Below are 72,089 nucleotides of genomic sequence, written 5' to 3'. Positions count from 1 at the left end.
CGTTCCCTAAAATAAAACTTCCTGTAGGTTCTTGTAATGATATATGACTTGTGGGGATGGTTGGTTCGGGATTTGGAAGTGTTTGAGGTAAAACCAGAACACTTGGTTCCTTAAGTTGGCCTTAAAGTGCTAAGTTTGACTTCGGTCAATATTTTGTGAAAACGACCCCGGAATAGAATTTTGATAATTCCAACAGCTCCATATGGTGATTTTGGACTTAGGAGTGTGTTCGAAATTTTATTTGAAAGTCCATAGTTAAATTAGGCATGAAATGGCTAAAAACAAGAACTTAAGTTTGGAAGTTTGACCGATGAGTTGACTTTTTGATACCGGAGTCGGAATCCAGTTCCGAAAATTTTTATAGCTCCGTTATGTAATTTATGACTTGTGTGTAAAATTTGAGGTCAATCGGAGTTGATTTGATAGGTTCCGACATCGAATGTAGAAGTTGAAAACTCTTAGTTTCATTAAGCTTGAATTGGGGTATGATTCATGGTTTTAGCATTGTTTGATGTGATTTAGAGGTTCGACTAAGTTCGTATGATGTTTTAAGACTTGTTGGTATATTTCGTTGAGGTCCCGAGGGCCTCGGGTGAGTTTCGGATGGTTAAAGGATCAAAAGTTGGACTTAAAAAGTTGCTACAATTTTCTCTTCTGCTGTATATTTTGGGCTGTGATCGAGCCCCAGATCGAACCCAGATATCGAGCCCACGATCGAGGCCTGAGTCAAAGCCAGGGACAAGGCTCAGTATCGAAGCCTCAATCGAAGGCAAGGCTCGAGGGCATGATCGAAGGCAAGGCTCGAGGGTTAGGATCGAGACCCATGCTCGATGCCCTGATCGAAGGCTCAAGCTCGATGCCATGATTGAGGCTATGATCGAAGGCCCAACCTCGATGCCCTGATCGAGGCCATGACCGAGGTCCAGGCTCGAGCCTGTGATCGAAGCCCCAATCGAGGCCCAGTTCGAGGACCAGTTCCGAAGGCTGCTGGGCAGTTTTATAAAAAGAGGGCATTCGTCCCATTTGCCATTTTTGACAAACTTGAGCTTGAGCAGAGACGACTTTTGGCAGATTTTCAAGGGACAAACATTGGGGTAAGTGATTCTAACTCGGATTTAGTCTACATATACAAGTACATCATTGTTTTCACCATAAATTAGTGTTTTGATATTGAAATTTGGAAAAAAAGTTTAGAAATCTCATAGAAACAAAATTTTGAGATTTCGATATCGATTCGGAGTGGGATTTGAGTGAAACTGGTATGGTTGGACTCGTAATTGAATGGGTTATCGGATTTCATAACTTTCATCGGATTCCGAGATGTGGGCCCTGCGGCTGAATTTTTAATTAATTTTGGGATTTTTATTAGAAATGTAGTATTTCCTTATAGAATTTATTTCCTATAATTTTTAGTGATTGTATCGAATTATTTTGGCTAGATTCGAGCCAGACAGAGTTGGATAATCGTGGAAAAGGCAAAATTGTCGATTAAATTGGAGCAAGACGAGGTAAGTCTCTTGTCTAATCTTGTGAGGGAGAAATTACCTCATAGGTGATTAAAATTAAATAATTATTGCTAATTGCGGGGGCTACGTACGCACGAGGTGATGAGAGTCCGTGCGTAGCTACTATTAATGCTAAAGTCCGGGTAGTTTAGGACTCAAAGCATGCATTACTTGTGTAAATTGTATTCTTTGATTAATTAATATTAATTTATATATATGAATATATTGTGAATTATTAGATAAAGATATTAAAGGATGAAAATCTCATATGCTTGTTTTTCTGTTTAAATTAATTAATTGTTAAAAGAAATTATTCTCCTCCCGAATTTATCTTATAATAAATATACTCTCCTTCTGGAGGCACATAAAAAATGTCCTCCTTTCTTGTGGAGCGGGCTGAACGCCTCGGCAGGATAGATGCATCTATGGATCGCGCCGCACGTCCCTCGGCAGTGTACACGACACTCTGTATCGGGTCGTACGTCCTCGGCAGAAATCGTGCTTAATAATAATAATTACCTGATACTTTAATAATTTATTTCAGCTTGTGAAGCTAATTAATAAATTGGAAAATCCTTGAAATTTAATGAATTATTATTCTTGCTTGTTTAGAAATTTATTGTTACTCCTTTAAATGAGATTTAATTGATAAATTGGAATTTATTTGAATTGAAGGAATTTAATTAATATATTTAGAATTGTTACATTTGAGGGAATTTGATTATTTTCGCTGATTAAATAAATTATTGTAAATTCTGTAAATCATGCGGATTTAAATATCCTAGTTTTATTTCAATTATTATTAACCTATAGTGAGTGTCAAAGTCAGCCATCTCGTCTCTACCACTTCGAGATTAGGCTTGATACTTACTGGGTACACGTTGTTTACGTACTCATACTACACTTGCTGTACTTTTTGTGCAGGATCTGAGATATGTACTAGTGGAGGACCTATCATCACATACCCACGTCATCCCGAGGCATAGTGGTGAGCTGCCTTTCTGAGCCGTTCTGCAGCTACCAGTGTCTCTTCTTATATTTATATTCTGTCTATTTCATTTCAGACAGTATTTGGAGTTTTGTATAATCTACTAGATGCTCATGCACTTGTGACACCGGGTCTTGGCACACACATTGGTAGAAATTAGTTTTTTATTATTTTCTTGGAATAAAAGTTTAACTAATGTACGATTGACTTATTAGTTGGCTTGCCTAGCTATAGTGTTGGGCGCCATCACGACCTATAGGTAAAATTAGGTCGTGACAGTAATCTTACCGCAATTTGTGTTTTCATAACTTGCATGATTTACACATGATTTTTAATATGAATATGTTACCGATTATTTTGAGTTGCATGTGGCACAAGTATTTTACTCGATATGATACCGAAATAGCTATTTGAGATGATTACCGTTGTTTTAAATATTCTTGTTGTCACTAGATATGTTTTACCGTTACTTGAATTTACGGTTATCGAAATGAAATTACATGATTAGATAAGAACCGAAATGCCCTATATTGTTTTAAAATATTTTCTTATGAGTATATACGGATTACAGAGACAAGTATAAATGGGAGTAGACTTTGAAGGATCCCATAGCTAACGGCGGATTCGTTAGACCTGGTGCACCTTGTAATTACCAATTACCATTACAACTCTCGCTAGTGGGAAGGTAGAACTAGCATACCATTATTAATTTTCCCTCGAGTAGGAACTACCGTTATATTTGACTTCTTGCGAAGAAGTTCACAGTTATACTGATTATATGATCCGTTCATTAAAACTTCCCAAATATGAATATTGATATTATACAGTGGTTACCGAGCTTATTACTGAATTGTCAATTGTATTATACTACAAGAAAAATATGATGAGACTGAAAATTATTTATTGTTTCTGAAAGAGCATTTTATGATATTTTCTATTTAATATACTAGCATGTTTTCTGACTTGTCCCCAGTAAAGACGGTTGTGGTTAAATGTTATTGCTCACTGAGCTAGCGACTCATTCCCCGATATTGTTTTTACAGAGACAGTAGTTGACGCAGGCGAGAATTTCGTTAATTAGAGCGCACAAGTTGATAGCTCTTGGTGAGCCTCACACTCGTTCGCGTGGGCGAGGAGTTTTATTTATTTTCTATAGACTTTTCTTTTGAACTCTTAGAGTTGCTCCATCGTTATTTTATTAGTGTCGTGAGTATTCAATTGTTGATATGGACTATTAACTAGTATTACACTTTCTTTTCGTATTTTTAGAGTTGGTTTTGGTTCTATTGTGGAGGTTGGTAATATTAGTGGTAACCCGATGGTGGTTAGTTGATGAAGATTGTGACTGATTTAGGTGAATATTGGTTGGTTGTTACTTGTTTATGAGACAAAATTTTTTTTTGGATAGTCCAAAAATAGGGAAAACTCTGTCCGTTTTTCTGTAAAATATTGATAAGGTTTTCTTGGGAGCACTTGTTCCTAAGCGCCGGTCACGATCCTAAATTGGGCCGTGACAGTGTAGATTGAGTAGATATACTCAAAATCTGAGTCAAAATCATTGGAATGTATTAGTAAGAGTAATGAAATATTTACGAGGTACCATGAACTATGGTATCAAATATAGTGGATTTCTCATTGTACTAGAAGGATTCAGTGATGCTAACTGGATCTCTTATTCAGATGAGACAAAATTCACTGGTGGTTACGTGTTCACCCTTAGATGGGGTGTTGTGGCATAGATATCAGCTAAACAAACAATAATAGCTAGATCTACCATGGAATCTAAGTTTGTGGCATTGGAATTGGCTGACAATAAGGCCGAGTGGTTAAAGAACCTTTTGGCAATTATTCCACTAGGAATAAAACCGACACCTTCTGTGTCGATGCATTGTGATTGCCAAGCTGCAATAGCCATTACTAAAAATAAATCCTTTAATGGGAAGAGTCGACTTATCCGATTGAGACATAATGTGATAAAGCAGCTGCTGAAAGATGAAATTATTTTTATAGATTATGTGAAGTCGGAAGTGAATTTGGCCGATCCTCTAACTAAATATCTGGGAAGAAAATTAATATCTGAAACATCGAGGGGAATGAGACATTTGAGTTATATCAACTATGATGGTAACCCAACCTATGTGATTGGAGATCCCATGAAATAGGCTCATATGGGTAATAACAAGACATTAGTTGATCAAATGTGCACTGTTAAATTATATCCCTTCATATGGTGTGTGTGTATATATAGTGCAAGACTGCAAGGAATGAGATGCTGAGTTATTCAACTCTTAATCTAATTCAGAGCCTTTTATAGGTGGTGTATTGTGCTGCAGAATACACTTGATGGATGGACCTATATGAGTGTGAAGTGGGGCCGCTCATATGAAATTTATGGCAAAAAATTTCTAGAGCACTCATGAAAACGAGGCGCGCACATGGCCTATTAGCGCAAAACCGCGATAAATAACAAAGTGTGTGCGAGTATAATATGATAAATAAGCCACTAAACTTACAAAAGAATTCTTGGTTCATAGAAGTTCTAAACTTCACCAATTGTTCTGTAAGTTTAATCTTATTTTATCTAGGTCTGGTTCATAGTCTAAGAGAAACCAGATTCGACGCATTATGCTCATTTGTGAAAACCCAATAAATTTTTTAATATTATTATTTCATTATTTTTTAATATTCTTTTTGAGATATGTAGAGGATTGATAGAAAAATACTTTTGATATCTCAAAAAGAAATATTCCAAAACTATGTCTAGATTCATTTTCTTACAATTATATTAATGAGTCATTATTATAGTAATTATCTTAAATATATTTGTAACAGAAAATTAGTTTAATTTTGAATTCAATTTGGACAAAATAAATCTGATTATTGAATGCTCATTAGTGGGTAATTTGAACGTTACTGTTGAAAGAATAATTGACCATTTGATAGCCTTAATGGCTTTGGATTTTAACCTTTTTGGAAGCTTTGAAAAGCCTTTATGGCTTGGACAGATTTCATATCAGATTGTGCATTTCTTTTGCACTATTTATACTTCTTTGGTTTTACTCCTGCTGTTCACGATCAATTTGCTTTGGTCACAATCATTAAAAAAACATAAAATTCTATATAAAAATAGATAGTGTGACTAAATTATCCTTAATTAAATATCGCAGCATAGTTAATGTGAGGAGTAAAAGACTTTTTAGGAATACTTACATAAGGGTAATTTTGGAAAAATAAACTGAATTTTTTCTTGATTATATAAATAGACACTTATTTTGGACTAAAATAAAAAAGTAAATTGATCACTTATTGTGGACCGGATGAAGTATATCTAAAGAAGTGTATGAAGAAAAAAGTAAAAATTTTCCTTCTTATTTTCTTCTATTGTGTTGGGTTTATTTTGTTAATCTTTGTTATTTCTACTCCTAGTTATACTAGAAGAGATTGTTGAATCCTGGGGGATACGCCTAAATTTATTAATCACAGTGTATGCGAAATATCCTTAACCTCAAACTAAATCTTATTCTCCATAATCCAATATTCTTCTAACACTACTTCTGTTTACCCTTAAAATTGGATAACAATTAAACTTATAATGTGGTTCTGAAGACACGTGATTTCACTTAATACCAATTGATAAATACGAATATTAATAACAGAAATGAACTATAAAGTAAAGCAAACCAGTGTTAGAATGGAACTCAGCCCTCGAGTTTGGATACCCTCGAACTGGTTGATGCAAGCTGATGAACAATAGTATAAACGAGAAAGAGAATTATATTGCTTTGATATTTGTGAACAATGTGTCTTACAAATGATTAGAACCCCCTTTAAATAGTAAAGAAATTCCACTTATGGTATAATTCTAATTATAGAAGAAAATCTAATGATTAGCTAATTAACCGTTTCTGATTTGATCCTTTCCGAGATTTACGCCATCATCTTCGACCAGTCACGGATATCTTACATTTATGTTATTATGCTATTTTCGATCCTGCTCGATGTTTGTCTTATTTGGCTTCGATCGCTACTAGCCTCGATCTCGACAGATACCTCGATTCTGAACTCGCTACCTTATCCTCGTGATTTAGTCTGTTCCATTACGAGGCCGTCCTTCGACGCAATCTCCCGATTTCGGTGAAATACTAAAATCGGATTGGCCCGGTTTTAACCGTATACAACTTCCATCCCTTGTCACTGTCAAGCTCGACAACACGAAGACTCGCCGGAATTTTAGATCTGGCTGTTGCTAAACGCCCCCCTGCTCTCTCTGCCTCGCCGGAAAATCAAATCTGACTGGAGATGGCTTCGCCGGCGATCCCTTTGCTTAGTTCTATGGCGTCGCTGCTCTGGTGCTCACTTGCCTTCGTAGTGGCGCCTTGATAAGGGTTTCGAGATTCCCTCTTTACTTTGCTGCTTCGTCTTTGCTTCACCATCTTTTCCAGCGACCCTGTGAGTTTTTTTTACTGTTTTTCCGGCATGGGAAGTTTGTGGACGCGTTTCGAGAAGGGCTGTTTTGTTTTTACAACTGACGTCGTGTTATCTTCGACTTTTCCGGCGATTTATGCAGTTTCCGACTTCACCTTCATTACTCCTTGCTTGTTGTTTGTTGCCTTAACACTTATAGTGGCTGCGCTTTTGTATCGTTGGTGGACTTATTCGCGTTGTCTTAATATTTGCTCCTGTCGTTGCCGGCGGCTTCCGTTCTTTTGTCGTTGTTCATTGGCTAAAAATTTAAATATCACTGCTAGCCATACAATATTGATTTTGGGGATTGGTTTAACTCTATTTTGATGGTTGACTACAGCAAACAATGCTGCTGTTTTGTTTGTGTGGCCTCTTGGTTAACTGGAATTTCTATTCCAGCATCACCGTTTGCTGCTTTAGAGCAGCTGCTCAACCTCTCTGCTGTCGAAGCTGCGTCTCCGACTGAGGCTCGTTTGGTTCTGTGCTTCGTTGCCACTATTTTGGCTCTAATTTTTCTGATGGAATTATATTGGTCTGAAATTATCATGCTGGATAAGGTTAATTTTGAATAAGATATTGCATTGAGGGCCGATGAGAATAGAATTTTTGAGGCCACGACGCCCCGTATGACCCTCGGACTGGGTCCGAAATAACGAGACCATGATGATAAACATCGGAAAAGAAAAAAGACGAGAACACAAACCAACAACCTATGGGAGGCGACACAGTTGGTCACCGGAGTTGCTACCGAGGCGGTTCCCGTTCTTATGTCTAGACGAATATTAGATATTACATATATTTGAGCCTCCTATATTTTTAAATTATTTTTTAAAACTATATTCCAAAACTATTTTCCAAAAACAATTTCCCAATAAATATTTTCAAACTATTTTCAAAAAATCTTTCGAAAAAACAAAAATATTTTTTAAATTCTTTTCAAGAACAATTTTCCAAAAAATATTTATAAACAAAAACCATTTCAAAAACACGTCATTTTATTAGTTTGTCTTTCAGGTTACATTATTTCACTAACAATTTCATTTCTCTTATCTTGCGAGGTACTTTATTCGAAACGCTTTGGAAAGATGACGCCCGGAGACGAAGACGAATCCTGTCAAATTCCTCGCTTCGTACTTCCCGTTCTTGGATGTACAAACGCAAGTATAGTGATATCGTAGATCGATATTGTATTTGTTAGCTTACTTGATATTGCATATTTTCCAACACTTAGGATGAGCCGCATTTAGTTAATAATCTAATTAACTTGCAATATTGTGCATTATATAATTTGTTAAGTTTACATATACATATTTAGGATGTCAAATATATTTTTACGTAATTGATTAATTAGGATTGACATGCTCATAATCGGTTAGGTTGGTTGCATACTTAAGATAAAAATATACCATCTTCTTCCATAAACATAAAAGATAACTCATTTTCTTAGAGTTTTACTAGCATGCTTTCCGAACCTCTTTGTATGTGAGTGATTCTTCAATTAATGTGCTTCGGATAGACATAATTCGTAAAGACATTATAACTGAATTGTTGTGCTTTTCTTTGAGAGGCTTGGGCATTGTAGTCATTTGGGCTTGGCTCACATAATTTGTGTTTTAATACCATAACTCAAGAGATGATCTTTAGTTACTCATTGAATGATAACTCATTTTTTAGCGCGAATATTTCTTTGTATTGATGGAATAATTTTCTATGTCATAAACATTTCGATACATTTTTCCTATACCATACTCATTCCATTCATCAAATTAATTCTTTTAGTTTATCCATTATCCAGTAAGATTGTTCAAAAATTATTTTTTTCCACTCTTACCAATCATTTAGAGCAAATTTCTATTTCTAACTTTTTACTTAAATAGTTAATCTTTGCACATAAATCAAAATCTTTCAAAGTGTATTCTTCAATTGATATTCTTTTAGTTAATTTATAAACATTTCATATGTCACTACGTAATATCTTATATTTTCATTCCTTTAATACTTACTCATTCATGCTAATATTTTCACACGTTTTTTGGTCAAATTACTCATATACAAATAATCATTCTTTTCTTTTCACTTTACTCCCTAATGTAAGTCTCTCGTACTTTAAATACTCATTCAAAGTTTTTGTCTTCAAATCGTAAGTAGATTCTTTTAATTTTATTCTTGTGAAATTAAAATCTTTGTTTAAATACTTTGAGCCAACATGTATTCTTTAAGTATAATTTTTTTATATTATTCAACTCACACTACGATGCGATTCTTTGATATATTTTTAATACTTTCTATACTCTAATTCATGTTGCATACTTTGTTACATATTTAATCATTCTTTGTCTAAATTAATTGACACTTAGTCTATTCTTTCAAAACATAACTCTTTGTACACTTCATATATTCTATACGATTCAATATACCTTAATCATTTCGTTTTCAAAACATAAAGTGCATAGCATACTTTATTTGCACGTGATCTATTATGTATTTAATTATTTATTTGGGTACATATTAATCACCCTCTTATTTGAATTCTTTGTGAATAGTAGTGAGTATTTACTTGAACCTCCCCTATTATTTGATCAAGTCCACATGAACCACATTTTGTGGATATTGAGGGATGCCTAACACCTTCCCCTCGAGATAACTTGAATCCTTACTCAAAATCTCAACGGTTTCGTAGACCAGAGTCGAAGTGTACATTATATAGTGTGATATAGGTGTCCTAGTGTATCTTAAACATTCGGCGGCGACTCTAAACTTTAACTAACCTTGTAGAGTACTATAAGTTGTACATTATTTTGACTTGTGCAAAATAGGGTGCAACAACATGGCGACTCTGCTGAGGATATTTCAGGTTCTAACCACAGCGGATTCGATCAATTATTTGAGGGATTACAGGTTCTCCAATACTCCAATTTCTATTCTTTATGTCACATGTTTCAAGTCGTATAGTTTGCACTACAAGTTCTATGTTCTTTGTTTCAAGCTGTATATCCTTGCTTCATGTTGCATATGCTTCGCCGGTTGCCTCAATTAGTCTATTGTTTGTTTTGCGCTTCAGACAGTGTATTCTTTGTCATGCGCTTCAAGCGGTATATTCTTTGTCGTGTGCTTCAAGACGCATATTCTCTGTTGCGTGCTTCAAGCCGCATGTCCTCTGTTGCGTGCCTCTTTTGTCATGACCCAAACCGATAGGCCGCGACGGGCACCCGGTGCCTTACTCAACCGAGTACTAACATAATGTATCTTTCTTATTACATCATCATATACACGTAACATACCAGCCTAAAAGGCCAACATGATCATTAATAAACTCAAAACATAGGCCGACAAGGCCGTACAATCTTTCATATAAATGACATCTATCTACAAGCCTCTAAGAATATATAATTGTCATAAAGGTCAGGAGAGAGCCCCGCCATACCAAACAATACACATCTAAATCATACTGACCAAACAAGCAACTCCGGAGTAAATGGAGTGTACCGACATCTTCCGCTGAGTTAATCACCTACTTGGAGGATTCTTGACCTGTCTATCGAGACCTGCGTGCATGAAACGCACCATCCCCAGGCAAAAGGGACGTTAGTACAAATAATATACTGAGTATGTAAGGAATAAAAATCAGTAAATAATAGACATGAGAGATACATGGAGTAAAAGACTCAACATGTACGTCTGCATAGCTCTGTGAATCATTTCATTTTTATAATGTCATGCATATGCGTATAAATATCATACCATGCATAGGTATATGCGTTCATAATATCATCAAGCCTCTGAGGGCATCTCATCATATCATTTCGGCCTTTGTGGGCAATTCATCAACGTATACCAGCTGATCAGGTGGTGGTGCGTATATAACGCCATAACCTTTTTCCATATCCCATATACATATAATATACACGTATATAACGCCATCTGGTCACGGGTTAATGTACATGTATAAATGAATGAAATGCATAAGAAGTACGTTAATAAGATTTCTCTGAACGTCATAAGATCAATATGTATTCGAATAAACTTTATCAATTACACATTTTTCTGAGACCTATGAACAAAAAATATAATAATAAGACACATGAGAATTCAAGAACATAAGCACCCCTAGTGCTTCTATGAATAAAGACACTTATGAAAGTTGTGCGTTTGCTCGTTTTGTTTGTATCATATGGGTCCTGCCAAGAGGAAAGAAAGGATAGCCTTAATAAACTCATACCGGAGTCTTTTACGGCTGATCATTAATAAAATAATTCCTTTCGTTCTATTTGAACTTTCTTCAAATGTAAGCAATTGCTTTTCCTGGTCTTTTTGCCCCATTATTGCGTACATACTTAGCTTATCCGAGTTCTCACGCATGCCGAATTTTTTTTTGTGCAACTCATATGGTCTCGAATATTACTTTTGGTTTTACTCCCCGCTCATTAGCCATGGTAGGTACCACTTTCTTTTGGAGTGCATACAATTTTGTAGTGAGACTTTTTTTTTACATGACCATTTTCGCTTTAGGTCACTGTTCTTAGGTTGAAGCCTTCTTCCTTACTTCCTCAACTAGTCTTTCATTGTAGTATTTAGGGAGGATCCTTTGACTCTTGTAAAGCTGTAAGCTTATTACATTGTATACTTGATGGACCTTTTAATGTCCTTCCTTTCCTATAATTATCCGTAGTTACTTACTTCCACCCCCTTGTGCTTGTAGGATTGCTTCTGAGCTTGATATTTTGATTAACTTCCCAGTAGCACTCTCTTTTATCTCCGTAACACTCATATGGTACCTTTAACTACCCCAACTCCTATCTAAATATTTTTCAATGATCACGATGTCATAACTGCGAGGCTGAATTTACTATATTGGGTTTTACTATGTTTATCTTACACGATCTGCTGACTCGTCTGTAACCTCCTGTTTAGCCATAACTAGGCTCTTCCTGATCAATTACTAACTACTCGTTGGCCCATTCTCATCTCAATATTCCGCGTAACCTTTCTTGGGTTATTTCCTTTGCCTTAACTTATGTCTCGCACTGACTCCTTATTTATTAATAACAGCTGGGGCAGGAACCCTTACTTCCTCTCCTTGACGTCGTGCTTGCACAATATTCTGTAATCGTAGCATATCTGTAGGATTTAGATAAGTGCCATCTCATTCCTCTTTTATTTTTATTGCATTCTTTCTTTACAATTCCATAGTCACTAGAACCACTTAATTCCGATTTAATGCCACATCACTCCATATTTCCCCCTCCCCCCCCTTTAGGGGAGTACTAAGAGCTGAAGCCACGAGGATCTACCTATAGATATTTTACCTCTTCATCTTTGGCGTCGTTTCACAATATCAATGACCCTTACTTGCCTTGCGGCAATTCTCTGTACCAAGGATAATAAATTCCCTTACTCGCAATTGTGACACTTAGTGCAACTGGCATATACAACCCCTTAAGCTTAACTTTGCTCATATTGCTTGCTTTAGGGAAGCGTTTTCCTGAATGACCATTTTTTGAATTTCTCATGAATCGTCTTCTGTTGTCCATTCTATTATCGTCGGAATGCAAATCTGAAATTCTCATGATGCTAACTATTATCAAGTCACTCAGTCCCTAATTCATATTTAGTTTATCTTGTTCACCAGCCCATACTGATTTCTATTATTCTGGGGTCTAACTTTTCCTTCTGGTAGTTGCGTTGGAGTCACAAACTTATTTTTCGAAGTGAGGATATGACTTTATGGCTTATACTCTTTTGTTGTTTCAAGGCCTGTCACCTCTCGTTTTTCCCTTCACTTGACTATAGACTCTGTAATACTATCAATTTTTTGATCTACCATTGTCATCCATGTACCACATTTTACTCATACTGCTCCATTAATTCTCTTTTTATTTTCCTGTTAACATTTTTGTCTATCACTTTATTCTAAAAACTCGAACAAAATATTCTTTAGCTTTTAGCCCCTCTTGCTCCATCCATTGGCTCCTCGAATTGCCTAACATTCTATTTCTACCAGGGATGGGAGCCACACTAAGGTAATATTTATCCCTTCCAGGCTTCCAGTGCTTATCTTTGTAATACTCATATCTAGCTATACTATTTTAGGGTGCACCATCGAGGTATCTCACAAGGAGATCCATTACCACGTTTGCTCTATCCTTCGAAAACGTCAACTAACTCTACCAATCCATCCACTATTTTGGGTTACTCTATCCCCAATTAGATCCTGATAACTCGTCCTTCTCTTAAACTATGTCTGTTAGCTCCCATAGGGCATAACTGAGATCGGTGTGGCCAATTGTACATACATCTGTCATTGTTGAAGGTAACTCAAAATGCTTATATCTCCCTTCCTGAATGGTAAATAATGATAATCTTTATTAACTGGATACCCCGTACCCTTTTTCGTCTTGCTTCTTATACTTCTTGAAACTTGTATTTATCTTCTGAATCTCTCGTTGTCTTTCACCATAAAGGTGGATAAATGTTCTTGCCTTAAGGTTCCTTATCAAGAGGCTTACACGTCTTAGTGTATACATGATCTGCTGAATACCTCATATTTATTTATCATAAGCATGACGCAAAAATTGAGTTCCTCTGACTCAACTCTTCCACCGCTATATCTCTTAGCAACCGTCTTTCTGGATGTAGGCATCGTTGTATTACGAATAAGATAGAGTTTAGGAAATTGAGTTCTTACAACTGAGCTCTACCACACAATCTAGAGTAAGAAGAAAGAGTGACAATCCTAAATGCCATGTAGACTCCTTCTTATAAGTGTGGTGCGCGACACACCCATAAACAACTCTACTTGACACGACTTGTAGACTCCCTAGGACAGAACTGCTCTGATACCACTTTTGTCATGACCCAAACCGATGGGCCACGACGGGCACCTGGTGCCTTACTCAACCGAGTATCGACGTAACGTATCTTTCTTATTACATCATCATATACATGTGACATACGGGCCTAATAGGACAACATGATCATTAATAAACTCAAAACATAGGCTGACAAGGCCGTACAATCTTTCATATACATGACATCTGTCTACAAGCCTCTAAAAATAAATAATTGTCATAAAGGTCGGGACAGAGTCCCGCCATACCAAACAATACACATCTAAATCATACTGACCAAAAAGCAACTCCGGAGTAAATAAAGTGTACCGACATCTTCCGCTGAGCTAATCACCTACTTGGAAGACTCTCGACCTGTCTATCGAGACGCAGCGTCCCCAGGCAAAAGGGACGTCAGTACAAATAATGTACTGAGTATGTAAGGAATAAAAACCAGTAAATAATAGACATGAGAGATACATGGAGTAAAAGACTCGACATGTACGTCTGCATAGCTCCGTGAATCATTTCATTTTTATAATTACATGCATATGCGTATAAATGTCATAGCATGCATAGGTATATGCGTTCATAACATCATCAAGCCTCTGAGGGCATCCCATAATATCATTTCGGCCACTGTGGGCAATTCATCAACGTATACCAACTGATCAGGTGGTGGTGTGTATATAACTCCGTAAACTTTTTTCATATCCCATATATATATAATATACATATATACTCGTATATAACGCCATCTGGTCATGGGACATTTTACATGTATAAATGTATGAAATGCATATGAAATACATTACAAGATTTCTTGGAATATCAAAAAAATAATATGCCTGTCGGATAAACTTTATCAAATATGCATTTTTCTAAGACCCATGAACAGAAGATATAATAATAATTCACATGGAGAATCAATAATATAGACACCCCTACTATTTCTATGAATAGAGTCATTTATGAAAATTATGCATTTGCTCGTTTCGTTCGTATCATATAGAACATGCCAAAAGGAAAGAAGCGATAGCCTTAACATACCTGAGTCGATTCTCTTGACAATCCTCTACCACACGTTAATTGCTACAAAACACGGAGCAAATCGTATGAAAAGCTCAAAGCAATCACGTTGCTATGCTAAAAAAGGTTTTGTCCGAAACTTTTCCTTAAGAACTTAGTAACAATGTTGCTATTTGGAAAATGAATTAACATTGCTATGTTCTTAGAAAGTGATTTGTATAGTAACGTTCTTGGCTGAGACTCTCTAAGAGGTTAGAAAGATATGTATCTCTTTCTTAAGAATGAATGTATTAAGGATGGACTTGTAACTCTTTTCTTGAAAGTGGATGTGTGACTCACATTTTAGACTTTGCAACATAATAGTATGACTTTAAGAGTCATCTAAATATTAAGGGAGGGGCTGCCACATTTTACCCTCTTAAAGTTATCCAAATTATTGATAATTTATTAATCTCCCACTAATCAATAATTACCCAATTATCCACATAATTAGGAATTATCTCAAATTACTTAAAATATTAATCACTTTTAACACACCTTATATACCTCACTATCGTGGTCATGTGGTACCTTGTATGGTACTAGTCCATAAATAAGGGGTATTATAACTTAGACCGTATTTTACCGCAAAATGTCAAACTTCGATGAAACTCATTTTCTTCGATTCACTTATCCTCTTACCTTCACGAATTTACTTATCACTTATTTGAAATGGCATGATTCTTATAATCCCAAAATAAATCTCATTCCCAAACTTATGTCGATTAACTTACGACGAAGCTTTAACGTACGAAAACATGGGGTGTAACACTCATGTCTTGCATTCTCTGTTGCGTGCTCCGGGCTGCATATTCTTTGTCATGCCTATGTTTTACATTCATTACATGTATCCATTTTGTATATGCCTATGTTGTGTATTCTTTCACACATGCCTATGTTGTACATGCCTTCAAATATGCCCGTGTTATATATTCTTTGTCACATGCTTTTGGTGATGCCTTATTAAACTGTCATCACTTTTTTATAGACTCTTGGTCGTACACAATCATACACATGTCATGCGAGGGTTGTATCTCCACCCCTCCGAACCTTCTTTCAAAGCTCTCTAGTTTCATAGATTGGCATACGAGATTAACTACGTACCATCTCGCAGTTGTCCTTAACTCATGCTCGAATCTAGGTAAATCTACTCTTAGAATCACTAGGTCATTGTACATACGATCTTGCAGCTTGCTTTAACTGAATTAATCCTTGCATATCCTTTACTCGCTACATATTCTTTGTATAGTTGGTATATTTTCTTTGCTTGTCATTGTTATGTATTCTTCATCTGTTACATGTACATCCTATTTGTTATCCACCGTTAGGTTCTCCTTGTCTCACTATTTTGGTTGACTTGTGTTGAATTTTGGACCTTTCAAATACACATAACTATTCTGGTCTTCATGACCCTCCACCATAATCATACCATCATCTTGGCTCTACCATCCTTTCAAAGATACATCAATCTAGCTTGGTACATCTTCAACTGATTCGATGTATTCTTCTCAATCATACCTCACACTTTCATTGACTCCCGCCATTTGAGATAGATCCATGCACTATGATACTATCTATCTCCTATTCAAGAGTTACCAGTCTCTACCCATCCACCCAAGAATTCTCATTCATCACATTCTTTTCAAAGAACAATCACCCGCTCATGGATACCATACATATTTCCTATAATTTTACTAGTTGGCTTGAACTATGTTTTTACCTGATTCCTGCCTTAGCTGGATACGTACGCAACCCTACATAAGGGTTCGGTCTCCCCATTGTTTCAAATTAATTTTCTCAGTACTAGAAACTGGGGCAATTCTTTTGGAACAGTACAATGGTGTTCTCAACCCAAAAATCTCCAAGAGCATCAACCAAATTTCACCAAAAAAGAAAATTCAAACATCAAAATACCATGCCAAATTTACTCTGACCCTCACTCGACTTAAATTCCAACATATGAGATGCAAGTCCTTTCTTCAAACATCTGGCTATGGAGTCATGATGTTCATTCCCATTTTTCAAATTTAGAGATTCGATACAAGTCAACCCATTTTTGTTACAGGGGAAAATTGTTAGCCAGTCTTCGAGAAGTGTTATGCTCACACGGCTCAGACAAAAAAAGAAGAACAAGCGAAGCCTCTCAAGACAACACTAATCAATTTTCCTCCCTCGAACAAAGAATTTTTCTTTGGATGCATGAAGGACAACACAATCTCCAAAACCATCATGGAATGCTGACATCGCGTTCCTGATCACAACGAGATACACCACTGGCTGCACGGCCAAATCTGCATCCTCTTTATGCTATAACTTCACCTGAGAGGGACTCTAAAATTTCTCCTCTGAGTTTTGTAGGTACATCATCTCGGGTACATCACGGGAGATAACATCTGGTCTTGGACTTGGTGGAACAGCAGTTAGATAATCAGTGGAGTAGTGGTTTTACAATAAACTCAATCATTTTTCATGACTTTGCTGCTCTCACCGCTTTTCTATATTTAGATCATAACATCGTTCTCGATTGTCAACCGGGGACGATCATAAATGGTTCATATGGACAGTCAAAAGGTGCATCATCCTGGGACTGCACAGGAAATAGCATCCGGCATCGGACATTGTGGAACATCAACCGAATAATCAGGGGAGTGTTAGTTACCATTCTTGATTCCATCATTTTGTGACAGCACTACTCTCACTATATTTCTATATCTGCATCAGATAATTGCCCCGGCTAATAGCCGGAGGCAATAACCAAAAGGTTCCTATGGACAGCTGGAAGGTGGCAACAAAACATCCCTCCAGTTAATTGGGAGACAACCACAACAACTGTCTCGCAAGCACTCAGGGGCATCAAGGAAACTATTCAAAAGAGCAGCCGGGGCACATCTTCTGGAGGGAGACACTCTTCAACTCCAGAGATACCACACCCAATTATGGGTACAATGAGGCATCGCTCCGAGTTTATCTATACCCTTGCATTTAATACATATCTTTGTTGCAATTAATATAGTTAGTTGCAATGCATTGAAGTAGGAGAGTAAAAAAAGTGTTAAAAATCATACATCTCATACTCTCCAACCTTCACGAACTACGCGTACCTGATTCTTGACCTTGTATTAAGATACGTAGGCAACCCGTCATGGGTCCAGTTTTCCTCATCTTTAATTGGACGAGTCGGTCAAGTCTGGCCAATTGGGTCACAGTTAACTGAAGATCCTTGCGAAAGGGTCATCTTTGGAAAAATAATGTAAAATGTATATATTTTTACTTGTTGCTTCGAAGTCTTTCTGTAGACATCAAAGGAGAATCAAAATCCAAAATATATTTCTGCATAATTCCTCCTTGAGGAAATTCAAAAAAAAATCCGAAACAACTTCCTCTATCCCTAATCTTCACGAACTACGCGTGCCTGATTCTTGACTTTGTGTCAAGATACGTTGGCAACCTATCATGGGTCTGGATTTTCTCATCCTTAACTAGATGAATCGGTCAAGTCTGGCCACTTGGGTCACGGTCGACCGGAAATCCTTACGAAAGGATTATCTCCAAAAATCAAAACAATTAAACATATACACATCTTCCTCTGTTGCTTTTCTAGAAGTATCCCCGTGAGACATCAACATCAAATCCAAAAATACCATTCTCTTTCCTTGAGGAAATTCAAAAAAACCCAAAAGATCTCCCTTTTATCTCTAACCTTCCTGAACTACGCCTGACCTGATTCTCGTATTGATGAGATACATAGGCGACCTGCGGATTCGGTCACATTTATCAAAAAAATCAATCAAGGACCCTTCCCGGATTCGATCTTATTGTTCAAAAAAAGTCAAAAAATCATCAATCAAGGACCCTTCCTGGGTTCAATCTTATTCTTCAAAAATCAAAAATCATCAATCAAAGACCCTCCCCGGGTTCAATCTCATTTTTCAAAAATCAAAAAATGCTCCCATCGTGCGGATATGTAAGGCCCCGTTAAAAAACCCTAATGATTTAAGATTTTAAAGTGAGCCAACAGTATTCGGGAATAACGTATTCGAGTATTAAAAGAGACCCATGAGATAGAACAACATCATTTTTAAATTAAAATATGTGTTCAAGGTGTGTTGAAACATACTAAGGAGTTTTGTGAATGGCAAGAACTTGTGTGGAACAAGTTGGATACATTAAGTGGAAAGGATGTTTCAATTAGCATAAGACCCAATTTCAAACCAATATAACTCCAACAATATAAAGACTTAGGTGGTGATATACCTATCAAATTAATGCCCCTTGGGTCTAGTTTCCAATGCATCAAACCGTTTGTTATTTGGATATTTTTACAGAACGTTATGACCATTTTACCGGACCTATGCCATATGTGCGCCCAGATGCGCGACCGCGCATATTGGACGGTATTCTGCCTTGTGTGTGCGGTCACTTGCCCAGGTGCACGACCACGCACATAGGAGCCCTATAAATACCTCAAGGCCGGGTAGAGAGAGGGGCTAAGTCATTTCTTTGAGTTAGGGCTTGCATATCAAGGGGAATCCGTCCAACACTTTCCTCCCTGTCACGCCCCATCCTCGGGAGGCATGACCGGCGCGCAACCGAGTGAACCCGGCTAAGCAAGCCTGATAGATACTTTCTACCCCATTAACCTATAATCAAGAAAAGATGTGATTTCATTAATTATACCGTAGGAAGCTCATTCATACAATCGTAAATCGTTTCATTAGTCATTGCACCTTTAAGGCTCAAAATACACATTTTTTAAAGTCTGAGAGGAACAAGTGATCCACACAACATATACTTGTTTAACATTTCCAATACCCATACATAACCCACATAGTGTCTACGGAGCTTCTGAAGATACAAAAGAGAGTAAAGATGGTGCCGACAACAAGGCCCGACTATACCTCAAAAAGTGACCATAATATAAACAAAAGGCACAATACATGACCCCGGAATGAAATGGGGCTCACCGAGTCCGCTGAGAAGAGGATGCAGCACTATCTGTGATCAACGTTGTCTGCTATGTAACCACCTGCATCCATTTAAAGATGCAGCACCCCCGACAAAAGGGACATTAGTACCATCGAATAGCACTAGTATGTAAAGCTAAACACCAACTCAATAGAATAAATAACAATACAAGAGGAACAATCAAGATTTCAATAAGGGCTTCAAATAATAGTAAAACAACAAGTTAAGGATCATATACATTTTCAAGACAATTTCCATATTATTAGGTTGGGTGACCTTTAGTACCGATATTCCACAATTCACAATACCTCCGTATTCTTACACGTAGTCCGATCTCGGCCCGATCGGCTAGGCCATCTCATTTGAGACATTACCATAATTTCATTATAATTTCCAGCACAGTGCCACCATGTGTGCGGCATGGCATCCGATCACGGCCCGATCGGCTAGACCATCTCATTTGAGACATCAACCATTGTCACAATTTCATCCACAATACCACCGTGTTCTTACACGGAGTCTGATCTCAACCCGATCGGCTAGGCCATCTCATTTGAGACATCACCCACACTCAATCAGTCCTCTCAATTCACATTTCTTTCCCATACTTTCAATACAATAGCACGAGTGGCCCCAATTATAAGGTTATTCTTGGCGCTAGGCCGTATTTCAAAATTCAAGTTCTATTCCACATTCCAACATTATTGTTATCAACGACAATAAGGCTTCCTATTCAAGATGTTAAATTCACATATGAGCAAATTGGGAGTCTTAGGCACATAGAGGTTTTTCATACAGTTTGGCATAACAACCTTTATTTTGATCTTGACATGAAGTCTTAATTTTGCTAGCACATATTCCACATTTTGAACACATCCTCACATAACAAGATAACGTGATGAAGCATTTAGAATAATGATTGAACTTACATTCTTCAACACAAACACATAGAAATTGCCAATTCTATAATGATCAAGGGCTTACTCCAATTACATGAACATCATGGGGTTCGATTCTAAGAAGAAGGGGGTTTATCTAACATACCTTAATTGAGCCTCTTAAAACTCTAAGATGTTCTCGACTATTAGAAACTTTAATCTATTTTAGCAATATAACAAAATTAAACCAAAATTAGGAAGATCGACATGGTTTTAGCTCATTTGAGCATATTATCGAACACTAGGTGTGCATTAATGTTTTAAGCCCCATTTTGTGGAAGATTCCATCTTTTCCCAACCCATTCTCAATCACTTTTAGATCACAATCTTCCCACATACCTTAGGAACACATGCATGAAAAGACAGCAATCCCCACACCCAATAATTACCTTTCTAATTACCCCATTTATGCAAAATTTCGAAATTAAGAGCTAGGATATAGATTCTTACCTTTAGCGTGAAGACTTCCTTTGTTAATTCTCAATGATTGAGCAAGAATTGATGAATAATGATAGAAGGTTACTCCCCCACTCTAAGAACTCTCCCTCTCACTCTAAAATATCAGAATTGTGCTCAAAATGGTCTTTGGGGTGTGTTTTAACGAAATAGGATCGGGTTTAAAAACCCCAAAAATGAAGCTCCAGAACAGGTTCTGCGGTCGCATGTGTGACTGCATAGTGGTTATGCGGTCCGTGAAATGACCGCGAAAATGGGGGCCAGAACTGGAAAGGAATTGATCTGGTCTGCGGTCACTATGCGGCCCGCATACCTGTTCTACGGTTGTATAATGCACCGCAGAACAGTTCTGCGGCCGCATAGTGCATCACATAACCTCCCTCCGAAAAATCCCAAGGTGGGATATGCGACAAGAATGCGGCCCGTGAAATGGTTATGCGGTCGCATAATGGCCGCGAAATTGGGCATAAAAAATTGCCCAGAAATCTGCCCCACTCTGCGACCAGTATGCGGTCCGCAGAGTGGTTCTGCGGCCATAGAATGGGCCACAGAAATGCGTACTTCTGCCAAATATTTCCCTTCAACTCCCAGTGCACTATTCAATCTAAAAAGTCTGAACCGTGGTGAGTAAGCTCGCTGCGAAGAATTTCTACTATAATTAACCTCTATGCCTACTTTGGCATCACAGAACCTTGGTTTTTAGGAAAATTTTTATGGGGCCTTACATGCTCCCCCACTTAAGATCATTCATCCTCGAATGAGGGTCAACGTTCACTATTAGTATCTTATACAACTCAGCTATTCATACCCTACACCAGCAACTCCAAATTTAACAAACTCCCCAAATCTCCAAAACTTTCGCTAGAGTTTCCTTTGTAACTAGGCCTATCCATCTGTCAGAGAGCCCCAGAAATACATCCTTAAAACATATTCCATAAACCAATAACATAACATAACTCATAACAACACCAACTGTGGCCTCATGTAAACAACATATACTCAAAAGGAACACCTATACATTAACTGAGCAAGTGATACAAAATTCATAGGCGACAGGTTCTTAAAGAAAGGATTACACAGCTATTCAAACAAGTAAGGATACTTCTTCTTCATTTCTTCCTCGGCCTCCCACGTGGCCTCTTCAACCTGTTAGTTTCGCCATAACACTTTCACGGAGGCAATTTCTTTATTACTCAACTTTCGGACTTGTCTATCAAGAATGGCAACTGGAATCTCTTCATATGACAATTCTTCATTAACCTCAATGGCCTCAACCGGCAGAATAGCTGACGGATCCCTTACTACCTTCTTCAACATAGACACATGGAATACCGGGTTCACTAATGACATCTCGGGTGGTAGCTCAAGTTTGTACGCCACCCGACCGATCCTCTGGATGATTTTGTATGGCTCAACATACCTCGAACTCAATTTCCCTTTCTTCCCAAACCGCATAATACCCTTTATGGGGGAAACCTTGAAGAATACCCAATCATCTTCTTTAAACTCTAAGTCTCTGCGACCGACATCCGAAATGGATTTTTGACGACTCTGAGCAGTTTTTAACCGCTCCTTTATGATTTTAACTTTTTCCATAGCCTGATGTACAAGGCCTGGCTCTATCAACTCTGCTTCCCCAATCTCGAACCACCCAATGGGAGATCTACATCTCCTACCATATAATGCCTCAAATGGTGCCATTTGAATACTTGTATGAAAGCTGTTGTTTTAAGCAAACTCTATGAGTGGCAAATAATCATCCCGGCTACCCTTGAAATTAAGAACACAAGCATGCAACATGTCCTCAAGAGTCTGAATAGTTCGCTATGCTTGCCCGTCGGTCTGTGGATGGAAAGTTGTACTAAGATTCACCTGAGTACCCAAACCTTGCTGAAATTTCTTCCAAAAATTGGCCGTAAACTGAGCTTCTCGATCGAAAATGATAGAAACTGGAGTGCCATGTAGACTGACTATTTCCTTGATATGCAACTGAGCATACTGTTCCGCTGTGTCGGTAGATTTAACTGGCAAGAAGTGTGCTAATTTCGTGAGTCGGTCCACGATCACCCAAATTGAGTCAAACTTGCGCGGAGTGCGTGGTAATCCTACCACAAAATCCATATTAATCATCTCCCACTTCCACATTGGAATTTCTATATTCTGTGCCAACCCACCAGGCCGTTGATGTTCGGCCTTCACTTGTTGACACTTCGGACACCTCGCCACAAAGTCTGCCACATTCCTTTTCATGTCATTCCACCAATAAACTTCCTTGAGATTGTGATACATCTTTGTAGAACCTGGATGCACGGAATACCTAGAAGCGTAAGCCTCGGTCATGATTCTTTCCCGGAGACCATCTACATTCGGAACACATAGTCGCCCTTGGTACCTTAGTGTACCATCATCCATGCCAAGATTAAAAGACATAGTTTTGTGTTTTTGAATCTCCTCCTCCAGCTATATCAACAATGGATCGTTGTATTACTTCTCTTTGACCTCCACAACAAGCGATGATCCAGCCCTATTTTGCATAATTACCCCTCCTTCATTAGAGTCCGTAAGACGAACTCCTAAACTAGTCAATCGATGGACTTCCTTGGCCAATGGCCTTTGATATCCTCCAAGTGTGCTAAACAACCCAGAGATTTTCGTCTAAGAGCATCCGCCACAATATTGGCTTTCCCCGGGTGATACAGAATATCGATGTCGTAATCCTTGAGTAACTCAAGCCATCTTCTCTGCCTCTGATTTAGCTCCTTTTGTTTGAAAATATATTGAAGACTCTTGTGGTCTGTGAATACCTCCACATGGATCCCATACAAATAGTGATGCCAAATTTTCAATGCAAAAACCACCGCCGCCAGTTCTAAGTCATGTGTTGGATAATTCTTTTCATGATTTTTGAGTTGCTTAGAAGCATAGGCTATAACCTTGCCATGTTACATTAATACACACCCAAGCCCAATTCTTGAAGCCTCGCAATATACCACAAACCCTTCTGTACCCTCTGGCAGGGTCAACACCGGCGCCGTAGTCAATTTTGATTTTAACTCCTGGAAGCTCCTTTCACAAGCATCAGACCATTGGAACTTAACTGCTTTCTGAGTCAATTTAGTCAATGGAGAGGCAAGAGTAGAGAACCCCTCCACAAATTTCATGTAATACCCTGCTAAGCCCAAGAAACTGCGAATCTCGGTGGGGCATTGTAAGTCTAGGCCAATTCTTTACCGCTGAAATCTTTTGAGGATCAACCTTGATTCCTTCTCTAGAGACAACATGATCCAGGAATGTGACAGATTCGAGCCAAAATTCACATTTCGAAAACTTCGCATACAATTGATGCTGATGAAGAGTCTGCAAAACTGCCCTGAGATAATCGGCATGCTCCTCCTGACCTCGTGAATATACAACAATATCGTCAATGAACACTATCACAAAGGAGTCGAGGCCAGGCTTAAAAACCCGATTCATAAGATCCATGAAAGTTGCAGGGGCATTTGTTAGCCCAAAAGACATTACCAGAAATTCAAAGTGCCCATACCGGGTTCTGAAAGCTATTTTCGGAATATCCTGCTCCCTGATCTTCAATTGGTGGTACCCGGATCGTAAATCAATTTTGGAGAAGTATCTAGCACCCTGTAACTGATCAAACAAATCATCTATTCTTGGTAGTGGGTATTTGTTTTGATTGTGACTTTATTAAGCTGTCGATAGTCAATACACATTCTCAGTGACCCATCTTTCTTTCTTACAAAAAGGACCGGTGCGCCCCAAGGTGACACACTCGGTCGGATAAAACCCTTTTCTAACAAATCCTTCAATTGTTCCTTTAGTTCCTTCAATTCTACTAGTGCTATCCTGTAGGGCAGAATAGATATAGGTTGCGTACCTGGCATCACATCAATCCCAAAATCAATCTCCCTATCTGGCGGAATCCCAGGGAGCTCATCTGGAAAGACCTCCAGAAATTCATTCACAACTGGCACTGACTCAAGTGTAGGTGCCTCAGCATCGGTGTCCGTAACCCGGACCAAGTGATAGATACAACCCTTGTTAATCATCTTCATGGCCTTAAGGTAAGAAATAAACCTGCCCTTCGGCACCACATTATCCCCCTTCCACTCAATAACCGGCTCATTTGGAAATTCAAACCTCACAGTTCTAGTTCGGCAATCGAGACTGGTAAAACATGAATAAAGCTAATCCATTCCCATAATTACATCAAAATCAACCATCCCCAACTCAATGAGATCGGCCACGGTGTCATGACCACGTACCGTGACAACACAACCCCTATAAACTCGTGCGGCCATAATAGACTCGCCAATCGGAGTAGATATAGAAAATGACTCAGGAAGCTATTTTGGTTCTATCCTAAATTCCATAGCAACATAAGGGGTAACATAGGACAAGATGGAACCGGGATCAGTAAGAGCATATACATCATGAGTTTGGACAATCAATATACATGTGACAACATCTAGAGAAGCCTCTGCATTCTGGCGACCGCTCATAGCATACAAACGGCTGGGTTCTCTTGAACTCTGCGCACCACCCCTAGCTGCAACATGCCCTACTAGTGCCGGAGGGCCTCGAGCTAGAGGGGGTGTTGAAGATGTAGTAGCTGCAGAACTGGATAGTTGTGCTGTGCCACTGCCCGCACCCTGGCGGGATAAACGACACTCCCTCTGAATATGACCCCTCAATCGGCACCCGTAACATATAGGTAATTCCATGTAGCAAATCCCTGAGTGCATCTTCCCACACCTGAGGCATGGGGGCCTCGGCTACTGCGGGAATCTCCCTCCTGATCGGCCCTGATGGTGGGGTCCCTTGCTGCCCTGATTGGGCCTGAAGTGACTCCCTTGCTGCTGACTGTGCCTCGTTGGCAGTGCACTGGCTGAAGACTGAGTATGAGACTGGGTTGACCCTAATGACCATCCCCTGAAAGCTGATCTCCCCCCACCAAATGACTCCCCAAAGTTGCCCACGGGCTGGGCCTTGCTGGTACCCTCTTGCTCCCTCCTGTGCTTCAACTTGCGGTCCTCTGTAGCTTGAGCAAATACTACCATTTTCCCATAGTTCATATCTGAATTCAAGGAAGCTGTAGCGGCCTCATTGATAACCAAGGGGCTAAGGCCTTGCACAAACTGGCGCACTCTATCCTCCATAGTAGGCAACATGTGAATAGCATATTTTGACAGGCGCACGAACTCCATGTGATACTCCCACACACTCCTACTCCCTTGCTTAAGATTCTCAAACTCTGCGGCACGGGCTGCCCTAGTCTCGACAGGAAAGAAATGGTCTATAAAGGCATCAGCAAACTCACTCCATCTCCTTGGAGGGCTCCCCCCCTCCCGAGAGTCCTCCCACAGCTCAAACCAAGAATAGGCCCACCCCTTTCAGGTGGTAGGTGGCCAACTCCACTCCCTCCGTCTCAGTAGCACGCATAACCCGAAGAGTCTTATGCATCTCATCAATGAAGTCCTGTGGGTCCTCCTCAGGATTAGCACCCGTGAACACCGGAGGATCCAACTGCAGAAACATGTTCACCCTGCAACCACTAGAATCCCCTTGTTGGCTAGAAGATGTGGGTGCAACATTCGACCTTTGGGCCTGAGAAGCTACTATCTGAGTCAGCATCTGAATAGCTCCCCTAAGATTCCCATCAGAAATACCAGAGCTGAAAGCTGGGGCTGGAGGTGGAATCAAAATATCAGGTAGAGGAACCGTCGCACCCTTAGTAGGTGTAGGAACTGGTATGGCCTAGGTCAGTGTAGTGGAATCAGGTAGTGTAGCAGTCGAGGGATTATCCTCACCCCTCGGGTGTTCACCCGCATCATCAAATAAAGGGTCAACTGCAACTTCTATGGTGGCGTTGGCTCCTTGGAAAGTTCTTGCTCTCTTCTTAGGTGCCATATACTGAAATTTAAAGGAATGCACGAGTTAGAGGAGGAACAGTTGCACAATTAGTTTCATCGCACGATCCAGGATATCAAAGAAGGGTATTGTTCCTAAATGTCCAAGTAGCATCCAACTTATAGATGTGGTCGACAACATACAGATAAGAAGGACTCTACTAGACACGGCTCCGAGACATCCTAGGACACTTTAAAACCTTAGACTTTGATACCAAGTTTGTCACGCCCCATCCTCGGGAGGCACGACCGGCGCTCAACCGAGTAAACCTGGCCGAGCAAGCCTGATAGATACTTTTTACCCCATTAACCCATGATCAAGAATAGACGTGATTTCATTAATTATACCGTAGGAAGCTCATGCATACAATCCTAAATCGTTTCATTAGTCATTGTGCCTTTAAGGCTCAAAATACACATTTCTTAAAGTCTGAGACGAACAAGTGATCCATACAACATATACTTATTTAACATTCCCAATACCCATATACAACCCACATAGTGTCTACGGAGCCTCTAAAGATACAAAAGAGAGCAAAGATGGTGCCGGCAACAAGGCCCCGACTATACCTCAAAAAGTGAACATAATATAAACAAAAGGCAAAATACATGACCCCGGAATGAAATAGGGCTCACCGAGTCAGCTAAGAAGAGGATGCAACACTATCTGTGATCAACGCTATCTGCTATGTAACCACCTGCATCAATTTAACGATGCAACACCCCTGGCAAAAGGGACGTTAGTACCATCGAATAGCACTAGTATATAAAGCTAAACACCAACTCAATAGAATAAATAACAATACAAGAGGAATAGTCAAGAGTTCAATAAGGGCTTCAAATAGTAAAAAAACAAGTTAAGGATCATATACGGTTTCAAGACAATTTCCATATTATTAGGTTGGGTGACCTTTAGTACCGATATTCGACAATTCACAATACCTCCGTATTCTTACACGGAGTCAGATCTCGGCCCGATCGGCTAGGCTATCTCATTTGAGACATTACCATAATTTTATTATAATTTCCAACACGGTGCCACCATGTGTGCGGCATGGCATCCAATCACGGCCCGATCGGCTAGGCCATCTCTTTTGAGACATCAACCATTTTCACAATTTCATCCACAATACCACCGTGTTCTTACACGGAGTCCGATCTTAACCTGATCGTCTAGGCCATCTCATTTGAGACATCACCCACACTCAATCAGTCCTCTCAATTCACATTTCTTTCCCATACTTTTAATACAATGGCACGAGTGGCCCCAATTATAAGGTTATTCTTGGCGCTAGGCCGTATTTTAAAATTCAAGTTCTATTCCACATTCCAAAATTATTATTATCAATGACAATAAGGCCTCCCAATCAAGATGTTAAATTCACAAATGAGCAAATTGGGAGTCTTAGGCACATAGAGGCTTTTCATACAGTTTGGCATAACAACCTTTATTTTGAACTTGACATGAAGTCAACTTTGCTAGCACATATTTCACATTTTGAACACATCCTCACATAACAAGATAATGTGATGAAGCATTTAGAATAATGAATGAACTTACATTCTTCAACACAAACACATAGAAATTGCCAATTCTATAATGATCAAGGGCTTACTCCAATTACATGAACATCATGGGGTTCGATTCTAAGAAGAAGGGGGTTTATCTAACATACCTTAATTGAGCCTCTTAAAACTCTAAGATGTTCTCGACTATTAGAAACTTTAATCTATTTTAGCAATATAACAAAATTGAACCAAAATTAGGAAGATCGACATGGTTTTAGCTCATTTGAGCATATTATCGAACACTAGGTGTGCATTAATGTTTTAAGCCCCATTTTGTGGAAGATTCCATCTTTTCCCAACCCATTCTCAATCACTTTTAGATCACAATCTTCCCACATACCTTAGGAACACATGCATGAAAAGACAGCAATCCCCACACCCAATAATTGCCTTTCTAATTACCCCATTTATGCAAAATTTCGAAATTGAGAGCTAGGATATAGATTCTTACCTTTAGCGTGAAGACTTCCTTTGTTAATTCTCAATGATTGAGCAAGAATTGATGAATAATGATTGAAGGTTACTCCCCCACTCTAAGAACTCTCCCTCTCACTCTAAAATATCAGAATTGTGCTCAAAATGGTCTTTGGGGTGTGTTTTAACGAAATAGGATCGGGTTTAAAAACCCCAAAAATGAAGCTCCAGAACAGGTTCTGCGATCGCATGTGTGACTGCATAGTGGTTATGTGGTCCGCGAAATGACCACGAAAATGGGGGCTAGAACTGGAAAGGAACTGATCTGGTCTGTGGTCACTATGCGGCCCGCAGACCTGTTCTGCGGTCGCATAATGCACTGTAGAACGGTTCTACAGTCGCATAGTGCAATGCAGAACCTCCCTCCGAAAAATTTCAAGGTAGGATATGTGACAAGAATGCAGCTCGTGAAACGGTTATGCGGTCGCATAATGGCCGCGGAATTGGGTATCAAAAATGCCCCAGTAATCTACCCCACTCTGCGACCAGTCTGCGGCTGTAGAATGGGCCGTAGAAATGTGTACTTCTGCCCAACATTTTCCTTCAACTCCCAGCGCACTGTTCAATGCAAAAAGTCCGAACCACGGCGAGTTGGCATCACAGAACCTGGGTAATGTTTAACCTCTACAAAGAATTTCTACAATAATTAACCTCTACGCCTACTTTGGCATCACGGAACCTAGGTTTTTAGGAAATATTTTATGGGGCCTTACACTCCCATGATCCAAGGTAATGTTTATGGAGAAAGTTTGAGTTGATTACTACTCCTAAACACTTATATTAACTAGGATTAATCTTGAAGATCCATAGTTTTCCATTCAAATCCCCAAATTAGTCAAGAACACTACAAGTTGGGATTTTTAAGAGTCTCCCTACAAGAGGTATGTCTACCATCTCTAACTAATCTATGGTGATTAATTATGTATGAAATATATGTTATGACTTATGGGATGGTGATTGGAAGCCACAAATGCCTTAACCTAGGATGTGTTGGTATTGTAGAGATTGTAAAATGAATTAATTGATAACATTTATGGGTTGGGAGTGAAGTGTTGGGCATGCATGTGCTAATGGAAGTGGTGAGGTAAAACATTGGTGTGGAAGGTAGTTATTAGGTGAAGAAATTCCATGGGAGAAGGTTGTAGAAAGATATGCATATTAGATGTTTGATAAAAAGTCTAAATGACTTAAAGTATAGGAATCTTGCTAATATTGGTGCAATTGTATTGCATTGTTGTAGATTGAAGTTGTTTAGTATGGTGGAACATCGTAGTATTATTAAGGGGCGAATTCCAGGTATGTTGGCTAAAATCCTTTTTTGAATTGAACCCCAAAATGGCCTTGTAAGTTCCGTGTTGCTCATTATAAATTGATTATTCCGAATAAGCATTGTGTCAAGATATATATGCATTCAATTTGTAGTCTAAATGTACTTGTTATGTTGAGTTACTATTTGAAAAGGTGATTAAGCGTGGGTTGTGTGTTAATATGTTATGATTTGAAAATGTGATTCTAATGAAAACTAGCATGTCGAATTGTGTAAGAAATCACATGTGCCTAAGACCCTTAATTTGGTTAGTTGCTCAAATGTGTATTTAAAGTCTTGAGTAGAAATGCCTTGTTGTTGATATTCTATAAGGATGCTTGAAAGTGAGAGAAATGGGTTGGAGATATAAAGTGTGGCTAACGTGCCAAGAATGAAAGTTATACTTATGGCCAATGGTGTCGAGGAAATGAAATTATGTGAGAAAGGTTATGAAATAGGCCTTGATTCAACTGTCCCAAATTGACTTCAAAAATAGATGTGCCTAAAAGCTTATGTGCTCAGGTCATGCCCAAATGTGGTTGTCTTAATTAATGCTATGCTTTGTAAGTATTTCCAAAGTATTTTGAGCTCCTATATGTTCATGAGTTGAAATTTTGTATTGCCCTTTTTGGGAAAAAGTATTTCAAAAATGAATGATGTGTTAAGGATTTTCTATTGTGACTTAATTATGTTATACCCCCTTCTTGGGAAGAAAATCTTGTATGAAATCAATGTAATCAAACACTTATTTGTCATATGATGAAACCTTATGAACCTACCCTCACTAAGGCCAAATGTGCCAAACGGTTGTTTGGAAGAGAACCCCTTGTACAAATTATTAATGTTTTGGGAATCTAGAGTTGTGGTGTTGTGATTACACCTCCACCCGCATATATTGGGGTGAGGCAGCAGGGCCGCTTTGTGTTGAGATTGTGGTATTGTGATACACCTCCACCCACATATATTGGGGTGAGGCGGCAGTGCCGCTTTGTGTAGAGATTGTGGTATTGTGATACACCTCCACCCGCATATATTGAGGTGAGGCGACAGGGCCGCTTCGTGTAGGAATTGTGGTATTGTAAAACACATCCACCAGCATATATTGAGGTGAGGCGCCAGGGCCGCTTTGTGTAGCGTTGAGGGTATCGTGATTGCACCTCCACCCGCATACATTGGGGTGAGGCGGCAGGGTCGCTTTGTATAAAGGTAGTTGTAGAGGATCCCCGACTTAAGAATTTATAAATATTATTAAAAGCTTTTAATAAATTTGTTGTTGCTTTAACAACTAACTAAGCCTTTTATTGTTACCATGATTCATCATATTCGTGTTGTATTTCGAAGTCCTTGAATAGGTGTTTTGGTTTTCATACTAGTACTATTCCATATGTACTAACGTCCCTTTTTGTGGGGGCGTTGCATCTTCAATGGATGCAGGTGGTTCATCAGCGGGCGATTTTGATCCTCGTTAGCAGTTACTCTCTATTCAGCAGATTTTGGTGAGCCCTACTCTGTTCCGGGCTTCATGTCATTTGACGTTGTACTTTATGTTTTGAGATATAGTCCGGGCCTTATCGTCGGCACTTTCATACTACTCTTCGGTTGTACTTAGAGGCTCCGTAGACATAGTGTGGGTTGTATGGTGTTGTTGGAAGAGTCAACTAGATATGTTGTATTTGTATCACAGGTCCCATTTCAAAATATAATTTGTATATATTTTTTGGGAATTATGAAAGAAGTAACCGTTGGTGATGGAATTGGAATTATTCATGAAATCATCTGATGTTTAATTGTTGATATATATATATATATATATATATATATATTCTCTTTATTCATGGGTAGGTTGGATAGAAGGTATGTACATGCTGGCTTGACCGGGGTATCTTGGTTGAGCACCGGTCGCGCTCCCCAAGGTCGGGGCGTGACAGGAGATTTCAATTCATGTCACTCCCATCATGCGGAGACTTACATTTTAGTCACTCCCATTGTGCGGAGATTTACTTTCTTGTCCCTCCCATTGCGTGGAGATTTTACTTTCTTGTCAGCATTCCTAAATGGAACGGTACCTAGCCCCGTACTAATAATACTCCTATACGAAATGGTACACAGCCTGCCATTTTACTTTTCTTATCAGCGCTCCTAAATGGAACGGTACCCAGCCCCGTATTAATAATGCTCCTATACGGAACGGTACACAGCCTGTCATTTTACTTTCATGTTAGCGCTCCTAAAGGGAACGGTACTCATTCCCCATACTAAAAATGCTCCTATACGGAACGGTACACAGCCCGTCATGTTACTTTCATGCCAGCGCTCCTAAATGGAATGGTACTTATCCCCGTACTAACAATGCTCCTATACGGAATAATACTGATGACGTCCAAATCCACTACTAAAAAGTAAATGAACACGGTTGCATGCAATATAATTTACCCAACTATGAGTCGGGGTCAAATCCCACAGAGAACAATATGTAGGCGATTAAGCGTGTAAGAGAATTATCACTTATTATGCTAAGTCAAACACTTAGAAAGGTTTTGAAAAACTATTTATAACTAATTACGAAAATGTAAACTAACTTAGAAAGCGAATAAAATGATCAATGGCTACTAGCATGGATGCATTGGGAATTACACTCAAGTAACGATCTAATGTATTTCACGATTTTACAAATATGAGTGAGTTTATGCTAATTAGCCTCGGGTAATAATTCTATATTAGCTTCTTCCGAAGACTAACAAGACTTTCTAATTGAATTATCCCTAAAATAATTAAGAGATTAAGCATAGCCGAATATGGCTACAAGTAGTTCAATCCTAACCCTATGTAGAATCTATAAAGTGTGGGTTAATGCCTCAAGTTCTTGTTAATTATTCTTTTCTAACCCCAAATTATTTTTTTCAAAATTAATTCGAAGTGAATGGGCGAGTCCTAGGGTTAGCTAATCCCGTTAGAAATATTAAAGAACAAGAATAATTAAAGAAATAATAACTCACTTCATAATAAATCAAAATAGTTCAATACATAAGCAAAGGAAGATATTTAATCCACACTTTAAATATGAATATTCTCATAAACAAGATTCAAGTGTTGGAAATAATACTACACACTTAGATATTCAATACAAAGCAAGAAAATGAAGAAATGGACATAAATGGGTAAGAAATTCTCAACCAAAAACTTCAAATCTTCAAGACACAAGTGTGTGTGCAAGAACCCTTGCTCCAAAACTTGTGTTCTCTAGTCAAGAGACTGAAAATAAGCCAAAAGATATTTTACAAATGAGCTAGGTAGTGTATTTGTGGGTTTGGGATAGGGAAAATGTGAATTGCTAAATTTGTCCAGAGCTGAAGCCCCTTGGCTGCACCTGCGGAACAATACTCGCAGGTGCGGTTCCGCAGATGCGGATGCCTTCTCGCAGAAGTGATGATTGGTGGAAAATGGTTGTTCCGCAGAAGCGGCCAAAAGAACGCAGAAGCATGTCCACAGAAGTGGTCTTCAAGCACAGAAGCGCGACCGCATAAGCGGTTCATCAATCACAAATGTGATTTCTGTCTTGCAAGTCTCATTTCGCAGATGCGGACCTTTTCTCGCAGATGCGAGACCGCAGGTGCGGACCTGCTTGTGCAGATGCGATTCCACTGGAAATATTTTCATTTCTTTTACTCTTTTTGCACAATTTCACTTCATTTGATCTCAACTCTCTTCAAGGTTCATTGTACTTGAAAATTTAGCAATGCACACTATAAATCACCTCATTTTATAATTAAAGGACACAAAAACTAAAGAAAAGAGACTAGAATAAATCGTAAAATCACCACTCATCAGGTACACAACCCATTATTTTACTTATCTGTCAGCGCTCCTAAACGGAATGGTTCCCAGCCTCGTACTAACAATACTCCTATATGGAACGGTACACACCCCATCATTTTACTTTTCCGTCCATGCTCTTATACGGAATGGTAACTACAAAGCCCATCTAACATTCAATGCTCCCATAGCGCTTCAGAACGGTAACCACAAAGCCTATTTTACATTCAATTCTCTTTATCAAAAACCACAAAAATTGATTAAGTCAAAATTTAAAAAAATAAAATGAAAATGTAAAAGTATTTTGTTTCCACCATTCTTGAACTACACTTGACCTGATTCTCATTTCAACGAGATACGTAGGCAACCTTCGGGTTCGGTCTCATTTTTTCAAAAATAATAACAACAAAAAATTAGTCGAAAATTCAAAAATGGTTGCTAAGTCGAAATCCAAAAATCCCAAAAAAAAAGGGGCACCCTTCCTCAAGTTTGGTCCCATTTATAAAAAATCAAAAAAAACAAGAGGGAAACTTTCTTTTGACTTTGGTCCTATTTATCAAAAATCAAAAAAAAAGAAAAAAAGAGGAAAAATCACCAAATATTGACATGGTTGGTACCAACACATTTAGGAGTATGCATGGAAAAGAACAAGTGTTTAATTGGTACGATGGAGAGGATCAATTTCGGGTAAACCATAGACTCTTGTGGTACCTCTCAATTATACCTTAGTGACACTTGAAAAATCTCATGCTTACAATTAAGTTAAGAACAAAGCCAACCTCATCGTTTCATGTATATTGTGTGGTGAGCCTAAATTAAAATTCATTGCATTGCATTGTAGATCTAAAACTTGGCCCGAATGTGTGTGGAGACAAAATCCAGAGTAATGTTTGGTTTGGGAAAGGATCGTAGGCCTTCTTTGACCCGATTGAGCTTTTCTAGCCTACCAAATGACATCAATCCCTAGCACCCCCCTTTGAGCCTTAAGCCTTTTTTTTGGACAACCACATCTTAGCCTATACCCTTTTGTGCTTAAGATCACTACCCCTCTATTGGCCCAACCTCCCGGCGCGCACTGAAAATATATAACTTCGGACAAAGACCAAAGTGGAGGCGACAAGCATGAAAAGATAAAAGATGCAAAGTCCAAGACAATCAGAGACATCACTACAAGAAACTGGACTTATTGTGGCGACATATTGTGGCGACCCATTTGGTTGCAGCAAAAGTTATAATTTTAATGGCGACTTTAAATGTTGCTATAAAATGATAATATTTAGTAGTGACTTTATTAGGTCGCCTCTGATATGCGCAACTAAAGGCTGAAATATTTCATTCCCGCGAGAATAAAATTTTGGCTCCACGGATTTTATGGCGACTTTAAAAATGTCGTCGCTAATTATATTTTGGAGCGACAGGGTCGCCTCTATTACTTAGTGATTTAATTTTAAAAGAAACAAAAAAAAGAGGCGCATAACAATTAAAAGAACAGAAGGCCTTAAATGACTAAAATTGTTGCTTTCCCCTTCATTTCTCAATTTTATTGCCCCTCTCACTAGAAACCCTCTCTCTTCTAAAAATCACTGCTTTCCCTTATTCTGCTCAAAATCCCTCTTTGCTCAAAATCCCTAAAATCAGAAAATCTGAATCTCATATAGATGCTTCATCTCTCAACTCCTAATTAAAGGAAGAACTATGTTGGCTGCTCCGTTTCTCTGCTTCTAGTTACTGACCCAAAAGCTCAAATCATGTATGTGTTCAAATCCCTAATACTTTTATTTTTCTTTTGGATTATACGAAAGTATGTTGTATTTTCTTAGGATTTTCCAAATACAACAAGTATGAAGGGAAAATTTTACATTTGGGGTTCTTTATAATGATTCTAGAAGGCAAAATTTTTAACATGCATCTAGCAATAATTATTATTTTATTATTTTTACATTTGTATTCTCATATTTCATCTCAAATTTGTTTGACCCATTTAAATATTTACAGGAATTCGTACATAATATGTCATCTAAGTGTTGTTATTTGCTGATTCTAAGTTTTGACTGAACTCTCAACTATATATTTTTCTGGTGAAAGTTTCTTCTTGAAAGGAGAGAATCCTAGCAGTTTCTGTTTCGGTTTCTTCTTGTGGTTATAACTGTGTATGAAGAACCTCCAGTGAAATTAATGTTTTTGGAGCGTATATGGCAGCACATTTAGTCACAGTTTTTCCTTGAATCTTTAAAAGACATGTATATAGCCTATAACTCTTGTTTCTTAAGATTTTATTCCTTGCTTTGTCAAGATCCTTTCCTTTGACACATGAAACATATATTGCAGTATACTCTCACTCTCTAGGACTACATTTATATCATTTCCCACTCAAAACTTGTACTTTATTTGTCTATGCATATTTTGGATATAATAAATTTCATTATGTTCCTTTCATTGCTTTCTTCTAGCAGGGACATGGTACTTCTTAACCAGTAGTGTCGATCAAGGATGTCGTCCACCAAGGAGCAATTACAAGGTACTTAATATTTTGTCTTCTTTTTTGGGTTATATATATATGGATACAATGTCAGTGCACAATAAAGTGTCATGTAGTATATATGTAATTGCTATTTTAGTGATTGAAATATTTATAATATTCGGTTTGAGAAATTATTTTGATGTTTGTTGCATATTATTGAATACTTTTAATATTGGTTGGAAATTGATATGAATATCCCTATATTAAATTTTAGAGTAACATGTTGCTACTGGAAATGTATATAATTATGGTCACTATAGTTGTTGATAAAATAGGTATTAGTGGCGACATAATATTGTTACAAAAAATTAGTATTTGTTGCGATATGAAAGTTGACACTGTTGGTTTCTTTGTTTTGTAGCGATTGAGGTCGCTACAAAAAGGCATTAATCTCTTTTCATGGATTTACCACTTTGTGGCGACAAAAGGTTGCCACTAAACATATATTGTTTTGTAGCGATGGTAGTCGCAGCTAAGGCTCATATACAGTGGCGACAAAACTTGTCACTACATATGCAATATTTTGTAGCGATAGTAGTCGCAACTAAAGGTGAATATACAACGGCGACCTAATTAAAATTTATTCTTGTGAAATTATTTTTTGTAGCGTATTTGTGTACTTTTTGTGGCGACCAGGTCGCTACAAATGGGGTGCTTTTTGTGGCGACTCGTAATATCGCCGCAAATCACATTTAGTGACGGTTGTACTTGCAGCAACGCGAAAGTCACCACTAATAAGTTGTAGCAGCGACTTTCATAGATTTTGCAGCGACTTTGGTCGCCACAAGAAGGCTGAATTCTTATAGTGCATGACTTCAAGAAAAGAAAAAGGAAACTCCGCAAATTCAAAAGGGGGATCCAACAAAAAGGAGAATACTTTCGCAAATTCCAAAAAAAATCAAAAAATAAATGAGGAGAAAACTCCACAAATTTAAAGAGAAGGAACTCCAACAAAATGAGGAAAAACTCCTGCAAATCAGGAGAAACTTCAAATGAAAAAAAAGAAGAAGAGAAAACTCTCGAAAAGAAAGAAGAACCTCCGACAAGTTCAAAAAGAAGTCAAAACAAAGAAAGGGACATCGAGCCGAACAAGATCAAATGTCGAAGCATGGTTTGAGTACCGAAGACACGGACACAGTGCAACGCTCAAGGAGAGATTAACCACTTTTACCCCAAATGAATATCCTACCCTTCACTAAAGCCCGCATTACAAGCCGATAACATAGACATACATGATCCTATTACAAGTGTTCTCACATTAGTGGATACTCACATAAAGTTCAAGCATATGGTATCTCAATTGCATGCATTGAACATCTTTCTGAGTGTGAGTGTACTTCTCAAAATGTCCTAAAGTCAAAATACAACAAAAAAAATACTTCAAATATGTGTGCAAATTAGGACTTTCTTTGTGGTGACGACACTTGAAACACGAGTTAGGAATAATTCAAAACCTTTGATTGAAGCAAGATAAACAAATCTTGTCGAACTTAAGTATACCTGAGGTACTACTCGAAGCTATAGGAATTACCCATAAGCTGATCTCGATTTGTCGGAAAGTATATAGTGGAAATTCTTATGTACAAAACTAATTGTTGGTACGAACCAATGTCAAGTAAAAAAAGAGATGATGATTAATCAATAAATCACACTCTTTCTCTTCTCTTCTAATTTTCTAATATTCTCTACAAAAAGCTACAAAAGCAGCGAAAAATACAGAAAATAAAAGACTCAAATTTTGTTGACGGTAGAGTTAGGTCTTGTTGTAACAGAACTGCGCCCAACCTGACTTCCCATGGTGGGATACGTAGGAAACCCACGTAGGTTCCGGTCCCATTCTTGTAATATAAAATCAAAAAAATCATTTATATATATTCGGAACTACACCGCGACTTGATTTTCTTTGGTAGGAATACGTAGGCAATCCACATCGAATTCAGTCATCTTTTGTCATCGAACTACATTTCGACCTAATTCCATTGGGATACTTAGGGAGTCTAAGTCAGACCCGGCTATATCATTTCAAAATTCTATCATTGTGCATCTATTACCTACTCGAATCATTAATAACAGAACTCTCTTCATCAATTTTCTTACATATAAAAAAATATAGCATCTTGGTTTTTCAGGCGCCCTCCTGAACAATGGATATTTTATTTCAATGTCAAATATTCCAGGCGCCCCTCCTAAACAATGGGCATTTTATTTTAATGTCAAATTTTCCAGGCGTCCTCCTGAACAAATGGGCATTTCATTTAAACGTTCAAATTTTTCAGGCGCCCTCCTGAATAATGGGCATTTTATTTCAAGTTCAATTTTACAGGCGCCTACCTTCTAATACGTGTATCTTAGATTTAAGTGCTCTGATCACTTCGGACCGGTATCTAGCCCGGATAACTTTTGAAATAGAGTTCCAACCCGGGACCCTATTTCGTTCAAAAATCATATATCCATCTTTGTCAAATCAGACGAAAGCATAGTCCACACATCGTCAACTCTACCGATCAAAGACGCGACACAACGTGGAACTATCTTCTAGCAAATAAACTAGGAAAAATTCTGAGAACGAACGTCGAGCTTTCCAACAGCAATCGACAGCATGTCTCAAGTATTGTTCTTACGTCCCATTGAAATGGGGTGTGTAGGTAATCCAAACCCCAGAGTCATAAAATACCTAGTGTCATCACAGCATGATGCCGGAGAAATTTTCAAATCAATAATCAAAATCAAATCATCCATAGCTTTCTTGAACTACAACCGTCCTGATTCTCGTTACATCCGAGATATGTAGGAAAAATCAACACAGAGCCTGACAGCATCCACATCAAAATCCATTCAAATCAATCCACCTGTCATCTAACATCCACGTCCTAGTGTTACCACAGTCCTACACTGGGGCAATCTTGGAAGCAATCGGGATCACACGAACTTTTTCGTCCTCGAACATTTGCCTTCCACTCCGTGAGGCTACGATTCACATGTAGTACTCAATCTTCTAGAACTACACGCGGCCTGATTCTCGTGCAACCTAAGATATGTAGGCAACTCAGAAACCAGAGTTCAGTCACAACCTTCAAAACATCCTCCATTACCCATGCTGTCATGTCGGGTCAAAATTGAATATGGTGTCAATTTCTTTGCCCGAAGACTCTTACATCATCTCCGGTCAAAGAGGGGTAGCTGTTGATACCCAATTTTGACTCTCCGTATTTTAAAATTAACTTTTGCAAGCTACCTAATCAAAAAATAATAAAAAATAGTTTTTGCACATTATTTAGCTTTAATGCAATTTATTGATAATTATTTCTAATTTTACAAAATATGAAAAAAAATTTCATTTTATTACAATTAGTTAAAAACTACCATTTTCTGCATTTTTCTAAAAATCAAAATAATTTATTGATTATTATTTTATTTTCCAAATATTGGGAAATTCTATCAATTCATTATTCTTCAAAAATAATAATTACTTCAATATTGTTGTAGTAGTTGACATTTTAATAAATACTACGAGTCATAATTTTGCTAAATAATCATCTTTTAATCTATAGAACAATATGTTAATTACTTGGAAGCCAGTAAAATTTATCTCAAAATACGGATCACATCCGGTCAAACACAATGTCGTGTCAACACACTTGATGTGACAATACCTTTAGACATGTGACATGACACTTGATGTGACATGTCATGTGATGTGACATGACTCTCTTTTGTCTAATGGGTAAACCTTCTACCCATCAGGTAAAGTCTATTGGTTTGTCTTCTCCCGTAAGTAAAATAAATTGCACTGATATACATATGCATATGAAGAGGGCTAACAAGGAGGAGTATAAGAAGGCTAAGAGGGAGGCGAAGTTAGCGGTTACTGCAGCTAAGACCGAGGCGTTTGATCATTTATATGAAGAATTTGTAGATAAAGGCGGGGATAAGAAGTTGTACAGGCTGGCGAAGGTGAGTGAGAGGAAGGCCCGTGATCTGGATCAAGTAAGGTGCATAAAAGACGAGGAGGGTAGATTTCTATTGGAGGGGGCACAGATTAGGCAGGGATGACAATCTTACTTCCAGAAACTCTTGAATGAAAAGGGAGATAGGAGCGTTGTGCTAGGTGAGTTGGAGTACTCAGAGCGACTTCGGTATTTTGGGCACTGTAAATGCATAAGAGTGGGGGAGGTTGTAGGGGCTATATGCAGGATGAGTAGGGGTAGAGCAAGTGGGTAAGGCGGGTTTGGAATGGCTCTCTAGGTTGTTTAATATCATTTTTAGGACGAAGAAGATGCCTGAATAGTGGAGGTGGAGTACGATGATTTCATTGTACAAGAACAAGGGGATATCCAAAACTGCAACAACTAGAGGGGTATCAAGTTGTTGAGCCATACGATGAAAGTTTGGGAGAGGGTGATATAAGGGAGGATGAGGATGAGTGTGTCCATTTTCGAGAACCAGTTTGGTTTTATGATCGACTACTGAAGCTATTCATCTTGTGAGGAGATTGGTGGATCAGTATAGGGCGATGAAGGAGGACTTGCATATGGTGGATCAGTATAGGGCGATGAAGGAGGACTTGCATATGGTGTTCATTGACCTAGAGAAAGCTTATGACAAAGTCCCAAGAGAAGTCCTATGGAGATGTTCAGAGGCTAAAGGAGTGCCTGTAGAATGTATTCGAGTAATCCAGGACATGTATGATGGATCAAAGACACGGGTAAGGGCAGCATTAGGGGACTCTGAATACTTTCCGGTTGAGATGGGGTTGCATAAGAGGTCAGCACTTAGCCCGTTTTTATATTCCTTAGCAATGGATGCATTGACGTGACACATTCAAGGGGAGGTATCTTGGTGCATGTTATTTGCAGATAACATAGTTCTGATTGATAAGATGCGAGGTTGTGTTAATGAGAGGTTGGAGGTATGGAGACATTATCACGACCCAAACCGATGGGCTATGACGAGTGCCCGAGTCCTACCTGTCGAACACCCCTAAACATGTGTCAAGATATAAACATGAAATAAGGGTAGGTCATGAATAACATCTGTCAATAAACTACTGAATCACGTGAATAACATACGTGAGGAAAACATGTCCAAAAGACATATATATATATACATTCGGAATACGGTAGGGCGAGCCAACAAGGCTGCTATAGATAACTATATATCTAAAACTAGAAGCCGACAAGGCCATATACTATCCAACTATACATGACTGTCTATAGACCTCTAACAGAGTGTACAACTGTATAAAGAAAGGGACTAGGCCCTGTCGTACCCATATCTACATACTAAAAACAGCGTACCAAAACTAGTAACAGCTCTGGATCAAGTGGAGCACACCAACTCTCGCTGATCAAAGATCCTAAAAAGGGGTACCGTCAGCCTGTTTGCCTGTACCTGCGAGCATGAAACGCATGCCCCGAGAAATAGAGGCGTCAGTACGAATAATGTACTAAGTATGTAAGGCATGAAAATCAGTACATAAAAGACATAAAGGAAACGTGGAGTAAAGAATTTTACCTATAAGTCTAAATAACTTTGTGAATCCTGAAACATTTATAATGTCATGCATAAGCATATAAATGCCATATCATGCATAAGTATTGGTGTACATAACATCATCGAGCCTTTGAGGGCATCCCATCATATCATTTCGGCCTCTGTGGGCAAAATCATCAACGTATACCAACTGATCAGGTGGTGGTGCGGATATAACGCCGTAACCTTTTCCCATATCCCATATACATATAATATACACGTATGTAACGCCATCTGGTCACGGGTCAATGTACATGTATAAATGAATGAAATGCATAAGAAGTACGTTAATAAGATTTCTCGGAACGTCATAAGATCAATATGTATTCGGATAAACTTTTTCAATTACACATTTTTCTGAGACCTATGAACAGAAGATATAATAATAAGACACATGAGAATTCAAGAACATAGGTACCCTTAGTGCTTCTATGAATAAAGACACTTATGAAAGTTGTGCGTTTGCTCGTTTCGTTTGTATCATATGGGTCCTGCCAAGAGGAAAGAAAGGATAGCCTTAACATACCTCAGTTCCATCTTTTGATGACTACGATTAGTAAATCCTTTTGATAAACATCTAACCTCGAATACTCATACGAACTCGTAAGGTCATAGATGTTGGATCAAACTTGGGTTGTATTCTTGATAGCTTTACGTTAATTTGCATCCCAAAGAAGTAATACCCAATTCACTTTAAAACTTATGAACAATATCACAAATTAGGAATGGGATGTTGCTTACTATAAGAAAGAGAAATCACTAGATGCCATACAATCTTTGCCTTCTTAATAGCATCCTTAACAAAATGAGATAAAGGTGCATATATCTTTAAACATTGCCACCAGCTTCTTAAGCACATGAATAGATGGCAACTTGCTGCTAAATTTCTATAGTCCCACGTGGATGTTGCCGCCTAATAATTATCCAAAAATCTCACTTAAATATTAATCCACAAATTTCTAATTAATTTTTAACTTCACACTCAAATCAATAATTAACCAATTATTCACATAATTAAGAATTATTTTAAATTACTTAAAATACTAATAATATTTAACACACTTTATATACCTTCCTATTATGGTCATATGGTACCTTTTATGGCACTAGTCCATAAATATCGGGTATTATAGCTTAGACCATATTTTATCCTAAATTGCCAACCTTCAACGAAACTCATTTTCTTTGATTCGTTTACCCTCTAACATTCACGGCACTTACTTATCACCTGTTATAAATAGCATAAATGCTTATAACCTAAAAAATAATCTCATTCCCGAGTCTACATCGATTAACTTACGACGAAACTTTAACGTACAAAAACGCGAAATGTAACATCCTTCCCCCCTTGGAAACATTCGTCCTCTAATGTTTAACTCCCCGGGATCTATATAAATTTTGGCAGAGTCGCCTTTGTAACAGTACTACTATCAACCCTTCCTGTAGAAAACTCAATAATTCAATGCCACATATTGCCACAATCATCAATCACGACAATGGCCTCACACGACCAATGAAAATAATTAACACAAGAATCCATACTCGTACCTTAAGGCTGTGATGTCTCAGTCGGATCCTTCTCTGGAAGAGGAAACAAGTGAGGATACCTAGACTTCATGTCTTCTTCGGCTTCCCAAGTCATTTCTTCCACATTATTATTTCTCCATAGTACTTTCACCGAAGCTACGTCTTTAGTCCTCAATCTCTGAACCTGTCTATCTAGTATAGCAATGGGAGTTTCTTCGTATGATAGCTGCTCTGTGACCTGAACATCGTCAACTGACACGACCCTTGAAGGATCTTCGATACATTTACGAAGCATAGACACATGAAAGACTGGATGTACAGACTCCAAGTTAGAAGGCAAGTCTAACTCATATGCTACCTGCCCTACCTTGCGTATGATCTTATATGGTCCAATGTACCGAGAGATAAGTTTTCCTTTCTTATCAAACCCCATAACGCCTTTCATCGGTGATACCTTTAGGAATACCCAATCGTTAACCTGAAACTCTAAGTCTTGTCGTCGATTATCCGCATAAGACTTCTGACGGCTTTGAGCTGCAAATCGTCTTTCCTGTATAAGCTTAATCTTCTCGATTACTTGTTGTACCAACTCTGGTCCTACTAACATAGTTTCCCCAACATCGAACCATCCTATAGGTGACCTACACTTTCGTCCGTAAAGAGCTTCGTATGGAACCATCTGAATACTAGAATGATAGCTATTATTATACGCGAACTCAATAAGCTGCAGATGATCATCCCAGCTACCCTTGAAGTCTATCACACAAGCCCGTAACATATCCTCAAGTGTCTGAATAGTACGCTCAGCATGTCCGTCTGTCTGGGGATAAAATGTTGTACTAAGACGTACCTGAATCCCCAATCCTTTTTGGAAGGACCTCCAGAAATTAGCTATAAACGGAGCACCTCTATCCGAGATAATAGATATAGGGACACCATGAAGTCGTACTATCTTCTTAATGTAAAGACTTGCATAATCCTCTGCGGAATATGTAGTCCTAACGGGCAGAAAATGGGCTGATTTTGTAAGTCTATCAACAATCACTGATATAGAATCGAACTTACGCTGGGTACGAGATAAGCCTACGATGAAATCCATATTAATTACTTCCCACTTCCAAGTCGAAATCTCCATAGCCTGCAATAATCCACCAAGTTTTTGATGCTCAATCTTAACCTGCTGACAGTTAGGGCACTGAGCAACAAACTCCGCTATATCCTTTTTCATTCTGTCCTACCAATATATTTCCCTGATATCATGATACATCTTTGTTGCTCCTGGATGGATGGAATAACGAGAATAGTGAGTTTCTCCCATAACTTGCCGACGCAGCCCTGCAATATTAGGGACACATAATCGTCCTCGATACTTGAGGACCCCATCTTCTGTAATCTCAAATGGTGTCTTTTCCTTCTGAGGGGTTGTATCCCTATAATAAGCTAACACATGGTCCTCGTACTGGCGTTCCTTCACTTCAGTTACTAAAGAGGATGTTGCCTTGTCCTGAATAGTAACTCCAGCATCACTTGAGTCCAGTAATCAAACTCCAAGACTAGTTATAGAATTCAACCAGAATTCACTTTTAGAGAATTTTGCATACCACTTCCCTTTTTGTAGAACTTTGATCACAGTACACAAATGATCTGCACGCTCAGTCTCTGAACGAGAATACACCAATATATCATCAATGAATACAATAATGAACAAATCTAAAAAGGGTTTGAACACACGGTTCATCAAATCCATGAATACTGCTGGGGCATTGGTCAAACCGAATGACATAACACGAAACTCAAAGTGCCCGTATCAGGTCCTGAATGCTGTCTTCGAAATATTTTTCTCCTTAACCCTTACCTGATGGTACCCGGACCTCAAGTCTATCTTCGAGAAACACTTGGCACCTTGCAACTGATCAAATAGATCATCAATCCTCGGGAGCAGATACTTATTCTTAATCGTTACCTTATTCAACTGTCTATAATCAATACACATCTACAAGGAACCATCTTTCTTTCTCACAAATAACACAGGTGCTCCCTACGGTGATGTACTAGGTCTGATAAAGCCTTTTTCAAGCAAGTCCCTTAGTTGTTCCTTCAACTTTCTCAGCTCTGCAGGTGCCATTTTATAGGGAGGAATAGATATTGGTTGAGTATCTGGTAATATGTCAATAGCAAACTCAATTTCTCGCTCTGGCAGAAGACCTGGAAGCTCATCGGGAAAACATCGGGAAACACGTTAACCACAGGGATAGATTGAATGGTTGGTAACTCTACTTTCATATCCTGAACCCGAACTAAGTGATAAATATAGCCCTTTCTAATCATTTTCCCTGCCTTGAGATAGGAAATAAACTTACCTCTCGGCGATCCCGTATTATCTTTCCACTCCAAAACAGGCTCCCCTGGAAACTGGAATCGAACCATCTTTGATCTACAATCAACGTTGGCATAACAAGAAGCCAACCAATCCATACCCAGTATAACATCAAATTCTACCATATCTAACTCTATTAGGTCTGCTACTGTAGAATCGCCTATGAACTACTGCTGTACAATCGCTATATACCTACTTAACTATTACTAGATCCCCAACAGGCGTGGACACCTCAAAAGGTTTAACTAACAAGGGTTCTATTCCACACTTATTAGCAACCAATGGGGTAATATATGATAGTGTGGAACCTCGGTTAATCAATACATATATATCATATGAGGAGACTGATAATATACCTGTAACAACATCAGATGACGACTCCTGATCCTGTCAACCTGCTAATGCATAAGTGCAGTTTTGAGGACCGCTCGAGCTAGATGCTCCACCTCTTCCTCTACCACGATCGATTGGTGCTTGTGAACCTTGCCTAAGAGGCGTACTAATGATGACGAGCCAACTACAGATTCCCGCTGGCTAAACTATTCTTGTACCACCTCTCGTGGGACAATCTCTCGTAACGTGGCCTGGAAAACCATAAGTATAACAAACAACCAACCCCATACTGCACTGCCCGACATGCTGCTTACCACACTGAGCATATCGTGGAAAAGGTGGCCTCATCTGACTTGATTCACCCCTATACTGAGAACTTGAGGCCCTAAAATTCTGACTAGGCCCTGAATATGTGGAATCATCAAATCTCCTATCGGCAAACTGAGGGGGTGCGCTAGCCCATGGATGGGCTGGATACCTCGGGTATTGTTGTCTCTGACCATCTCGAAACTCAAAAGAAAGACATGAAGATCTCGCTCTCTTAATCTCGCCCCTATCATGCTCACAATCAGCCCTCTACTTCTGCTTACGCTTCTCTACACCCTGAGCGTATGCCTGAATACGAGAAATATCCATGCCTGGCTGAAGTGAGACCGACATACAGTCGTTAAGCAGGTGCGGTTCCAACCCCCATCATGAACCGGTGAACCCGATCCTCCATCTTAGATACAATTGTGGGAGCATACCTACCCAACGAATCAAGTTGAGGACTATACTCCCGAACACTCATGTTACCCTGCCGAAGGGTCAAGAACCTATCAACTCTAGCCCGTCTAAGCTCTGGTGGCAGATAATGACGAAGAAAAGCTTTTGTAAACTCCTGCCATACCGCTGGAGGGGCATCCTCACCTCTGGACAACTCCCAAGACTCGTACCAATTAACTACAACATCTTGAAGTCTATAGGAAGCTAGCTCGACTGACTTAGTCGCAGTGGACTTCATTACCCTCAAAGTACTCTGCATCTTAGATAAATACCTGAGGGTCTGCATTTAGATCTACTCTAGTGAATACCAGAGGGTCCAAATTAATGAAATCAAGAATCCTTGCACTGATGGCCCTATCTGTATGACCAATACCTACTTCCTGACGCTGAGATTGTGCGGCTACTAATCGAGTCAATAGCTGAATAGCATCTCTTATCTCCTGCCCCAGTGTATCATGCTGAGGAGCTAGGTGTACAGGGGCAGGCGCTGGAGCTGGTGCCCCTCGGAGCTCCTCTGGAAAGGGCGGGGTATGTGAAGTCTGAGATAGAATCTCACTATGAGACTCTCCCTGGGCCCTGGTAACTCGTGGCGCCCGACTAGTAGTCTCATCAGCCACGGACTAGCCCTTCTGGGTGTCTGTAGCCTTCTTAGGCATCGCTACAAACATAATATATCATTAGGGAAATGAATTCTTATATCGCACGATCTAAGATAAAAAAGGAGGATAACATCCTATATGTCCTGTAGCCTCATGTTTATAAATGTGGTGCACAACAAACTCATAAACAAGACTCTACTAGACATGGTATATAGACAACCCTGGGACAGAACTGCTGTGATACTACTTTTATCACGACCCAAAATGATGGGCTATAACGAGTGCCCGAGTCCTACCTGTCGAACACCCCTAAATATGCGTCAAGATATAAACATGAATTAAGGGTAGGTCATGAATAACATCTGTCAATAAACTTTTGAATCACGTGAATAACATACATGAGGAAAAAATGTCCAAAAGACATATATACATATACATGCGGAATACGGTAGGGCGAGCCGAAACATACCAAAAACAGCGTACTAAAACTAGTAACAACTCCGGATCAAGTGGAGCACACCAACTCTCACTGATCAAAGATCCTAAAAATGGGGATTGTCATCCTGTCTACCTGCACCTGCGGGCATGAAACGCAAGCCCTGGGAAATAGGGGAGTCTGTACGAATATTGTACTATGTATGTAAGGCATGAAAATCAGTACATAAAAAACATAAAGGAAACGTGGAGTAAAGAATTCCACCTGTAAGTCTAAATAACTTTGTGAATCCTAAAAAATTTATAATGTCATGCATATGAGTATAAATATTGTACCATACATAGGTATAGGTGTACATAACATCATCAAGCCTCTGAGGGCATCCCATCATATCATCTCGGCCTCTGTGGGCAAAATCATCAATGTATACCAACTGATCAGGTGGTGGTGCGTATATAATGCCGTAAATATTTCCCATATCCCATATACATATAATATACGCGTATATAATGTCATCTGGTCATGGGTCAATGTACATATATAAATGAATGAAATGCATAAGAAGTACGTTAATAAGACTTCTCGGAACGTCATAAGATCAATATATCTTCGGATAAACTTTATCAATTACGCATTTTTCTGAGACCCATGAACAGAAGATATAATAATAAGACACATGGGAATTCGAGAACATAGGCACCCCTAGTGCTTCTATGAATAGAGACAATTATGAAAGTTGTGCGTTTGCTTGTTTCATTTGTATCATATGGGTCATGCCAAAAGGAAAGAAAGGATAGCCTTAACATACCCCAGTTCCATCTTTTTGATGACTACGATTAGTAAATCCTTTTGGTAAACATCTAACCTCGAATGCTCATACGAACTCATTGAAGGTCATACACGTTGGATCAAACTTGGGTTGTATTCTTGATAGCTTCACGTTGATTTACATCACAAAGAAGTAATACCCAATTCACTTTAAAACTTATGAATAATATCACTAATTAGGAATGGGACATTGCTTACTATAAGAAAGAGAAATCACTAGATGTCGTACAATCTTTGCCTTCTTAATAGCATCCTTAATAAAATGAGATAAAGGTGCACATATCTTTAAACATTTCCACCATCTCCTTAAGCACATGAATAGATGGAAACTTGCTACCAAATTTCTATAGTCCCACGCGGATGTTGTCCCCTAATAATTATCCAAAAATCTCACTTAAATATTTATCCACAAATTTCTAATTAATTTGTTAACTTCCCACTCAAATTAATAATTAACTAATTATCCACATAATTAAGAATTATCTTAAATTACTTAAAATACTAATCACTTATAACACCCTTTATATACGTTACTATTATGATCATGTGGTACCTTGTATGGTACTAGTCCATAAATACCGGGTATTATACCTTAGATCGTATTTTATCCCAAATTGCCAACCTTTAACTAAACTCATTTTCTTTGATTCGTTTACCCTCTAACCTTCACGACACTTACTTATCACCTATTATAAATAACATAAATTCTTATAACCTCAAAAATAATCTCATTCCCGAGTCTACGTCGATTAACTTACGACAAAACTTTAACGTACGAAAACTCGAAATGTGATAGACATACCCTTGAGTCTAAAGGTTTCAAGCTGAACATGACCGAGACAGAATACTTGGAGTGCAAGTTCAACGGTCTTACCCAGCAAGCAGACGGGTACGTGAGGCTTGATATGCAAGTTATTCCCAGGAGAGAGAGTTTCAAGTACCTTGTGTCTATAATTCAGAATGATGGGGAGATTGATGGGGATGTGACACATCGTATCGAAGCAAGGTGGATGAAGTGGAGGCTCGCTTCCAATGTCTTGTGTGATAAGAATGTGCCTTTGAGGCTTAAAGGTAAGTTCTACAAGGTAGTGGTTAGACCGACTATGTTGTATGGGACAGAATGCTAGCCAGTCAAGAACTCACATGTCCAGCAGATGAAAGTAGCTGAAATGAGGATGTTGAGATGGATATGTGGGAATACTAGGTTAGATAGATTTAGGAATGAAGTTATTCGGGACAAGGTGGCATTGTCCCCTGTGGAGAAAAAGATGCATGAAGCGAGACTAAGATGGTTCGGGCATGTTAAAAGGATAAGCACGGATTCCCCAGTCAGGAGGTGTGAAAGATTGGCCTTGGGGGGTAAGAGGAAGGGTAGAGGTAGGCCAAAGAAGTCTTGGGGAGAGGTGATCAGGCGGAAGATGGCACAGCTGGAGCTAACCGAGGACATGACCTTGATAGGAGGGTGTGGAGGTTGAGAATTATGGTAGAAGGTTAGTACGTAGTCGAGCATTTCCTTGTGTCTTCCTTAGTTCTATAGTATTAGTATAGTTTGGTATCCCTTTTATTATTAGTTTTCTATTACCACATATTTTGCACTATTGTTACTTGCCTTCCGTACGCCCTTAGTTTGTTATCATTTCATATCTTGTACTGTTATTACTGACTATTAGTGCTTCTTTCATACTCTCTTTTGCTTGCTTGGGTTTTGTTTTCTAAATACCTTATATTGATATTACTTGCTATAAGTTCTTCTTCCATTCTTTCTTTAGCCGAGGGTTTATCGAAAACAGTCTCTATGCCCTTTCAAGATAGGGGTAAGGCTGCGTACATCCTACCGTCCCTAGACTCCACTTGTGGGATTAAACTGGGTTATTATTATTGTTGTTATATACATGTGCATACACAGATAAAATAAAATACACGGTATTTGGGTCCATGGTTTTGCCCATAATTTTAAGTTAGTGGTTTTACATATGAACCACATATTTTCTTTTTTGCATTACCTTTATTTTCAATAAAATGAGGACCACATTGTCTTAGATATACTCATTACAAAGCACATGCACTACACATTTTTGGGGAAAAAACTCATTAATAAAGAAAGGCTAACCCTAATCTTATAACTCCCCCCTTATTTTGGCTCTAACAACCGCCCCATCTAAGTGTCACAGGGGCATTTTCTGTACGCCGAAAACCTGCCCACTGTGCGGTAGTCAAGTCCCTACTTGGCTCAGCCTTCATCCGATTTCTTTTCGCTTTCGAGGTTTAACACTTAGAATAATTTTAAGGCAACAGAGAATATATAAGGCACTGGCAGAATTACGGGAACCCTTTTCCAACCTTTTATAATAAATGAATTACAAAGGAAAATCTCGAGTTTGGCAAGGTTCCGACACTTGCACAATCTACCTTATAAAAGCCCCTGCCTAAGGCATTTCGTGCTGCCCAATGATTTTTGCAAGGCAATAGCACGTAATTTTCCATGCTCAAGCCTTGACATAGACAACCCTATACCTACATCCTGCCCGTTTTCCCTCCCTAGGTACTTAGACGTTTTTAGGTGATGCTAGCACACATATTTATAATGCATTCAGCCCTATTCAGTTTTACTATTTAAGTTTACATCCCCCAACTGATAGGCCATAATAAAACATGCTTAAAAACATGCACCCACTTAGCCTCATGATCATCCATGCCTGGACAAGGTAGTTGTAATCGCTCAACCGCTCAGCCATGTGCCCAACACACTTGGTAATCGCTCCATGTGCATTGCATGTGCGTGTTTTGGCCAGCTGCTGTGTGCCCAAGGCTGGCATTACTCCTAGCCTTGCTCTTTTAACACTGCTCCGCCCCAATATCAAAGCCACAGCTTGTCGCCCATGACTTAGCCGCACACACGCCCGCTGCCACAGTCTCTTATTCATGTCAAGTTGCCCCAACTTAATTAAGTCTGCCATTGCCAATGCCATAGCTCATATTGGCATCAAGTCACCAAGCCATGATGCCATTTCCCTTGCCAAGTCATTTTCCCACGACATACTTAGATGCCAATCTGCTCACCTAAGACAAGGCAACACCGTGCTGCCAATGCCACTACTTTGGCACTAAGCCGCCTAGTCTTAGTGCCTAGGTCTTTGCCCATACTACCTTGTCAAGCTTCCGTCTAGCCTGTCTTGCCCCCTTAAGACCTTGGCCTTTGCTTGCATATAACCCCACTCGTGTTTTTAGTGTAGTCTGTCACACATTAGCCTTGCCACCATTTGTTGCTATTGACAACGCCCACATTGTCTTGCATATTGATTGCCCCGCACATAGGCCAATGGCAAGGCCATCATGCCAAATCCTTGCCACAGTTGCGCCATATGACGATCAGATTTGTCAAGGGCCTAATAAACCACCCCAACTAGTTGAATTCGATGCCCTCGTTGAACAATCCCAACATATGCTCGCCATTTGCAAAGACATCACAAGTTCAAAATTATCCTTGCCCTCAAGTGCAACGCTTTTCTCATTTGCTTCTCCTGTCCGTCATTCCCAAAGCAAATCGAGCATGAAACTGGCCTGATTTGAAAGAACCCACTGTTGATTTTGGCACCCATCAGCTCGAAATTTTGCATCACTGCCTTGCTTGACTTTCCTGAATTTTCTAAGCACAGACAGTCCCTCCCACGAACAAGCACACTAACCCATTGTATTGTCATCTTGTTCATGGATGTCTCATCCTCATCACGAACCTGCTCTCCTCTGATACCAGTTGTCACATGGGCATTTTCTGTCCGCCGAAAACCTGCCCGTTGCGCGGCAGGCAAGTCCCTACTTGGCTCAGCCTTCACCAAATTTCTTTTCGCTTTCGAGGTTTAACACTTTGAATAATTTTAAGGGAACAGAGAAAATATAAGGCACACACAAAATTACGGGAACCCTTTTCCAACCTTTTATAATAAATGAATTATGAAGGAAATCTCGAGTTTGGCAAGGTGCCACCACCCTTGGCAGTCACCAACTCACAAAATTGCCGACACTTGCACAATCTGCCTTATAAAAACCCCTGCCTAAGGCATTTCGTGCTACCCACTAATTTTGGCAAGCAATGGCACATAATTTGCCATGATCAAGCCTTGACATAGACAACCCTATACCTACATCCTGCCTGTTTTCCCTCCCTAGTTACTTAGACGTTTTTAGGTGCTTCTAGCACACATATTTATAGTGCATCCAGCCCTATTCAGGTTTCCTATTTTAGTTAACATCCCCCAACTGATAGGCCATGATAAAACATGCTTAAAAACGTGCATCCACTTAGCCCCATGATCAACCACGCCTGGACAAGGCAGTTGTAATCGCTCAACTGCTCAGCCATGTGCCCAACACACTTGGTAATCGCTCCATGTGCACTGCATGTGCGTGTTTTGGCGAGCTGTTGTGTGCCCAAGGCTGGCATTACGCCTAGCCTTGCTCTTTTGACACTGCTCTGCCCCAATGTCAAAGCCACAGCTTGTCGCCCATGACTTAGCCGCACACACGCCCACTGCCACAGTCGCTTGTTCATGTCAAGTCGCCCCAACTTGATCAAGTCTGCCATTGCCAATGCCATAGCTCATATTGGCATCAAGTCACCAAGCCATGATGCCATTTCCCTTGCTAAGTCATTTTCCCACGACATACTTAGATGCCAATCCGCTTACCTAAGCCAAGGCAACACCGTGCTGCCAATGCCACTACTTTGGCACTAAGCCGCCTAGTCTTAGTGCCTAGGTCTTTGCCCATACTGCCTTGTCAAGCTTCCGTCCAGCCTGTCTTGCTCCCTTAAGACCTTGGCCTTTGCTTGCATATAGCCCCACTCGTGTTTTTAGTGTAGTCTGTCACACCTTAGCCTTGCCACCATTTGTTGCTATTGACAACGCCTACATTGTCTTGCATGTTGATTGACCCGCACATAGGCCAATGGCAAGGCCATCATGCCAAATCCTTGCCACAGTTGCACCATATGTCGATCAGCTTTGTCAAGGGCCTAATAAACCACGCCAACCAATTGAATTCGATGCCCTCGTTGAACAACCCCAACACATGCTCGCCATTTGCAAAGACATCACAAGTTCAAAATTATCCTTGCCCTCAAGTGCAACGTTTTTCTCATTTGCTTCTCCTGTCTGTCATCCCTAAAGCAAATCGAGCATGAAGTTGGCCTGATTTAAAAGAACCCACTGTTGATTTTGGCACCCATCAGCTCGAAATTTTGCATCACTGCCTTGCTTGACTTTCCTGAATTTTCTAAGCACAGACAGTCCCTCCCACGAACAAGCACACTAACCCATTGTATTGTCATCTTGTTCATGGATGTCTCATCCTCATCACGAACCTGCTCTCCTCTGATACCAGTTGTCACATGGGCATTTTCTGTCCGCCGAAAACCTGCCCGTTGCGCGGCAGGCAAGTCCCTACTTGGCTCAGCCTTCACCAAATTTCTTTTCGCTTTCGAGGTTTAACACTTTGAATAATTTTAAGGGAACAGAGAAAATATAAGGCACACACAAAATTACGGGAACCCTTTTCCAACCTTTTATAATAAATGAATTATGAAGGAAATCTCGAGTTTGGCAAGGTGCCACCACCCTTGGCAGTCACCAACTCACAAAATTGCCGACACTTGCACAATCTGCCTTATAAAAACCCCTGCCTAAGGCATTTCGTGCTACCCACTAATTTTGGCAAGCAATGGCACATAATTTGCCATGATCAAGCCTTGACATAGACAACCCTATACCTACATCCTGCCTGTTTTCCCTCCCTAGTTACTTAGACGTTTTTAGGTGCTTCTAGCACACATATTTATAGTGCATCCAGCCCTATTCAGGTTTCCTATTTTAGTTAACATCCCCCAACTGATAGGCCATGATAAAACATGCTTAAAAACGTGCATCCACTTAGCCCCATGATCAACCACGCCTGGACAAGGCAGTTGTAATCGCTCAACTGCTCAGCCATGTGCCCAACACACTTGGTAATCGCTCCATGTGCACTGCATGTGCGTGTTTTGGCGAGCTGTTGTGTGCCCAAGGCTGGCATTACGCCTAGCCTTGCTCTTTTGACACTGCTCTGCCCCAATGTCAAAGCCACAGCTTGTCGCCCATGACTTAGCCGCACACACGCCCACTGCCACAGTCGCTTGTTCATGTCAAGTCGCCCCAACTTGATCAAGTCTGCCATTGCCAATGCCATAGCTCATATTGGCATCAAGTCACCAAGCCATGATGCCATTTCCCTTGCTAAGTCATTTTCCCACGACATACTTAGATGCCAATCCGCTTACCTAAGCCAAGGCAACACCGTGCTGCCAATGCCACTACTTTGGCACTAAGCCGCCTAGTCTTAGTGCCTAGGTCTTTGCCCATACTGCCTTGTCAAGCTTCCGTCCAGCCTGTCTTGCTCCCTTAAGACCTTGGCCTTTGCTTGCATATAGCCCCACTCGTGTTTTTAGTGTAGTCTGTCACACCTTAGCCTTGCCACCATTTGTTGCTATTGACAACGCCTACATTGTCTTGCATGTTGATTGACCCGCACATAGGCCAATGGCAAGGCCATCATGCCAAATCCTTGCCACAGTTGCACCATATGTCGATCAGCTTTGTCAAGGGCCTAATAAACCACGCCAACCAATTGAATTCGATGCCCTCGTTGAACAACCCCAACACATGCTCGCCATTTGCAAAGACATCACAAGTTCAAAATTATCCTTGCCCTCAAGTGCAACGTTTTTCTCATTTGCTTCTCCTGTCTGTCATCCCTAAAGCAAATCGAGCATGAAGTTGGCCTGATTTAAAAGAACCCACTGTTGATTTTGGCACCCATCAGCTCGAAATTTTGCATCACTGCCTTGCTTGACTTTCCTGAATTTTCTAAGCACAGACAGTCCCTCCCACGAACAAGCACACTGACCCATTGTATTGTCGTCTTGTTCATGGCTGTCTCGTCCTCATCACGAACCTGCTCTGCTCTGATACCAGTTGTCACAGGGGCATTTTCTGTCCGCCAAAAACCTGCCCGTTGCACGGCAGGCAAGTCCCTACTTGGCTCAGCCTTCACCAGATTTCTTTTCGCTTTCAAGGTTTAACACTTTGAATAATTTTAAGGGAACAGAGAAAAGATAAGGCAGACACAAAATTACGGGAACCCTTTTCCAACCTTTTATAATAAATGAATTACGAAGGAAATCTCGGGTTTGGCAAGATGCCACCACCCTTGGCAGTCACCAACTCACAAAATTGTCGACACTTGCACAATCTGCTTTATAAAAGCCCCTGCCTAAGGCATTTCGTGGTACCCACTAATTTTGGCAAGCAATGGCACATAATTTTCAATGATCAAGCCTTGACATAGACAACCCTACACCTACATCCTTCCTGTTTTCCCTCCCTAGGTACTTAGACGTTTTTAGGTGCTTCTAGCACATATATTTATAGTGCATCCAGCCCTATTCAGGTTTCCTATTTCAGTTAACATCCCCCAACTGATAGGCCATGATAAAACATGCTTAAAAACGTGCATCCACTTAGCCCCATGATCAACCACGCCTGGACAAGGCAGTTGTAATCGCTCAACTGCTCAGCCATGTGCCCAACACACTTGGTAATCGCTCCATGTGCACTGCATGTGCGTGTTTTGGCCAGCTGTTGTGTGCCCAAGGCTGGCATTACGCCTAGCCTTGCTCTTTTGACACTGCTCCGCCCCAATGTCAAAGCCATAGCTTGTCGCCCATGACTTAACTGCACACACGCCCACTGCCACAGTCGCTTATTCATGTCAAGTCGCCCCAACTTGATCAAATCTGCCATTGCCAATGCCGTAGCTCATATTGGCATCAAGTCACCAAGCCATGATGCCATTTCCCTTGCTAAGTCATTTTCCCATGACATACTTAGATGCCAATCCGCTCACCTAAGCCAAGGCAACACCGTGCTGCCAATGCTACTGCCTTGGCACTAAGCCGCCTTAGCTTAGTGTCAAGGTCTTTGCCCATACTGCCTTGTCAAGCTTCCGTCTACCCTGTCTTGCTCCCTCAAGACCTTGGCCTTTGCTTGCACACAGCCCCACTCGTGTTTTTAGTGTAGTTCGTCACACCTTAGCCTTGCAACCATTTGTTGCTATTGACAACGCCCCCATTGTCTTGCATGTTGATTGCCCCATAGATAGGCCTATGGAAAGGCCCTCATGCCAAATCCTTGCCATAGCCGCGCCATATGCCGATCAGCTTTGTCAAGGGTCTAACACTAAGTTTTCCCCTATCTCTCATCCCCTCTCTTTGCTTGAAAGAATTCGTTGCCACCCTAGTCGCTGCCACCAGAGATTCGCCGGATTTTTATCTGTACTAATAACGGATCGTCATATTGCTTCTCCTTGACTTCCACAACAAGCGATGATTCAGCCCTATTTTGCACAATCACCACTCCTTCATTAGAGTCCGCAAGACGAACTCCCAAACTAGCCAACCGATGAACCTCCTAGGCCAACGACCTTTGATATGTCTCAAAGTGAGTCAAACTACCCATAGATTTCTGTCTAAGAGCATCCGCCATAATATTAGCCTTCCCCGGATGATATAGGATATCGATATCGTAGTCCTTGAGTAACTCAAGCCATTTTCTTTGCCTCATATTCAATTTTTTCTGCTTGAAAATATATTGGAGGCTCTTATGGTCCGTGAATATATCCACATGGACCCCATACAAATAATGACGCCAAATCTTCAATGTAAATACCACCGCTACAAGCTCTAAGTCATGTGTTGGATAGTTCTTTTCATGATTCTCAAGTTGCATAGAAGCATAAGCTATCACCTTGCCATGTTGCATTAATACACACCCAAGTCCAATCCTTGAAGTATCACAATATACCACAAACCCATCTGTACCCTCTGGTAGGGTCAACACAGGTGTCGTAGTCAATCTTGATTTCAACTCTTTGAAGCTCTTTTCACAAGCATCTGACCATTGGAACTTAACTGCCTTCTGCGTCAATTTAGTCAACGGAGAGGCAAGAGTAGAGAAACCCTATACAAATTTCCGATAATACCCAACTAAGCCCAAGAAAATGTGAATCTCTGTTGGAGTTGTAGGTCTAGGCTAATTCTTCACAGCTGCAATCTTCTGAGGATCAACCTTAATTCCTTTTCTGGAGACGACATGACCCAAGAATGTGATAGATTCAAGCAAAAATTCACACTTCAAAAATTTTGCATACAACTTATGCTGATACAGCGCTGCAGAACTACCTTGAGATGATCGGCATGGTCCTCTCGACTTCGTGAATATACAAGGGCCAATGAAATAATGATATTGTAAGTGGCTAAAAGTACTAATCAGGCTATATATGGTGTGGAAGGTTACGAGGTGAATGTATTTGTATTTCAGTTTCCTTTGTGTGCAAAGCAAAAATATTTTTGGGAGTATCGTTAGTCACCGAGGAAGGGTAGGTTGAAATAACCTAACCCCAAAACTACACGTGCCGGTGCAAGAGTGCGTTGTAATTATTCTCTATATTTGGGATGAAATTGATGTGATGAGAATATTCCCCTTAATTGGGATGAGATTATTGCTAGCAAAGGGTGATGTCAATCCACACGGCATTATGGTGAGACGACCTAACCGATCGGGTCGAGATCGGATGCCATGCCGTACACATGGTGGTGATTGTGATTTTGATTACACCTTTACCCACACACATTAGGGGTGAGGTGGCAAGGCAGCTTTGTGTAGAGTTTGTGATTGAGATTACACCTAACCCGCATGCATTGGGGTGAGGCGGTAGGGTCGCTTTGTGTAGAGATTGTGATTGAGATTATAACTGTGATTGGATGTCTTTGGGTGGGACCGCATAGACGATCGGGTCGTGATCGGACTCAGTGCTAAAATTACGGTGGTATATCGGTACTAATGATCTTCCAACGAAAAATAATATTATTTTCGTACTTTGAAAAGTTTTCTATTATAACCTGATGTTTGGATATCATTGATTGTTAATTGTTGCTTCTACGGTTTCCCCTTCATATATTGGCATTCTATTTCTAAAGAGGACATTTAGCTTCACATACTTGTACTATTCCACATGTACTAACGTCCCTTTTGTCGAGGGCGCTGCAACTTCAATGGATGCAGGTGGTTCATCAGCGAGAAGCTGTGACCCTCGTTAGCAGTTGCTCTCTATTCAGCAGATTTTGGTGAGCCCTACTCTGTTCCGGGCCTTATGTCACTTGGCATTGTACTTGGTGTTTCGAGGTATAGTCGTGGCCTTGTCGCCGACACTTCTATATTACTCTTCTGTTGTACTTAGAGGCTCCTTAGACATAGTGTGGGTTGTATAATGGTGTTGGAAGAGTCAAACTAGATATGTTGTAATTGTATCACATGATCCACTTCAAATTATGAATGTGTAATATATTTTGGGAATTATGAATGAAGCAAGTAATGATAATAGAATTGGTGTTGTTCATGAAATCCTCTCAATGGTTAATTAATGAAATATATCTTTTCTTTATTCGTGGGTGAGTTTGGGTAGGAGGCATTGTACAAGCTTGCTTAACCGGAGTATCTCGATTGAGCGCCGGTCGCGCTCCCCTAGGTCGGGGCATGACAAATACATATTTCATCAAGTTCATGAAAGCTTCTGGGGAATTAGTCAGCCAAAAAGACATCACAAGAAACTCATAGTGACCATAGCGGGTCCTGAATGACGTCTTCAGAATATCAGAATCCCGAATCTTCAACTGATGGTACCTCGACCTCAAATCAATCTTCGAGAACACGCTAGCACCCTGATTGATAACGTCCTTGGAAGCTCAACTCTATTCAAGGACAAGGATGAAACTTTGGAATCTCAAAGAGGGCATTTAATAAGATGTCAAGTTAAAGAGTTGCAAAACAAGGTCATTATACTAATGCAAATAAAGAAGTTGTTATTTGGGAGGAAGAGCTCAAGGATAAAGAGTATGAATTGGCAACGATACACCAGGCGTCGACTTCCCCTTTCTTCCCTCGCTCCTCTCCTCCTACTTCCATCCCTCGACACTGTCAAAGCTCGACAACACGAAGACTCACCAGATTTTTAGATCTGGCTGTAGTTAAATGCCCCATTTGCTCTCTCTGCCTCGCTGGAAAATCAAATCTGACTGGAGATGGATTTGCCGGCGACCCCTTTGCTTAGTTCTATGGCGTCGCTGCTCTGGTGCTCACTCGCCGTCGTAGTGGCGCCTTGATAAGGGTTTCGAGATTCCCTCTTTACTTTGTTGCTTCATCACTGCTTCAACATCTTTTCCGGCGACCCTGTGTGTTTTTTTTTGTTTTTCCAGTATGGGACATTTGTGGATGCGTTTCGGGAAGGGCTGTTTTGTTTTTACAACTGACTTAGTGTTATCTTCGACTTTTCCGACGATTTATGCAGTTTTCGGCGACCCCAACTGTTCATCATTACTCCTTGCTTGTTGTTTGTTGCCTTAACACTTATCGTGGATGTGATTTTGTATCGTTGGTGGACTTATTCGAGTTGTCTTAATATTTGCTCCTGTCGTTGCCGACGGCTTCCGTTCTTTTGTCGTTGTTCATTGGCTGAAAATTTAAATATCACTTCTAGCCATACAATATTGATTTTGGGGGTTGGTTTAACTCTATTTTGATGGTTGACTACTGTAGATAATAACTTGCATAAAAAAAATAATCGAGACCAAAAAACATATCGCTACAATCGTAATATTTGATTTCAAATAATTTGAGTGTACAATCTCTATGAATCCTCTGATTCTTCTTTCCAATAGTAAATAAATTTAAGGGCTCTTGAGTTTGATCTTGAATATGTAGTTGTTGCCACGAACGATGATCTTGAGTTCAACTAGCACGAACTTTGATTTGAACTCGTACTCCTTGAATCTTGATTTGTTCTTCGTTCTTGAGCTTGATCGCTTTAACTTGAACTTGATTTGTTCTTCGTTCTTGAGCTTGAACTTGATTTCTTGAACTTGAACTTAATTGCTTGAAGCTTGAAACTTGTAGAAAAATTTGTGGCATTTGATCCACGAGCTCTCTCTTGCTTCTTGTTATAGCTTCTAGCATCTTTTCTGGGGTTATGAAGACTCCTATTTATAGTTGTGGTAGGGAAGAATTATGATAAGAACAAACGCTTTCCGACCAATCAATTCGAAGTGTGACAAGGCCGCATTTGATTGGCCAGAACATGTCACTTGCACACGTGGTGTGATTTCATTAGCCTTTTAATGTGACTTAGCATGCCTTGTCATTTTGACACGTGGCATGATCCTATTGGCTCTTCCGCTTGACTTAGTGTGTCATGTCATATGACACATGGCACCAAATTGGACCTCTATGAAGATGACATTTTGGGCTTAATGAAGTGGCCTCATCACTTTAGCCCACTTAAATGGGCTAGCCCAATGGATTGTGACTTATTTATTTAATCCATATATATTGAATTTATATAATTAATCCAATTATATTAATCCGTAATATTTATTTGGACCAATATATCTTGAATTTAAAATATAATCCAAATTAATTTTTGAATTTAATTCTATTCATTTTATACGCCTACAAATACCCCTACTTCAAAACTTGTTGAGGTATAGACTTGTCATAACCTAAAATGGGTCACGAAGTATTAGCTGACTATCAAATTGTCGCATGCCAGATTAGAATGCAAAGTATCACCCAAGTAATTTGTTACAATCCAATCAATTACCTGAACAATGTAATAATCATTACCTTTGAATAAAGACAAAAGCAAAACCATGCAAACTTTAATTGTAGCCGCCAGTGACATGTAACTTTCCTATTAAGAAACAAATTCTTTCTTATTGTAATGACTATATATGATAATGACTTAGATACAATTTGAGTTTCCTTCGAATTCCTACATTGCTGCCGAAATAAGACTATTTCCTTTTCGAAGATACATTGCAATAGCCGAATCCCTTGCGTAATGTAAAATACACAATCCCACATCGGCAATTCACCTTCAAAAACTGCCTTATGACTTCTATATAAATACAATAGTATTCTTTATTCCATTAGTTTCACTTTTAATGTTTGCAAACCACTTTGAGTCTACTTCTGACGATTTGGAAGTATTGACGCGAAGGTAATTTCTTCTTCTTTTCTTGTGCTTTCTTTATTCTATTGTTATTTTTATAGGTAAAACAAGAAGGATATGCTCTTGCTTAACGAGATAGTCCATGCATAAAGAAGACAATCTTGGGGTGTGAGGGGATGAATACTCATCCTTGCCCGAATATCAGAGAGATTACTCTCAATGTGGCTCAACTATCGGAGAGATTACTCTCAAAATAACCCGACTATCGGAGAGATTACTCTCAAAATGACCCGACTATCGGAGAGATTACTCTTAAAATGACCCGACTATCGGAGAGATTACTCTTAAAATGACCCGACTATCGGAAAGATTACTATCAATATGCCCCGACTATCGGAGAGATTACTCTCAATGTGCCCCGACTATCGGAGAGATTACTCTCAAGAGACTTACATGTTCACCTTAAGATTGAAAAATATAGTTTTCTTTTAAGAAAAAACCCACGAAGAGGCCAACTTAAGGTCTAAAGGGACTTATATGTCCACCTTAAGATTGGAAAGTTATAGTTTCCTTTTAAGGACAAACTCACGAAGAGGCCAACTTAAGGTGCAAAGAGACTTATATGTCCACCTTAAGATTGGAAAGTTATAATTTTCTTTTAAGGACAAACCCACGAAGAGGCCAACTTAAAGTGCAAAGGGACTTATATGTCCACCTTAAGATTGGAAAATTATAAAGCTTCAACTTGAAGACTTCGTGGAGTTGACGACATTGACCTGAATATTTGGAAACTTTGAAGATTTGACGGACTTTGCAGACTTCAACTTGAAGAGTGGCGAACGTGAAGACTTCAACTTGAAGATGACGGACTTGAAGATTTCAACTTGGAGACTTCAACTTGAAGACCGACGGATTTGAAGACTTCAACTTGGAGACTTGGAGGGTTTAAACATTTCAACTTGAAGAGCAGCAAACTTGAAGAGCGGAGGACTTAAAGATTTGGTGAACATGAGGACATAATAAATCCCTGAACTTCAGTGCAAATACTTGGTAGCCTCCTAAAAGACTATAATCGCCCTATTGAAGACACTGGTTTATCATGAAGGCTTGCCCCCTTTAAGTCATATGAGATCCAAAGTTCAAAAGAAGAATGAAATTTCAGCCTGATTTTCAAGTGTTGTTTGAATGGATTACTTCCATTATACTTTATTTGGACAACGACTAGGGCAATATGTATCTTTTGAACTTATGCGACTGAACTCAAAATGAAACTCTAAGCTACCTATGTACCTCGGTGAAGAGGAACAAGTCATACCGTAGTTCAGAATGGGTGGATATTTTTTTATTTTGTTTATTTTTTTATGTCCTAACTTTTGCTTAGGCCGCCCCTTTCGAGGTTTTCAACCTAGCGGACTTTTTTTTTTATAATTTTTTATGTCCTAACTTTTGCGTAGGCTGCCCCTTTCGAGGTTTTCAACCTAACAGACTTTCTTTTTTTTTTTCTTTTTTTTTTACGTCCTAACTTTTGCCTAGGCCACCCCTTTCAAAGTTTTCAACCTAGCGAAATTTTCTTTTTTGGGTGGGCTGTACACAGTTTAGATTCATACGGGCCAGGAGTGTAGGAACATGCAGTTTAGGCTCATGCATCAAAGAGCGTTGCATCTTCAAGAATAATACTTCTTCAAAATTTTGCCATTGATAGGGCCGATTCTCATGCCATATGCATCAACTAGCTTGTAAGCCCCACTTGAATAAGCTTCTTGTACGACATATGGCCCATCCCATTTTGAAGTGAACTTCCCTCGTACGACAAGGATTTGATCTCCTACTTGAAAGGATCTCGGGCGAACTCTTTTATTGAAGGCGTGAGACAATCTAGCTTGATAATATTCATGACTCTGTTGAGCTTCCAACCTCTTCTCATCGAGAGCCTCCAACTCTGCTAATCAAAGTCGAGCATTTTCTTCATCAGTGATCCCTTCTTAAATAGCCAGTCGTAATGAAGGTATTTGATGCTCGAGTGGCAAGACGGCTTCAACTCCATAAACGAGTGAATAATGAGTCTCTTGTGTTGACGTGCGGTGAGTCATCCTATATGCCCATAGAGCTTCTTCCATACGGTCATTCCAATCTCGTTTGGATTTTGAGATGACTTTCTTTAACAAATTGCATAGATTTTTGTTGAATGCCTCAGCTAGACCATTGGCGGCAGCATTGTACATTGAAGAGTTACGTTGCTTGAAGCCAAAGAGATCACAAATCTTGTTCATCAACCTATTATCGAATGGCTTTCCATTATCTATTATTATGTAACGAGGAATGCCAAAGTGATAGATTATGTTTACTCGGATGAAACTTGCAATATTTTCCTTCTTTACCTCCTTAAGAGAAATATCTTCAGCCTATTTTGAGAAGTAGTTAGTTGCAACCAAGATGTATAGGTGCCCCAGAGGACTTTGTTAGCGGTCCAACAACATCCAATCCCCAAGTGTCAAATGGCCAGGATGCCACAGTCGGGTGCAACACTTTAGGAGGTTGATGAATAAAATTCACATGGAATTGACAAGCCTTGCATCTTCGAGCGTAGTCTAAGCAATCTTTTACCATCGTTGGCCAATAATATCCCATCCTTTTTATATGGAAGTGGAGCTTTGGTCCAGACTGATGTGACCCACATACCCCAGAATGTGCCTCTTGCAAAGCTTGGAGTGCTTCTTCTTCCCCTAAGCATCGCAAGAGTACTCCCTCGAATGACCTTCTGTATAGAGTATCAAGGTGCAAGGTGCATGACGACTGAGGTACAAACTCTCTCAGGAACATCTATGAAAACTGAACCCATGTAAGTGAAGCTGACTCGGCCGGGCTACCTAAGTCATACGCCCGCCACCGTTGATAAGCCACTCCCTTGAACTGGAACGTAGTAAAAGCAACCCCGGTCATCTTCACAATACCCATAGTACGGAGAATGCGGTGATACTCCTCCAGAAAACCCTATGTATCATTTGTCGCCAATCCACTGAAGGTAGGAGGGTGGTACTTCTTGTACCTCTCAAGTCTAAGTTGTTCTTCCTCAGTTGCTGCTTCCTTAACCACGGGTTGAGCTAGGACCACAGGTTGTGTCGCCATGACACCTGGAACCCGACCAACATGAATTCGCTGCTCTGGAGTATGGGCAACGGGAGTCTGGGTTCCTCCCCCGATCTGTGAAGTAGCTGGTGCAACCGGAATTAACCCTGCCTGAGCCAATATACCAAACATGCTTAGGAATTGTGCTAAGGTCTCCTGAAGTCCGGGGGTAACGAGAGGCGCCTCCGGTACCTGCCCCCAACCGGAGCTACTGGCGGCTCCTCAACTGCTGCTCGGGTAGATGCTCTAGCTGTGGCGCATGCTCCTTTTCGGCCTCTGCCTCTGCCCCTAGTGAAATCTGCTCCGGAGGCAGCGTCGTCAGTAACTGCAGCTCGTGTCCTCACCATCTATGAGAGAATGGAATGATAGAAGCTTCAAACTTCGAGATCAATAAACTCGCATGATAGGAATGAAGGAGGTGAAACTGTCATAATAGTTCCGTAGACTCTCGCAGATAAGTACAGACGTCTCTGTACCGATCCACAAGACTCTACTAAACTCGCTTATGACTCGTAGCACCTATGAACCTAGAGCTCTAATACCAACTTGTCACGACCTGATTTTACCTCTGTTGGATATCGTGATGGCACCTAGTTTTAGGGACTAGGTAAGCCTAATATTTACTAAAGAAAAACAAAAATTAAATAACATCTAATAATCTTTGAAATGGAAACCTCTGTAAAATTTATATTTTTCAAAACCGGTAGTACAAGTCATAAGCTCTACAGAGTTTGCTATAATTTTCTAAATACAACTGTTTGAAATAAAGTAACAGTATGAATACAAATCAAAAGGTGACTCCGAAGCCTGTGAACACAGTAGCAGATTTACCTTGAGTCTCCACAGCAATAGTCTGCACAACTAGCTAATGATCAACTGACTTCAAAATGCCTGGATCTGCACAAAAATGTGCAGAAGTGTAGTATGAGTACACCACGACGGTACCCAGCAAGTATCAAGGCTAGTCTCAGTAGATTATTGACGAGGAACAGTCAAGACACCTACTGGACTAAATAACGTGAATAAGTATAAGTATAGGAGCAATTGAGTATGATATCTACATAAAGACTACGCGAAGTGGCAAATAATACGAAAATTTGAAATAAGGAAGAAAAACAACAACTATCAGCGGAACACCATAATAATGACATAGAAGAATAAACGAAAATACAGTCTAAATCCGATGATCACTTATAAAGAAAGGACAAGTAACAACTCTACAAAACGATAGCTTTCACAACAGGTTTTAGTCAATAAACTCCACGAGGTACCAAACCTCATATTATTCACAACTCACGGGTTCCAATACCTGAACCCTAACACTTGGCATCCTGTGCCCTCATTACACTTCATAACTGCACTGACGACTCACGTGCCAAATAGAGCAATTCTCACATAGAAGGCAAGTAAACAAGGGTGTTCATCTATACTCAACAATATCAAGAAAACTTCTTAACCGATAAGAGTGCTCAACTACGTATATTCTTGTGCAAGTGTCCTAATATAGTTCATGCCCGCTAGTAAGTACAGGAAAAGAAATGGACAGCACGTAGAATATTTTCACACAACTTTCTACGAGATAAGGCTCACATAGGTAAGTGCACCACTATACAAATATCAACAACAAGAATGCCCCTACGCCATCACAAGTTATCACAAATCAATCCCTGACATAACCCACCTTGTCTCTCCACGTGTGCAATAGTAAAGTAAATGTCCGCCTTGTCTCGCCACACGTGCATAAAAATGTTTCCACCTTGTCTCGCCGCATGCGCAACCCAAATATATATATCCCACCTTGTCACGCCGCATGTGCAAATATCAATAGTAACAATAACACGGCAGAAATCTCGTGCAGCCCCATAATAACAACTGCACGGTAGAAACCTTATGCATCACAATAACAATAACTGCACGGCAGAAACCTCGTGCATCACCATAATAAGTACAACAACAACAATGACAATAATACAAGGGTACGACAATAAGTTAACCTAGAAATTCTAGAACTCAAAGAAACGGAGGAACTAATTCACAAGGAGTAGCCTCAATAGAGAATGCTAGTCATAATAAGAATAGCTCAACAAGAAAGGAAATACTATGTGACAAGGGTCCACAATATACAGTTCGGCAATGAGGGAGCTAACACAAGTCGAATAATTCCAAATAAGGACAAGTCAACTAAATTATATGATATCTAACTTCTTTTAAGGTTGGGCAATTAGGAAAGAGATACAATAAGGATAAGCAGCGGAAAGATAATCATAGCCTCAATTAAGGGTGAACAATTACAGGAGAGATAATTATAAATTTAAATAAAGATAAGCTGTTAGGGAAAAGACAACATGGCAATAGAAGAGATAACAATTTCAGTTAAAGCACATATGAATCACTTGAACAACAAGAGTGGATCATGAAGCAATTAATTCTAATTAAAGCAGATAAACGTGAAACTGGAAATTAAGAAAAACGTAATCATAACGAGAACAACTGCATATTTAGTGAATACAAGGACCTAAGAATCCCTAAAAGGCCAATTTCTGACAAATAAGTCCGAGCACGTACTCGTCACCTCGCGTACACAGAATACAATTAGCATAAGAGACTCAAATCCTAAGGGGTAGTTCCCCCACACGAAGTTAGACAAGATACTTACTTCGAACCAATCTCAATCAATCGGTAACAATACCTTCCACGAATATCCGACTCCGAATGGTCCAAATCTAGCCAAAATCAATTACATACCATAAATACAACTATAAGAAATTAATCTAATTAATGAAATCAAAGCTAAAGCAAGAAATTAGAAAATCGCCCCAAAACATCTCCTCGGGCTCACGTCTCGAAATCGGGTAAAAGTCACAAAATATGAACACCCATTCACTCACGAGTTCACTCGTACCAAAATTATCCAAATCTGATATCAAAATCTGAATCAAAACAAAAACCTTAGTTGAAGAACTACTTCCCATTTTTCCTAAATTTTTCACCCAAATTCGAAATTTAAAAGATGAAATTAGTGATATATTAGTGGAATATAACCATAAATGGGTTATGAATCATTACCCACAAGCTTCCTCTGAAAATCCCTCGAAATTTATCTCAATCCGAGCCCTCTAGGTCCAAATATGGAGAATGAAATCAAACCCTCGCACTTAGCCCTTTTCTGCCCAGCGATTTCGCACCTGCGGGCCAAGAATCGCACCTGCGGAATTTTTATTGCAGGTGTGGATTCCACTTAAAACTCAGTGTCCGCTTCTGCGATCAAAGGGTCGCACCTGCGTGTGCGCACCTGCAGACCCATGTCCGCTTCTGCGGGTCGTTGCACGCTTCTGTGGGCATCGTAGATGCGGCACCTCCTTCGCACCTGCGATCCCAGGCAACTCCTCTCCTCTCCGCTTCTGCGCCTGCCTCTCCGCCCTTGCGATCCCGCACTTGAGGTCTCCCCACCGCAGGTGCGAAAACACCAGAACTCAGATAGCTTCGGCAGTTGCATAAGTCCAAAACTCAATCCATTAAGCATCCGAAACACACCCAAGGCCCCTGGGACCTCAACAAAACTTACCAACTAGTCCTAAATCACCATACGGACTTAGTCGAGCCCTCAAATCACGTCAAACAACGCTAAAAATATGAATCACCCTCCAATTCAAACTTAGTGAACTTGAAACTTTAAATTTCTATAACTGATGCCGAAACCTATCAAACCACGTCCGATTGACCCCAAATTTTGCACACAAGTCATATTCAACATTACGGACCTACTCCAACTTCCAGAATCGAATCCGACCCCGATATCAAAAAGTCTACTTCCGATCGAAATCTCCGAAAATTTGACTTTTTCCATTTCAAGCCTAAATCAGCTACATACCTTAAATTCACCGTCCGGACTCGCTACTAAGTCCAAAATCACCCAACAGAGCTAACGGAACCGACAAAACTCTATTCCGGAGTCGTCTTCACACAGTTCCAACTACGGTCAAAATCATAAGGTTTAAGCTTCCGTTTTAGGGACTAAGTGTCCCAAATCACTCTGAATCATCCGGTAACTGAATTCAACCATGCACGCAAGTCAATATACATAATACGAAGCTGCAAAGGTCCTTATGGCGCCGAACAAGACTTAAATTCTCAAAACGACCGTGCGGATCGTTACAAGTTTCAGTTACAATCAAATCTTTGAAGCAAATTCGGATTTGGAAAATCACAGTTTGGATTCCTACAAGATCTTCAACCATCAAGTCGCATTGACCTCCATGTCTGACGTCACTTCTCGAATCCAGCTCCCCATAAAAGTAAGAAAATATCATCCTGGACTAAGCAATAAGAAATTAGAGGGGTGGAACGAAATAGTCTCGTGCATACGAAAGTTGTAGTTAAATTTAAATCTTCTGGGGTTTGTTTCTTTTTCCATTTCCCAGAAACGCTATAGTTGATATCTCAGTAGTTAAACGCGATAGTTGATATCTCAGTAGTTTAAGTCGACGCCTATCGTTACATTTCTAAATTCTCGGGGCCATTACTGAACTATAAAGCTTTATTGAACTTATACTTTAAAAAGTTAAAAAAATTACACAATAAAAAATTACACTATTGTGTAATTCAATCTGTCATAACAGGTTGTGCCTGCTCACTTATACATATTAACCAAGTAAATTTTTTTTACACTACTATATAATTTAATATGTCGTACAGGTTGTCTACTTTATTTTGCAAATAGCTAATTTCATTTATTATAGATCGTTATTGTTTACTTTAAAACGGATAACAATAGAATTTATACGCGATTTTAAAAATATGTGGATTGATTTAACACAAATAATCGACAATGTTAGATAAACGAGTTAAATATAGAATGAATAACCAAACCAATTATTATGTTAAGTCCGGGCTCGGATTTGCGCTAATTTTACCCTCGATCGGACCCTTGGTTCGAAGCCAAATGTCTATGAATAACAACAATAAAATAAGAACTTTTCAATAACTAGAAAGTAGAGAAATAAGTTTGTATTGCCTTGATATGTGTGTTACAACGTGCCCTATTAAAATAAAAGTCTCCCCTTTATATAGTAGGAGAGTTTCATCTCTTGTACATTTCTAAAAAAAGGTAAAAATTCTGCTTTCTCGTTAATTACTGATCTGTTACCGATATCGGGCGAAATATGCGCCGTGATATCCGGTTGGGTGCGGATGTGTAACCATTTGCCATGTTTTCCGAGGTATTGGAGCTTGTTCTGGGTCCGGAAAGTATTGTCTTATCAGGTCCGATGGTGAGCATTCCGTTAGGGCCTCGGTACAACAAGTTCCCAACTTCGGCTTCGATTTCGTGTACTCATACCCTTACTTCGTTTATCCCACTAGGAAATCGGGGTGTACGTGAGCCTCGGTTTCATCTGATACAGTTATTTTTATGTGACATTTTATATTATCAGTGTTTAAAAATTAAACATCAAAAAATTATACAGCACGTGTGACTTCAAGCACATTAACATTAGGCGCTTTCAGAAATTAAACAAGAAAAAGGAATTATGTCCACAAAAAATTAAAGGAACAAAAAGAAATTAAAAGAGAAAAAAGAGGGGCAATGAATTTCTGCAAATGTTTTCTATAGCAAAAGAGAAGCAGACGTTGCAAAGCCCCATGTGCAAGTCTGTGACGATGTACCTGTAAAACCTCAACAGGTATGATCAGACACCTCAGTAAAACACAGAAAACCCTACGACTTCATCTGTCGCCAATCCACTGAAGGTAGGAGGGTAGTACTTCTTGTACCTCTCAAGTCTAAACTATTCTTCCTCAGATACTGCAGTCCTAACCATTGGCTGAGCTGGGATCACAGGTTGTGTCACCATGACACATGAAACCTGACCAACATGAACTCGCTGCTCTGGAGTGTGGGCAGCGGGAGTCTTGGTTCCTCCCCTGGTCTGTGAAGTAGCTGGTGCAATCGGAATCAATCCCGCTTCAGCCAATATACCAAACATGCTCAGGAACTGTGCTAAGGTCTCCTGAAGTTCGGGAGTAACAGCAGGAACCTCCGATACCTGCCCCCAACCGGAGCTACTGGCAGCTCCTCAACTGCTGCTCGGGTAGATGCTCTAGCTGCGGCGAGTGCTCCTCTTTGTCCTCTGCCTCTGCCCCTAGCGACATCTGCTCCGGGGGCAGCGTCATCAGTAACTGCAGCTCATGTCCTCATTATCTATGAGAGAATGGAATGATAAAAGCTTCAAACTTCGAGATCAATAAACTCGCACGATAAGAATGAAGGAAGTGAAACTATCCTAATAGTTTCGTAACCTCTCGAAGATAAGTACAAACGTCTCCGTACCGATCCGCAAGACTCTACTAAACTCGCTTATGACTCGTAGCACCTATGAACCTAGAGCTCTGATACCAACTTGTCACGACCTAATTTACCTATGTTGGGTATCGTGATGGAACCTAATTTTAGGGACTAGGTAAGCCTAATATTTATTAAATAACAACAATAATTAAATAATATCTAACAATCTTATGGAAACCTCTATAAAATTTATATTTTCCAAAACCGATAGTACAAGTCATAAGCTCTATAGAGTTTGCTATAATTTTCTAAATACAACTGTTTAAAATAAAGTAACAATATGAATACAACTCAGAAGGTGACTCCCAAGCAT

The 72,089-nt window shown here is 39.7% G+C and overlaps 1 protein-coding gene and 1 long non-coding RNA gene across 2 annotated transcripts; one reads left to right on the top strand and one right to left on the bottom strand.

Annotated features, from left to right (window-relative positions):
* Positions 1-22,020: 22,020 nt before the first annotated feature.
* LOC138892478 (uncharacterized) lies at positions 22,021-22,912 on the bottom strand. The gene is made up of 2 exons (XM_070176197.1): positions 22,418-22,912; positions 22,021-22,104 (listed from the first exon to the last, which is right to left on the bottom strand). The coding sequence occupies exons 1-2, from the start codon at positions 22,910-22,912 to the stop codon at positions 22,021-22,023; spliced, it is 579 nt and encodes a 192-aa protein (XP_070032298.1).
* A 12,891-nt stretch (positions 22,913-35,803) lies between these two features.
* LOC104112794 (uncharacterized) lies at positions 35,804-59,745 on the top strand. The gene is made up of 3 exons (XR_690065.3): positions 35,804-36,047; positions 36,751-36,815; positions 59,367-59,745. It is a non-coding gene; the product is annotated as an uncharacterized lncRNA (long non-coding RNA).
* The last annotated feature ends 12,344 nt before the right edge of the window (positions 59,746-72,089 follow it).

This window comes from Nicotiana tomentosiformis, chromosome 5, assembly GCF_000390325.3.
Source record: "Nicotiana tomentosiformis chromosome 5, ASM39032v3, whole genome shotgun sequence".
In the NCBI taxonomy this organism is placed as follows: Eukaryota; Viridiplantae; Streptophyta; class Magnoliopsida; order Solanales; family Solanaceae; genus Nicotiana; species Nicotiana tomentosiformis.
Note: the sequence above shows the minus strand (reverse complement) of the source record. Positions and strands in the feature narration are given on the sequence as shown.

Excerpts from the sequence above, each read along its gene's own strand:
- LOC138892478 (XM_070176197.1), bottom strand. The coding sequence starts at position 22,912 with ATGGCACCATTTGAGGCATTATATGGTAGGAGATGTAGATCTCCCATT. Across the intron at positions 22,105-22,417 it reads TTGCCATTCTTGATAGACAA|ATGGATAGGCCTAGTTACAA; the intron begins GTCCGAAAGTTG and ends GCTCTCTGACAG.